This window comes from Zeus faber, assembly GCF_960531495.2.
Source record: "Zeus faber genome assembly, chromosome: 4".
Taxonomy (NCBI): Eukaryota; Metazoa; Chordata; class Actinopteri; order Zeiformes; family Zeidae; genus Zeus; species Zeus faber.
Window position 1 is genome coordinate 19797644 of NC_137191.1, and position 68253 is coordinate 19865896.

The 68253-nt window shown below is 44.2% G+C and overlaps 3 protein-coding genes across 3 annotated transcripts; all 3 read left to right on the forward strand.

Moving 5' to 3' along the window:
• The first annotated feature begins 21057 nt into the window (after positions 1-21057).
• Positions 21058-35367, forward strand: pdcd4a (programmed cell death 4a). Its single transcript, XM_079998493.1, has 11 exons — positions 21058-21498; positions 27278-27580; positions 27666-27763; positions 29932-30045; positions 30196-30417; positions 30839-30936; positions 31240-31354; positions 32442-32549; positions 32879-32989; positions 33632-33771; positions 34194-35367. The coding sequence occupies exons 1-11, from the start codon at positions 21453-21455 to the stop codon at positions 34243-34245; spliced, it is 1407 nt and encodes a 468-aa protein (XP_079854619.1). The 5' UTR covers positions 21058-21452; the 3' UTR covers positions 34246-35367.
• A 1855-nt stretch (positions 35368-37222) lies between these two features.
• mogs (mannosyl-oligosaccharide glucosidase) lies at positions 37223-41089 on the forward strand (the record flags this gene model as incomplete). Its single annotated transcript, XM_079999287.1, has 4 exons — positions 37223-37571; positions 37841-38064; positions 38288-38481; positions 39319-41089. 4 exons carry the CDS (start codon positions 37223-37225, stop codon positions 41087-41089), a joined length of 2538 nt encoding a protein of 845 aa, XP_079855413.1.
• A 10789-nt stretch (positions 41090-51878) lies between these two features.
• Positions 51879-53607, forward strand: LOC307229469 (early growth response protein 4; the record flags this gene model as incomplete). Its single annotated transcript, XM_079999468.1, has 2 exons — positions 51879-52035; positions 52292-53607. The coding sequence occupies 2 exons, from the start codon at positions 51879-51881 to the stop codon at positions 53605-53607; spliced, it is 1473 nt and encodes a 490-aa protein (XP_079855594.1).
• Between the last annotated feature and the right edge of the window lie 14646 nt (positions 53608-68253).

Genomic DNA, 68253 nt, shown 5'->3' on the forward strand with positions numbered 1-68253 from the left:
TTTCCATTAACTTTTCCGTAATTACATCATTTTCAAGACACAGTTTCAATATCCACCATGTGGCATCTCTCTCTCTCTCTCTCTCCCTCTCTCTCTCTCTCTCTCTCTCTCTCTCTCTCTCTCTCTCTCTCTCCACAGACGACACGTGCGGACTTAAGGAAACATTTATTTTCAAGAGAGCAAATGATGTCGGTTACAAGGTCAACTAAATCCGCGGTGATTTCGGCAGTGCGACTTCTTAAGAATTATTCACGCATCAAGCCTTTAGTTCTGTCTGGCTATGGGGTGGGATCCGTGCCAAGAGGACGCGTAATGATTAGAAGCGTTGGCCTATGAACCCTGTGTCCCGGCTGATCTAGAATGACGTTTCAGCAGGTTTTCAGGTCCAATCTGCCGATGACTCTTTTATTGGGTTTGGCCATCTGAGGGTAACCGTCCGCTCTTAGCCGGTCGCAGTAGTTTGGAGGCCTCTGGTATGCTTTGTACATGTTTTTGATTGAGTTTTTGGATGCCAGCTATGTCGGAGCCACTCCCTTGCTTGTGGAATGAGCAGGGGAATCGCTTTGGCGTGGTCGCGTGCTTGACATTTTTTTATGAACTCTGGGGCGGGAGCGCTAACTGGTATTTGGCAGAGTTACCAATCCTAATTTGTTCATCAATAATAATATTCTTATTTTTAACCAATTTAAAAATGAGGTACTTTATCCTCCCCCGGGTTTCTAAAATCGGGCGTGCTGCTGTAGAATGCAACAGTTAATAAACAAGAAATAGGAGACATGACCATGGAAAGGACCATCAGAGAACATCCCAATGGGCACTACAACCTGTTGAATGATCCATTGTTATCTATGGTTTTTCCGAAATGAATCACTTCTAAGTTAACCAAACCGGCACGCCCTTATTATTGTTGTCGTGAGCCTGGGTGATTAAATGCCGACTGACTTTCCCATTCCCTCCGATGATCAATGAACACGTTCTGCTTCTCTTCTGTCGCAACTCCCCGCGCAGGATTTTCACCTGCGGGCACGTGACATCAGAGAAAAGAAAATAGGTGCGGTGGTGAACTTACGCTTCATCAATGCATTATGTGGTTTCCCTTCTGCTCGCTCTCTGACACACACACACACACACACACACACACACACACACACACACAGGAGAAGGGTTGCTGAGCTGAGTGAAAACTGTAAAATAACTTTTCATCAGCATTTATTGGCTGACCTCTGATGAGTTGAACCAATTCATTACATTTTACGGTTCTGCGCTTGTGAGGCCCCCCCCCCCCCCCCCACCCGCCAGCCCCTCTGCCCCGGAAAAAAAGTTGTACACACTTTATCTGCCTGAATGAATAGAGTGCAAATCAATACGAATTGGCCTTCAAAAACCAATTAATCAATAAAGTGTGTGTGTGTGTGTGTGCGTGTGTGTGTGTGTGTGTGTGTGTTCCATAATTCTCCAATTGACTTCATTAAATTTAAGGCCTTCGCAACGTTTATTTATTTATTTATGTATTTATTTATTTTTTAATAAAACACCGGGGGCCACAAACTCCGGTTTTGGAACCCCTGAACTAAAGCATCCCGTGTTGTCTGCTGCCCCCTCCTGGCGAACAAACGCAATGGACATACGATAAAGTATGTTTGACGTTTTGTTCTCGGAAAAAAACAAACAAAGAAACAAACAAAAACAAAAAAAAACAAAAAACAAAAAAAAAACCCACGCATGTAAACGTAGTGGAGTCCGTGACGTGTCACCACCAGGGCTGCGCTCTCGCTTGGCTCCGAGCGGGACGAGCGCTTCTCTGTGCAGCGTCCGCCGCTGTTGCTACGAGCGCCGTCCAATCACACCGCAGCCTCCCGCTCCACGTCGCGGTGGGAGAGGCGCGACCGCTTTCCCTCGGCTTCGGTCGCGGTCGAGTCGCCCGGCGGAGAGACCCCGCGGCACGTCCCCTCCTCTTCGCGCGCAACGATGAACGGGGGGTCGGAGGACGATCGCGTTTCAGCCCGATTTGTTCCGGAGTCATTTGAATTTTTTTTTTTTTTTTTCTCCTGAGAAAATGCGAGTGGGGTTTACATAAATAAACGACACCTGTCGCAATTACTTGTGTTGGTGAAATGTGACGGTGCAAATCAGCCGTATTTCGATGCGAATAACGCCGAACGCCGGGGGCCTTCCTCGCCGTCGCACTCTGACTCAATCCTCAGTCACTCTTTTCAGTTTGTGGGTCGAACGCCCGCGTGGCTCCCGGCTGCCGACTCGTTTTTAACGAGAACCGTTCGCCGCGGGCGAGTCGTTGTGGGAGCCTTGCGTCGCCGCTTCCAGCTCGTGGTTTGGGGGCTGGATGGAGACGCGTGACATCACGCACACGCCGCACATAGACAACAGTGAAACGCGCAGCGCCACCCGCCCGCAGCGCGCCCGAGGCGTCAGGACTCGGACCAGTGCGTATCTACGTTAGGCTGTCTGGTTGTGGTGGTGGTTGTTGTTGTTGTTGTTGTTGTTGTTGTTGTCGTTGTCGTCGCTGTGCTCCAACGCCCGCCGGCTGCGTGTGGATCCTTGGAGAGCTCCGGGACCCGGGGGGGTGGGGGTGGGGGGGGGGGACGGGGCGGGTGGAATGGCGGAGGGGGAGGCCGTGTCTGCGGAGTGGGTGAGGGAAGATGGGGCTGTAGCAGAATAACATCCCGGCCCCCCGCCCCCCCCCCATCTCTTCTGGTTTTTCCTGCCGTGTCTTCTTTCCAAACCCTCGCCATGGATCCGGAGAAAACGCTGACGTTCTGCCAGGGGTTAAAGGCTGTTGAGGTACGTTTTAATAGCCGTGCATGCATTGTTTGAGATGGATGGATGCTGAAGATAGAGTAGCTAGATGCATAGATGGATGGCTGGATAGATAGAAGATGGATAGATGGATGACAGATGCTGTAGATGGAGAAGACGGATAGATGGATGGATGAGAGACAGACAGATGGCTCGATAGATAGATATATCCGACGGATGGATGGATGGATGAATGGACAGATGGATGGATAGACAGACAGAGGCATAGATAGATGGATAGATCGAGATGTTCACAACTGTTCACAGCAAAACAAAAGGCAACTATAATACATGAATAGGAATAATTAATTTTTTTTAAATGGCGATGCAGTAAACGTTAAAATTAAATAGAAATCGAAAAAACTTTGCCAATACACAGTAAACATTAAACCAAAAAATGAGCAGTAAACCAGTAAACAATTGGATATGTAAAGCAGTGCCTGGTGTCAGCAGCGTGGGCTGCTGCACATTCTACTATCAGGGGGAACACGCTTCTCTGGCCTGTTTTGTTGACAAACTGTTGTATGATTACTGAGACCTTTTTAGAATACAGCCTGGCTATGAAAATCAATTATTAGAGGTCCATCCCGCAGGGCTGGAACCCTGTTGTTATTGTTCCCATTTTTATTATTATTTTTCTCCTTGGCATTCTTTGGGCTAAAAGTGTCTGGAACACGACAACCGCAGGAGCTACAGACACGGTTGAGGTCTCGTTAGATCTGGGATGTGGCAGACATATCGTGGTTTAAGTTTCATCCATATCGATCCACATTTCATCAAAATGAATCCACATATGGAGCAGGAATTTGTGTAAAACCGATGACATTTGACTGGAATTAGCTGATCGTTCACAAATCCCCGACAAGCCAATGTTCTAAAACCTCTGGATAAGCGGTGGAGCGGGATGAGTTTGTGGAGTGAGACACTTTGTGACATCATCATCCAAATTGCTATAAATGTGGGGGTTGTTGATATGAACGTCCATTCCCACCATGCGAGCTGCATAATGTAAACTCCATCATTCTGTAGAAGTTGCATACTGCATGTGTGTGTGATGTCTGCGGAACATTTTGTTCGATATTTTATTCTTTTCCCCTTTTTGTTAATATAAAAAAATTCTGTTCTCATCTAACGAAGGAGTTGGTGGTAGACTTCAGCAGGAGGTAAACACTATCAGATTCTAGCCAGTGCTAACACGCCAACTGAAGGAGTCCAAAACAGTCCAAAACATATTCCATGTTGGTGTCCCCACACATGGAGTTTGCTTGCAGCTCCAGAGCAATGGGTCTGAATCGTGTTGTTTTATTTTAGTCCCAAAAGTTAAAGTTGATGAGATGTCGCTGAGGCACGTGCAGTGTTTCATCTGTTTGAATTGAACCGTCTTGTTGGGAACTTCCGCACGGAGAGATTTCATAAGTCATAACACGCAACAAGTCTATCGGCTTATATTAGAAAAAAATGTAATTAGTGTCGATACTAGACCCTGTGTATTGCTGGCTGCAGCTATATTCATTATTGTCATTATCATTATTATTATTATTATTATTATTATTTTCAAATTTCTGTTTAAAATGGGGAGACTGCAGCCTAAATAAAGCCCAAATAGACTCAATGTCTTCCACCCAGCATGGACAGTCAATCCTTTATGGTATTTGATCCACCATGGTTTTCTACAGTGTCTGCTGCTTGTTCCCAGTATTTTAAGAAGTGCACTTCTTGAAGAGTTGAATTCATCTTACAGTTTTATTCATTTTAATTAATTTAATCCCCTTAATTTGTTCAACTGTGAATTTATTTTATTTTAGCCGGTACTCTCTTCCAGACATTCGTATAAAAGCCAATTTACAGTTGCTGATTAAACCAAATTCATTGAGCTAAATGCAACAGAGAGTAATTCATTTACATTTCAAGACAGAACAAAACATTTCAAGTTACTCAGAAAAAGAAAAGTAGCACCTGAGTGGTTCTTGGTGTGGAAAAAAGCATGAAATATCCTGTGCTGCTTTTTGGGGAAAATGGGCTGAATGGTCTCAACGTTAAGTTGATTCAAGGCGGTGGCTTTGTTCAAACACGGGCATTAGTACGTTTAAAATACAAAAGCAAACTGCTGGGGACCAAAAGCACTTTGCTTTCATATTTTCATTTTAAAGGATATTATATTCATTATGAGGGCCTTGGACCAATGAAAGTATTTTTGTAACATTTTAAGTTATTTGAATCAGGCTAATAATAACCTTTTGATTGACATTTAGTTAAATTAAAGTCCAGTTTTTACTCTAGGCAGACGTCCCCTGGGGTAATGGGGTGTATTATGTATAATGTCATGTGGGGAGAGAAAGGAGTGTTAGCCACCCTGTTCCCCTTTCATCTACTGCAAAGGGTTCATAGTTATATCGGTTACAGCCTGGATTATATAAGATAAAGATCACTCTCCATGTACAACTCTACACACACACACACACACACACACACACACACACACACACACACACACACGTACATCACAGTTTCTGACACCACTCGTGATTTTCACTATTCACACAAGCAGTTACATTGCGGAACATTTCCGTCTTGCGCCTTTTCACACATGCCATGATAGTGGACAAGCGAATCCCTTGTGGCCAATGCCACGGCAACCCTAACTCTAAAAGACACATCACACACTTAGCCAAAGTGTGTGAGTGGTATTTTTAAAAAGAAAAATAATACATTTAAGAATAAAAAGACCAGTCTCTGTAGAGACTGGACATGTTTCACAGTTCGGATTGAACTTGGTGTTTTTCCAAATGTTTTTTTTTTTTTCTTCCCGAAAATAAATACCTTTTTCTCATATTTGTACAAAATAAATATTTGTAAAAACCCACTATTTATGCTTTGCAAATACCGTACTCCGATTTGGCTCCACCCCACCCCTACTTTCACATACTGCTTCCATTCACAACACAGCGGTACCGGCATTTTCCCGGAAAAGTTACTCGGTCTTGAGGTGGGAAATTGCCGTAACGGATTTCCTGGAATATCGATCCCTGCTCCCACTCACACGTGACCCCATGAAGGAACGGTTCCGGAACATTGCTGGGAAAGACTGCATGTGGGAAAGGGGCTTACGTTTCGTATTGGAGGTTCAAAATTCAATAACTTTTTATCCATGCAATAATTCAGTAGGTCTTCTAGTTACATGTAAATGCTCTATTAATAAATCCCCTTTCCCACTTGCACCGAAAGCCATTAATCTACTGGCAATGTTCTGAATTGGCGTAATGTGTGAAAACGATCCGGTCTCAATAAAAGTCTTTCTGTAAATTTCCCCACTCTCGACCAGTATCAATTCTGGGAAAAGGCCGGTACAACTGTGAATGGAAGTGTGTGTGAATGGAAGCAGTAGAATTTCCATAAAGTAGGGGTGGAGCCGAATCCAAGTAAAGCACAAGTAGTGGGTTTACAAATATTTATTTTGTACAAATATTTTAAAAAGTTATTTGTTTTTGGGAAGAAAATAAATCATTCGTAATAAGGTGAATCCGAACTGTGGCAAACACGAGAAACTGAAACCCGTTCAGTCTCTATGGAGACAGGTCTTTCTATTCTTAAATGTTATTCTTTTTCTTCTTAAATGCCACTCAGACCCTAGACGTGTCTTTTAGAGTTAGGGGTGCGGGGACATTGGGCACAAGCGCTTTGCTTGCGGAGCCGGGGAGGGAGCGAGTGGACAAGGAGAGGTAGAACGGGTGGAGAACGTTCCTTCTAGGGAGGCAGAGCGTGTAGGACAGGGGGTCTCTGTCCCCGCTCTGTCAACGGAGGGATCAAAATCCGAGGGGCGGGGAGACGGGAAGTGAAGCGCCGGTCTCTGAGAGCCAGGGAAAAAAAACGAACCGCTTCACATTGTCCAAACAATCGCATCTGCGCTGGACATAACGTACTAACACTAACCCATCACAGTATGTGCTGCATCCGAAACAGTCAGTCAGCAATGTTATGGATTCCATGTGGGAAAGGGGCTTAAGTGGAATACCCCTTTCATCAACACTGTTTATTTTTGAAGTTTCATGTCATAAAAATCCATTTTTATTTCGCAAAAGATTCTGATTTTAATAGCAGAGAAATCCATAAGAGATAAAGCTATGAAACCAAAATAGTTATGAAAGTTGAATTTTGGCTGGTATTTTTTTTTCTCTTTGGCCAACAATTATTTTGTACATTTTTTTTATGTCAATTACACATACATTTCAATAGCTTTGCCACAGTGTACTTCAGATGTCTCAAACCAATTTTGTTAGCTTAGAGCTGAAACAGAGAGCTTAGAGCTGTGCATTTTATAAAGCAAATGAATGTCTTAACGTTCTGAAATGTGTCGCCTGGAAATCCTTACATTCTCAATATACAGTAAGGTCCAGTTGCAGTACCAAGCACTGCAGTGAGGAGGTGTAGCTGTGCATGGGGCGTTGTGTTTCAATAGTTGTCACAGGCTCCCGTGCCACCACAAACTTTTTTGTTTTACACCCCAAAGCGCATTAGTAAATTTCCAGACCAAACATCTGTTAAAAGACAGATCGATGTACGGATGGATGGGTACTTTATTCACCCCTGAAGGGAAATTGTGGTGTTACAGCAGCATGCATGAGATCAAATAATGTTACACCTTCGGCCCCTGGCTAAACCATCACTAGACTCCCTTCAGTTTGCCTACCAGCCAACGGTGGGAGTGGATGACACCATCATCTTCCTGCTTCACCGTGTCTATGCTCACCTGCACAGGCCGGGTAGCACTGTGAGAGTCATGATCTCTGATTTCTCAAGTGCGATCAACACCACGCAGCCTGCCCTGCTGGAGAGCAAGCTGACAGCGATGCAGGTAGACGCTCCCCTGGTGTCCTGGATTGTAGACTACCTAACTGGTCGGCCACAGTACGTTAGATTACAGGGCTGTGCGTCTGACACTGTGGTAGGCAACACGGGGGCCCCACAGGGGACGGTCCTCTCACCCTTTCTGTTCACCCTCTACTCCTTGGACTTCACTTACAGCTCCAAGTCCTGCCACCTGCAGAAGTTCTCAGAAGACTCTGCAATTGTGGGCTGTATAAGCGAGGCGGAGGAGGCTAAGTACAGAGGTGTCGTGGACTCCTTCATTGAGTGGTGTGGGCTGAACTATCTGCAGCTCAACACTAGCAAGACGAAGGAGTTGGTGGTAGACTTCAGCAGGAGGTAAACACACCCGTCTTCATCCAGGGGTTGAATGTGGAGGCCGTGCAGGACTACAAGTACCTGGGCGCACACCTGGACAGCAAGCTGGACTGGGCGAAGAACACAGAGGCTGTATACAAAAAGGGCCAGAGCCGGCTCTACTTTCTGCTTTCATTCAAGGTCTGCAGTACCATGCTGAGGATGTTCTACCAGTCTGTGGTAGCCAGTGCGAGTGTCTTTGCCATCGTGTGCTGGGGCAGCAGGGTTAGGTCAGTCGACGCCAACAGAATCAACAAGCTCATCAGGAAGGCTGGCTCTGTCCCTGTTCTCTCTGTGGCAACTCATCTACATCAGGCAGAGAGATGGAGAGCAGAGTCATGAGGTGCTGAGGCGGTTCCAGCCTCCATTCCAGCTCTGATCTGCTCTGTTTGTTACATCTTCCCCTTTCTCTCAGTATTACTATCTCTCAGTTGACTACAGTTATTAACAACTCTCTGATTTATGTGACACCATGAGTCTAATGTGCAATAACTGGGACATGTAAAATATCATGGACATAATCATTGAACATTTGAATCTAACCAGATACATTTACCTGTACTTCAGATTGATATTTTACATACAAAGCTATTTCCCACTTCTCATGCATCTCTATGATACTTACCGTCAACCTGTGATATTTGGACATGTGTATTGGATTTGCATCTAACCATTCAATGGTTGATATCTGATATCACTGATCAGCCACAACATTAAAACCATTGAGAGGTGAAGTGAATACCATTGATCATCTCGTTCCAATGGAACCTGTCAAGGTGTGGTATATACTAGTTCGAAGCAGGAAAAATGGGCAAGCGTCAGGGTCATGGGCGCCCACGGGCTCATTGGTGCGTGTAGGGAGCGAAGTCTAGCCCGTCTTGTCTGAGCCCACAGAAGAGCTACTGTAGCACAAATTACTGAAAAAGTTAAAGCTGCTATGATAGAAAGGTGTCAGAACACACAGTGCATCACAGCTTGCTGTGTAGCTGCAGACCGGTCAGACTGCCCATGCTGACCCCCGTCCACCGCAAAAAGCACCTACTGTTCAATGGGCAATTGAACGTCAGAACTGGACCATGGAGCAATGGAAGGAGGTGACCTGGTCTGACCTGGAGCATCTGTGGGATGTGCTGGAACAACAAGCCTGATGCATGGGGGCCACACCTTGCAAATGAAAGGACTTAAAGGATCTGCTGCCAACATCTTAGTGCCAGATACCACAGGACACCTTCAGAGGTCTTGTGGAGTCCATGCCTCCACGGGTCAGAGATGTTTTGGCGGCACGGGGAGGGGCTACACAATATTAGTGGTGGTTTTAATGTTGTGGCTGATCGATGGATAATCATTATATTTTGGGCAATTTCAATATCTTGTGACTGCACCATACCGGTAACTTGTTTACATTTATGTTTATGATCCTTCAGCTAACTTGTCACATTTCTAGCATTTATACATTGGTTGCACCTTATAGATAATCTTTAATTTATGACCCGTTACTATAACTTCTACTTTTGGCATTGTGTATATTGTAATTGCACCCTACTGTTAATTACCTACCACTGACCTTTTTGACTGTATATACTATATGGTTATTGCACCTTACGGATACTTTTTAACTTATATTTTTTATTTTGTTTATTAGGCTAGTTATAGCTGCACCCGTTTCCTACTTTGTACTGCAACTTCTGCACAATAATTTCCCTTGGGATAAATCAAGTAATATCTTATTTTATCTTACAAGCAATAAAGTAATAAAAAAGCTGCAGGCAGCAATACATGGGGTCCAGTTTAGACGTATTGGGTGTGTTTCACAGTTTCCCGGGTTCTCTGAAACGCAACATGTCGTCTCCTGGTGGCTCGTCTCGCGGGGCAACCACTATGCGGTCGACACAGTGCAATGCCCCTGTCTTTAAAACAACCGACCATGTTTGCCTGTAAACCAGAATTTCTCATTGATATAACTCATGTGTTGTCTGTGGAAATAGAGCTTCACGCTCAGTGACGGGTGGTCATTTGGTGCCGTGTCGGGCACGTCATTTATTTGTTGTTTTTTTTCCTTGGATTACATTTTCAGTAAGTTACGTCTCCATGAAATAAGAAAAACAACGTGGTATTTCTGTGCCTAATTACCATTGCACGGCTTCTCTTTTTCCGACGCCTTGCTGGATCTTGAACTTTTGAGGGATGCACTGACGACATTTTAAGGCTTATTTTTTATTCTTATTTTCATTAATCCGGTCCAACTGGACATTCTCAATCGGAATCTGTACATTTACTGTAAATAAAATGATGACGTCATAAAGCCTCTTACTGTAAATCTCATCTTGTTCTTTTTAGAACGAGACGTGTCACACATTTCGGGTGAAAGCTGTTCGGTTTTCACTAATATCTAAAGGACATACCTAATACCTAAATATTTAAAGGACACCTCAACCGCGCTTATGACGATTAATTCCAGATAGTTTTAGCCGGGTTTGACATATTTCGGCGTCAGATGTACTGGCTCGTTTGTGTTAAAATCACTCAAAACATTAAGAAACATTGTGTGGGTTCATCTCGCATTGCCATTTAAAAATTATTTTGCAGGCCAGATTTAGAGAGAGAGAGAGAGAGAGAGAGAGAGAGAGAGACTTATTTTGGTAACACACACCAATGTGTAGTAGTTCCACCGTTGCTATGGAAATCATGCGAGTATATGATGTCACATTTCACACATTTTAAAGTCGCGGTTCGTGCAGCAGTCAGTCACAGTGGCTTCAGAGTGCCGTTGGTATTGGACGCATCTCTCGTCTCATCATCACTCGTCCTCTGAGCACCATCATGTTGTGGTGGCCTTGCATTCATCAACGGGTATTAGGCTTAGAATCTGGAGATAAACTGATCATGTTACAGATCGTCAGTCTGTGAATGTAGGGAATGTGGAGGTTATCAAAAAGCTAATAACAGGAAGTCATCTCAACATTAAGGATGGATGAAATCTCCCCATCCATTAAAGCAAAGGTCATAAATGTCGTAATCATTTTCATATTTTTTCATTTGACCACGGCTAGCCAAAGATGTAAACTCAAGCTTGAGGAGGTTAAACAGTATTTAAACACTGCTGGGAAGTGCCTAAATCATCTCTCGACAAAATCAAGGCCAACTGTTATACAACACTATCTCTGTACAGGGACAGATTGGTCCTTCCTAAATATAGTTCTAAGACTTGAAAAGTCTTGTCATCAATTTGAAAAGTCTGTTCCCGTTGCCCTTGTTATTCCTCCTGCCCTTAAAAGAAAAAGATATATATATATATATTTTTTTTTAGGAAAGTGCTCTAAATCGAGTTGTTCATTACCGTGTGGTCTTGATTCGCAACAACAGAATAAACAGCTGACAAAGCCTTTATATTTAAGCCCCAATCGGTATTAATCAGGTTCAGAAAGTCGATCATGCGAGATGGAAATCGTCTTAAGTGTGGTGGCAATCAGTCTTGACTGGAAGTGGGTCTGGCTCTGATGAAGTGAAGGTGCCTCCAGATCAGCGTCGGGCACCAAAACAACAGCTCTGCAAAGCTCTAATTTGAGATTGGAGATTTTGAGACCGCTTGAGGTATTTTGTATTGACCCATAGTCACCCCTGGTAGTGTAGATCCACTCCAAACTGCAGTGTTAAGTGTTTCCGTGCAGTTTTAGGTGATGGGGTTGAGCGTGGGTTCTACATGTCCGAAAAATAAAAAAAAGCTTTAATGCACGTCATCGCAGGTCTGTGGTGTCTGGATTCTGCCGCTGTGACTGTCTGTGCTATTTCTCTAATGACAAATAGACCATCGCATTAAATAGGCCCAAGTAGTTTAGTTCACGATGTACTGCACAATGAGCACAGAAAGATCCTTTCGATTTAAGGATGCATGGTTTGAAGTGCAGTTTAAGACAGCGTTGCAGATTTGAACAGGAGAGGCAAAAGCATTGATTTTGAAGTCTTTAGTCTTTAGCCAAAATCTTCAATTTATGTAGGCCTCTCGCTCTCTCTCTGCTGAATGTTCCCTGGAACCCTTGACCCTTGTCTCCATTTTGAAACATCGACTGTTCCTTGTGTCTCGTTTCCAGATGACCATGTCCCTGCAGGGGTTGGATGGGACCGAGGCTGCCACGGTAGGGAGCTGTGCATGTTTACAGCACCACACATTCCAACTCTACACAGAAGAATGCGGGTTAAATGAAAGTTTGCCAGTATGGAAATAAATCAAAATAACATGCGCACCCTGAACCTGTGGCAGGTTAAAGGTGCGCATTTGTTTGCAGCTGAGATATTATTGACAAAAAGATTGAGAGATATTAACATTTGTAGGTGACGGTTACGCAGAAGGATAAAACCATGGGATCAATGAATAAGGTAAAGGATTTTGTTTTCACTTGCAATTAAACCGCAAACAATTTTCAGGCTTCACTGTTTGTGGTGAAGACATATGCTGTAATGGGACATGTTGTCCACTAGGTGGTGAAGTTCCTGGGAAGTTCCGGCGGCCAGCCTGTGGTCAGTCCCAAATACTGTCCCGGGGTGAACAACACGCCTGGATACCTGTGTGAGAGCGGCCACTGCTGCGGAGACAGCGGCTGCTGCACCAACTACTCTGAACTGTGGTGTAAGTCTTTCTGAAGGGCCACACCGGGGAGCCCGTGAATTCTTCTTGATCCGATCACAACCTGCCTAGTCCCAATTTATAGACCTTCAGTCGGTGACCTGGCTTTTCGGCAATTGTAATTTGTTAGTCGCATGCGTTCAATGTCCTTGAGACTAAGTCCCAGATTATGCAGATAAAAAGTGACACAAGGAGTTTAAAATGCAGTCATTTTCAGGCAAACGTACAATGATGTCATACCTTAAAGTCCATAGAGAATCTCGTAAAAATCTATGTGAAATGACTAATACAACCAGATCAAAATGTTTTTTTTTTCTTGTTAAAATGACTCCTTAGGCCTACGCGTAGAGATCTGTTTTAGAAGGGTTTGTTGCTTTAATAGTATTACAGTTGATTCTGCTATACCGCGTTGATTTATCTGTCACTCACTCACTCAAAGCCCCCCAAAAAAACGTGAAGTTGTTTTGCATTTCTGTTCCCGTTTGGAACCATACAGAAAATAAGTGGAACAGCTAATCGTAAAGCCCAGAACCATGAGAAGAACTGTAAAATGGGTCAACTTTTTGTCACCGTGGCCCAGAACTATAAAATATGAACAAGCTGCCGGTTCGTAGGGGACCGGCTGACGACAGCACCTTTTGCGTGAGAAAACACCTTTTGGTGACGCTGAGCCGTTGTGCGCTCTTGCTGTTTGGACTCAGGGTTCTGGCTGATGCTGACCGTGGTGATCCTCTTCAGCTGTTTCTACGCGTACCGCCACCGCCGCACCAAGCTGCGGATCCAGCAGCAGCAGAGGCAGCGGGAGATCAACCTGATCGCCTACAGCGGGGCCTGCTCCTACCCTACCTCCATGCTGGACCTAAGTACGCTGCAGCCGCTTGCGATGGGTTTGGATATTGAAACCTGATTCATGATCTTTATTTGAATTTTATGATTTTTTTTTTTTAAGTTACTTCTGAACTGCCAAATTATCTGGTCAAAAAACACAGAATTTGCATTACAGCGCTACTATAATTCAGATGAAACTAGACTATTATAAGACTATTTGGAGCACATGCATGGTTCCAAAATCATTTTTTAATTGAAAATGAATTATTCAAAGGATACAAATAATATCTCAGAGTAGGCAAAAAATAAACAAAATTAATAATACATTAATTGAAAAAAAAATAATAATATATATATATATATATAGAATAGATGTTATAATATTGTAAATAGATATATAAATAATATAATGCTATAAACCGATTCCTCCTCATGTCGCAGGCTTCCTGTCATCGTTCAAGTTGCCATCCTATGAGGAGGTGGCGGCTCAGCCCTGCACGCCTCCTCCACCCTACAGCTCTGTCTTTGCCCTCCAGGGTGTCGCCCTTGGGGGTCCGAGCTCCTCCTACCACCCTCACCTTCATCCCCACTCTCACCCCCGCCCTCACACTCCCTACCCGGGTCCCGGCCCCGTCCGCAGCACCATGACCTCCTCCCAGAGCTCGGACAACTACACCAGCTGCTCCTGCGACTCATGCTCCCTCACCTCCCCCTCCAGCGCCTCCTTCTCTGTGCAGATGACGGATGAGACGTACGATAGCAGCCGCGTCTCCTCCCCCGGCGACGGGGGAGGCGGCGCCAGAGCTTTCCTGGCCCGGCCTCGGGCGTCCCTGCACGGCAGAATCTTCTCCCCCGCTACGTCCCCGCCTGCCCCCGCCCCCCCGCTCCACCCTCCGCCTGACCTGATCCCGGAAGCGGCCGCCCCCGACGTGATACCGAGATGCTCCCCAAACCCCAGCGAGGAAGGCTCCTCACCCCCGGCCGCGGGGCTTTCCTTTCCCCTGCCACGCCCTCCTCACCCGCCACGCCTCCCCCTCTCTCCGCTCATCCTCTCCCCATCCCTCACTTCCCCTCCGCTCCACCCCCTCCTCCTCTCCTCCGACCCCCTCGGCGTGGACCACCGTGTTTCATCATCGTCATTGTCGTCGTCTTCTCACCGCCTTCTCCCCGCTCACCCTCAACTCGTCCCCAAACACGCCCTCTTCTTCTCCGGCAACGTGGACTTTTTCCAGCGCCGCGAGAGGAAACAAGGAGGCAAGGAGACGGGGCAGGGAGAGGAGGCGGAGGAGGAGGAGGACGCGGAGGAGGAGGAGGAGGACGAGGAAGACGAGGAGGAGGACCACTTCCGCCACCGCCGCCTCACGGGCGACTCGGGCATCGAGGTGTGCCGCTGCCACGTAAAGCGGGGAGGGGAGGAGAGGGCGGAGGAAAGACTGGAGAAGGGAGGGAAAGGGGGAGGAGAGCGGGAGGGGAAGGACAGCGGGGACTGTTCCCAGCGGGCGCCGGCCGCAGGCAAAGCCGTCATCACTGTGGAAACCTCGTGAGCGGACATTCGGCCCTACATATCCGAAGGACACACGTCTTTATTTGAAGTGGATTTGGAGTGCCGCGCATGGGGAGAGACGGGTTTTGGTTGTTTACCTTCCATGGGGGGGGGGGGGGGGTGCAGACCGGGCGGAAGAGCCACATCACCTAGTGGGGCCTCCTCGGCTCTGATTGCGGTTTTAAGAGAAGGGAGATAGAACGAAAGGTGAGATAGAATGTGGTCTTTTGACGAACTTTGAATTGTGACTGAAATGATTTCACTGAAAAAAATCTCTCGTTCAATTTTTTCCATATTTTCCATTTATTTATTTTTAATCAAATGGCGTCTTTTTCTGCCCGAGCCCAGAATCTCACCGATGAATCATCAGTGAAGAGGCTCATTATGGGTCGCTCGTTTTTTTTTTTTTGTTTGTTTTTGTTTTTTTGTCCGTCGCTAAAACTAAACAGCGGCACATGAGTTCTGCTCCACACACGCACGCACACACACACACACACACCCTATCGCGTCTTATAATCTTTCCCTTTACAACATCGCTTCACTTCTCTGTTCCCTCTCTCTCTCTCTCTCGTGGTAGCGACCTGTTTTTGAGGTAGTTCATCGCTCGCTCGTGGACGTGACGATTCATTAGGAATTTGAAACGCGAGAGAAGACTTTTGATTATTCCTTGTTCCCCCACCTACCGGTTTGACTTCACGCGTGTTCACATTGAACTGTTTGCCTGTCGTCACGTGACCCAAATCAATTGTTTCTATACATATCAACATAGATCCAAAGCCAGAGGCGGGAGAACCCTGACGAAGTGCATTTTTTAACAAAAAGAAATTAACGCGAGGAGACTGTTAATCAAATGTACGGTGGGTGTATTCAGTGTTTTCCTGTCGGAATCAACTGTTCGAAACGTTTCAAGTGATCTGAAAATTGTACAAACTCCTCATAAGGATCCAGTTGTCGGCTGTGCAGTTTCACAAAGTGTTTCTTGATTGTTCCTCGCGAAGACGCAGAGAAAGTATGGGTTCCCTGAAAAAAAAAAAATAATAAAATGTGGCCTGCTCGAACGGTCAGTTCCCAAGACGCCTTGTAGGTTTCGATTTCCTTTACGTCTGCCCCTGTGCCCGGTCTTTTTAGAGGCAATAATGAAAAGCGTTTAGAAGGGAAAACAGCTATCTGTCTCGCTCGTCGAGAGTCTTTTGGGAGTCTTTTGACCGCGACCCACGAAGATTGAATGCAAACAACGGTTTTAATAGAAATGTAAATGGGTGACAAAGCTTTATGCTGGAACTACGACTATCTATTGTTGTTTCTGACTGTAATATGGATTTATTGTATCATTATTAGCCTCTGATTTTGTAATGGATGTTGTGTATTGACCGATTTGAACGATGGCGGTGCTCGTTCCGACCCTGACTCCCTCCATGAAGGACCAAGGAGTTTCTATGAGGCCGGAACTGCAACCTCAGTCCTCATCCTGAATGTAAAAGGTTATGCATTGCAACAAGATACAAAACAAAAAAAAAAACAAAAAAAAAAAAAGCTGTTTACAAAGAGTTTTTATGACGCGGGGCTTTTAGCGAGAAACCTCCGGAAACCTTTTGATCAAGTTTATAGGAAAGGCCAATTCCATTCCAGTGGAATCTTTTACGGAATATATATCACACGACGGCGACGTGTAAAGTTGTGTGTCTGATATGAACTGAGGGTTTAGAGTTGGAGCCATTAGATAGAAAAACATTTTTACTTTGATGTGATGATTGTTGTGGCTCCGCAGGCGTTTACTTACACGGTGAATTTTCACTTTTTGTTATGTAAAAAAAAAAAAAAAATTTTTTTTTTTTGCGTTGCCTACTTGTACAGTTTGACATAATATATTCTCATAATCCATCTGGTCTAACAACTTCCCCATAGAGCACATGGAACACCCTTTTATTTTCATGTAGCTAATCGATGTAAACTCTTTAATTAGAAGACAGTTTAAAGTAGAAATTCAGACTGTGATAGTTTTGAAAAGAGGAACACACTTCGTTCCAAATGTTTCCTACTTTATCCACTGTGGTTATTTTGAGACAAACGTATATTTCGTCTCTTTTAAGACACTTAAAAGGGTGACATTTTACTTGTGTATATCACAATATACCTAAAGCTGAAGCTTCTTGTAACCTGTCGAGGCTGTGAAGCCCACTTCACACCGGATGCGTATCCGCATCCGACGGTCGGATCCTGCCCCTAGTGGCCGTCGCGTGGACCGCGTCTGAGTTTCGCGTCACAACATAATGTCAGGGAAAATGGGAACGCTTGTTTTTTCCAGTGCAAAAGTGAGGAGTTTGCTCAGCTGGACATTTTGAACTCCCTTAATATTGTGTTTGCTAAGTGCCAAAAAAAAAAAATAATACACACAATTCACTTTATATAAAAATAGATTTATTGATAGTGAATTTGGTGACGTCCAACGTTAACGTTAACCTCCGGCCAGTTCCAATAAAGATTGTTACTGACGTCACTTCCAGTCTGTTGGACTGAACGTTGTTGCATGAGTTGAAAAATCTTAACGCATCTCGGAGCCTCGAGCCATGGGGAAATTAGGCCGCGCGGGGCGTCACAACTTTTCAGTGCGGAATGCGACTCTCCATAGGAATGAATAGACTTCCAGTTTGTTCTTGTCGTTTGTCTTATTCGGTGTGAAGCAGGCTCGAGTGTTATTTTTAAACCCGAGGTACACCATCTGATCACATAGAATTCTGACACCGATAGACAATAATTTATCATTATTTTCACATTTGTTTGGATTTTTTTCTTTTAAATATCGTCTCTTGCAATGTACTTGTGCCTCGAGGATTTAAACAAAAACATTTTTCTTCGGCACCACATCATTTAGCGCTGCCATGTATGCATTTTCTTTTTGGGTCAGTTGTGTATACTTGTACCAAATGAGTTGAACATTTTTTGATCAGTACTTTACGCAGTCTCTTTATAAAATATACTCGGAACGTAGTACAAGCGAGACTTGCAAAAATAGTATTTAGCAATAGTATAGTATAATCATGTTTTCCTAAATAGTGTCAAAGCCGGTTGAATAGGAAATGACATGTTGTGGAGAAGAAAAAGAAAAAACATTTACCTCTTTACACTGATCTATATTCTGTGGTGGGCAGAGGCCTTTGATTGTACACAGCATTATTTGGCACGCCTTTCTGGCACACGCTTGCTCCTCTAGGTTGAGTTTCTCTGGTCTTATCTTGTAAGAATGCTAGGCCAAACTCGAGCCCAGTGCTTAAGACTGATTTAAATGTCGCTCCCCTCGCCAGCAGCTCGTGTGAATACGTCCAGCCTCCCTTTTTTCTTTTTTTTTTTTGGGGGTTTCTACCGATACGCCAAGGCCTGATGTAAGACTGTTACCTCGCTAAGTTATGACTGCAAAAGACTGTTCACTTGTCTTTATCCAGATAGTATTTACTCTATATTTGTACTAGCTTTATTTTGAAATGATAAGACATGAGTAGCAGCTGGTTTGGTCAAAAAAAAAAAAAAAAAAAAAAGACAATTACTCTTAACTACCCTGTTGTTACAGGAACACGTGAAGACTGTTCTATTGTCATAGGAAATCAAAAACGTCTCCATTTACTTCCATTACTCGCAAAGTGGACGGCAGAGTCTTTAGCGGTAGACGTGATCGTGAGTGGAGTAGTTGAAATTAGTACAATTGAGAAAAAAACAAAAAACAAAACGTGGTGTTATTTGAGGGTATTCTAATGTGCAATTATAACTGCAGCTCTTATCTGTGTAGTGCGCATGTGTGAAAGAGTCATCACCAAGTCGACATTGTGATGTTACATCATTGCAGCTTAGTGTGAGGCCAAAGTTGATTATTGTTGGTGTTTGTTGAAATGATAATATTTATCAGTGTTGATATCTACGCCTTTTTGAATAGTATGTCACCAAGGATACCACAGACATCGATTTTTTTACCATTGTGTATTGGAAAGACATGTATGACTCATATTCCGATGTAAATGTTCACAATGACAAACGGTTTTAGTGCATAGTTGATTGCAACTATCATTACTTTTTCCAAAATGCTCTGTTGTACTATTTATTTTTGCATATTTTATTCCATTGGTTCTACTGCCATGTTAAAATTGAAGGTCACGTCACTTTATTAGATGGAGACTGTGGATCTTGTGTCAAAATAAATGTTGCCAAGAGTAACTTGTTGGTGTTATGAAGACATACAGTCATTATTTTCGATAATTATGAATGATTTGTGGGGAGTCTCCTTCGCAAAATAAAATGTTCAATCTTTCTCCCATGTTTTTCATGTCAACTTCTGGTAAATCTCAGCAAATATTTCAGTTCTATTTAGGCAAGAAATTGGATCATTGCAGCCAATCTGAATTAAATACTAAAAAACGATCACTCAAAAAATGAAAATTGACTGTGTTTTATTATATCGCAAACATCAACGAGACTGTATTTGCAATGCCAATCAAAACCATTAAAGAATTGTGCAATTCTATCGCAAGCCTGTGTTGTCGGTCTATGTTATGAGTACTCTGTAAAATTTAGCATCGCATGAATCAACCTGATATTCCCTAGTGTAGTGGTTCTTCAAGTGGGGTCCCTAAAGAGGTTCCAGAGGGTCCCCAGCACAATGATTAATAGTTAAACTTCACCTTATTTTATTTACAACATTTTAAATAAAATAACAACTGTTTTGATCCTAGTTTCACAATTGTTTTCCCCTGTGTGGAGGTTTGTACTAAATCCTTTCTAATAATAAAGATCTCCGAGACAGAATCTTATCAAATGGCATCCATTGCCTAATGTGTGTAAAATGTGGGTCCTTGATATGACAAAGGTTGGGAATCACTGTCCAACTGTCGGTGATCAATCTTCATTTTGGGAAATTGTCAGAACAGTTCACTGTGCTGCCAGTCGGTGGCGAAGCTTCACAGATTTTTGTGCTCGAAACCAAACTGCAACACATGCACTTTTAATTCCTAGAGAGATTTTGCACTGCGTGGGACAATATTTTTGATTTGATTTAGTATTAGTGTTTCAATATCGATTTGGTGTGAGGGATATTTATTTGATATTGGTAAATATCAAGGGGGCCATTAACCAGCGCACCCATTATCACACAAAATCACATGTAGTGAAACATTTTACAACTATTGAAAGTTTTACAACAATGAATTTCCAGTTAAATATTATTATACTGTCTTTCTTATGTGGGATAATGTTTTTATATGTTATAATTTAAGTATGGATAATAATAATGGATAATGGGTAATGTAATGTTATGACAGGCCAGGGAGAATATACCCCGCAGTGATAACATCCCTGAACAACCAATACAACAGGCTACATTAACTACGATACTAAATAAATAAAAGAAAAGCCAGCACCCGGCTTAAAAAAAACAATTCTTCCCATTATTTACATGTTTTTTCTTTTGCTGTACGCAGGGTCATGTACACACCAGGACACTTGAGCCGCGGTGATAACACTACTCCTATGATAGTAAAGGTCAGCGATGATTGACAAAGATCAGGCTTCAGGAATGCTTAATAAATGACTTAAAACGAATACTTCATTCTAAATAACACGTCATTTTTATTTTCTTTCATTTATTTGACTTTTAAAAAAAAAATATATATTTTACGTATAATTGGTTTTATTGCCTTGTACTTGTTTTTACTTATTATTTATGTATATATCTATGTCCATATGTATGCATCGCTTTTACTTGTTCAAAATGTCGCACTAATTTTTAATTACTTTCATAGACGTAATAATTCTGTAATAAACGTAGAACCAAAACGTCACTTTTACAAGTCGCCGTTACGCCGTTTGCGTAACACTTCTAGTACATTACCCCGTTTTACTCTGCTCCCTGATTGGTCGGCCGGGACGGATACCCGCCCCCCGTTTCAGCCAATCGCCTCCCGCGCCCGGCCCACGTGACCCTGACTGGCCGCTCCTTCCAAAGTTAAAAACAGACTTTGTTTATCTTGCAGGCTGCTCGCTGCAATGTGCGCTCACTGGCCATTTTCCCTCCAGCTTGTGGTGTTGAGCTGAACGCGCTTGCTCAACCGCGCGATACCTTTCTTTTCTGCATTTTTATTTTTTTTATTTGTATTTGCAGCTGTATTTTCTTAGCGCATTTGCGCCGAGCCGACGTCTGCACGAAATATTAAGGAAAACGCGCCAGTAGCGATTAGTCAACCGTGTATTTAAGGCACCGAGCGTCGTTGACGATTGTTTGTCATTTTCACTTGCTGGACACGCGAGGATTTGTCCATCGCGAGCGTGTGCAGCGTAAAAAAAAAAACCAACCCAAACAAACAAAAAAAAACAAAAACCACCCCCCCCCCCAAAAAAAACGAGCAACCAAACAGTTAAACAAGCAATTCCTATAACAAGAGCGCCATGGCGACCGAAGTGGAGACGTGGTCCGCCACTCAGAAACACGACGGTGAGTACATTTACACCAGGCATTGTCCGAGACGTGCATTTCGGAACACGCAGTTGATGTCGATGAGGGATCGTCGGTCGTGGGTCGTGTGGCACTCCTTGGCCCATTGTCCCCTGGCAGGGCTGGACCGCCACCGCGCTCCACCATGTGCTCCCCGCCCGCTGCACAGCACGGACCCGACGGCTGTTAACTCACCCCGTCCGATCTCGTTGTGTTTTAATGACGTGTTTATTTAACGCGTCTTTGTTGAATAAACTCTACTTGCCCCTACCGGATATCTGGGGAAACGGCACGGACTTCCGCCTGAGAGAGTACGATCTCTGCAAGTGCGTCTGCGTTTTTCATTCCGATTTGGGGTGTTGTTGCGAGAATTCAGGACAGTGAACGTGTCGCACAAATCACACCAGCGAGGGCAGGCTCCCACGGCGGTGCGGAGCAAGGTGGGGGGGGGGGGGTCAGATAAACAAGCGAAAAATATAAATATTAAAAAAATAAACGGGGTGTGCGTGTGTGTGTGTGTGTGTGTGTGTTCACTGTGCAACATGGAAATCCGAGGGCGGGTACACAATCACAGCATTTAGCGTTTAAATGCGTTGCAGAATTTCGTTTCACATTCACCCCCTATTATTGTCTGTGCATCGGTATTAACGTTCCGCGCAACGTGTGTGTGTGTGTGTGTGTGTGGGGCGCGCGTGCGCTTTGTTGTGACGCGCGGGACAGGCTTGCTGCAGACGATCACCAGTTGTTATTTCCTCGTGCGCGTGTTGAGCACGTGATCTACACCTATTGTGTTCGGGGCTTCCACGCGCACGCGAGTGGCGTGCGTGGCGCGCGTGACAATGGAACGCGCGTCTCGCGTCGGAGCGGTACAGTCCACCGTCACGGTGCTGCGCTATATGGCCATTCAAAACAAGAGTGACGTCACCCTATAGCTCACCCCCTGCACCAATAGCGGTGCCTCACTAGTTACGTAAGGCATGCACGGCGAGGATAATGTCAGTGTTTACCTAAACGTATGCGTCGACGTGTTCGTGGTTGTGATATGTGCTCGAGCAACAAAAAACAACAACAACAACCTGCAAAGCATATGCCAGTACGCAGAGGCCATTAGGGCTGATAATGCATGCAATGGGTCGAATTATGTGTTAGTAATCCAAAATTCGGTTAGGTTATGTTAACGTGCAATTTACAACTTGAGCGATATGCAAATTCCTGCAACATTTTAGTAAAAATAAAAATCAAAATCAAGCCATTTAAAGATGCCTTTTGTCTTCAGGTGACTTGTAATGAGCATTTAACCATCATTTTGGACCCGTTTGTGTCCTTTTCTGCTTTAATTTAGTTATGACTTTGGCTCTGACTGTGGCACACAGTTGGTTTGATACTGTGACAAATGTACTTATTGTAAGTCGCTTTGAAAAAGCGTCTGCTCAGCTGATTTGACAATGATGTTAGTTGTTAGTTAGTTATTGCCTTGCCCGAGAATGTACATTCACAAAATTGTGTCCGCTCCTCCCGGTACAGGTAAAAAGTCAATTCAGCGTATGTGAAATATTGCATCCCGTTACAATTATACCGAAACTCTGGTGTTTGTGGAAAAACAAAATGGTCATTCTGTGTGTGTGTGTGTGTGTGTGTGTGTGTGTGTGTGTGTGTGTTTTTTTTTTTTTTTTTTTTTCTGTGAACCTAATTGGCCTCTTCCAAAGGCTGGTCAATGACGGTTGATTATGCAGCTCTGAGGCTGTGTGGTCAAGCTGTCTCCTTTGTCTCGCTTAATAGCGGGACAAAACATTACCAAAGCTTATAGCCCTGGGGGGCTGGGGAGGTCACATATGGTGCCATGGGAAATTCACTTGTGGCATTTAAAAACAAAGAGATTTTACAACGCCACAACTGAATTGACCTATGGAACTACGAAAACAAGGCTTTGTCGAATCGTATCCCAATGGCTGATTATCCACCTGCGAGTGAAACCGCATTACCTGATTTGTCTGGTTTTACATGGATTTATCTGTGCCATGGTCATCGGTTTAGCAACATGACCATAGATCAATCCTCTGGCCTTTTTTATTTATTTATTTATTTTTAATACCCTGAGTTTTCTTTTTATACACATATGAAGCACCATCTGTACGAACAGTTACATAACTCTTGGATACATATAGGCATAAGTGCATAAGGGAGTGCACTCCATGTCATAAATGCCAAGCCTGATTCCTTCATGGGCGGCTGAGTCTACATTAGTACTGACTCTGATTCTGTGTCCGTGCACATTTTAGGAACCAAACAACTGTCCAAACAAGGGCGTAAGATGCATAGCTGGCCTGGGTGTTATGGGGTGATTATTTAATCTAATCATAACTTGTCTCAAATCAGAGATTGGCACAAACCCTGCTGAAGTGTTTGAATCTTATCTTGCACCACATAAAACAACCGACGGCATAAAGTTCATCCACGAAAATGTCTCCGAGCTCCAAAGCTTATGTTTCATGCAGTCAAAAACCTATACCTCAACGCGAGTCAAGACCGTCTTGAATGTCACATCTGAAGGGCTAAACGTTGACATTTATTTTATTTTTTTAAGCCTGTTAGCAGTGATATGAACCACTCTGCAGGCCGTAGGAAGTGACAGTTTAACTGCTGGCCGCACCCAATTCCTCCTCCATATTTATCGGCCCGTCCCGGTGCGGCTCGCTCACGATTATAGAACGGGATGAATTTCTTTGAGCCTCGGCCTCGGCTCTTATGTGCATTTGTCGGTGGCCGTCGTCCCTCGTGTTGTCACCCCACACCGGGCGGCCGTATACAGTGGCAACAAGTAGGTCAATCTCTTAAGAGTCCGCGTGCAAACAGCTCCGCTGACCTCCTCCTCCCCCTCCTGCTCAGATGTGGGCTATCCCACCACACCGCCACTCTGCTGCGTGTCAACACAACCTTAGAGGATGTTGTTAAAGGATCTGTTGTGCTTGAACTTTTGTACAGGCTGCTTATGGGAGTGGCACATAATTGGCTGTAAATCGTTTATTTTTTTGTTATAGCATTGTTTTTGTAACAATACTGAAATAAAAAAAGCAATAACATTGTAACTATTTATTCATCTATTGCTATCCATACCTTTTATTATTGTATATGTATTTATTCACCCTATACAGTATATCATTTATATTATTACCCATAGCCAGACTAGAAACCATACTGCCACTTACCCCCAGATTTTGCCCTTTAACTTTAATTATCCTGTTTATAAAATTTTCATTTTGTATATTATGTATGGTTTTACATATTGGGCTGTTTTTTTAATGTTGTTTTTGGCTACTTCCTTTCTGACTGTTAAGCTTTTTTTTATTGTAATTGTCTGTGTGGCTATGCAGCAGTCTTTACCACAACAAATTCATTGTATACGAAAATGTACTTCTCCGAATAAACACATTCTGACTTCTTTTCGGAATCGATGAGGCCCTGATATGTTATCGCTATATGTGTAATAGCTTCTGTTTTTCAGGGATAACTGTGTGCAAAATAAGTTTCCTTAGCTATAACTTACTATCACAGCTTAATTTACCAAATAACTAGGGCTGTCCCCTGAAAGTCGAGGAGTTGCATCATCAGTTGGGAACCCGTCTGTCGACTGACTTCAAGCCGGACAGTCGTTTTGTCTTTTTTTTTTTTCTTTTCTTTTTTTTGTCAGTGTGCGTTACAATAACAGGATAGAAGCGATAGAAGCTTACAAAAAGATAACATTTCAATGGGGAATTATAAATCAGTGGAATCGTAAATATATTTTTGTGTGTGTGAGTCAAACATGGCTCGCCGTGCACCCGATCTCCGTGCCCCGTTCCCCCAAATAAAACAACCAAAAACAGTGTGGGGCACAGAGTGAGAGAGGGCACGACTCATCGACTCCTGAAGGTTATCTTCTGCGCATAAGGCGTGGAGAAGGGGCGATCGGGGGGAGAGTCACCAGAAAGTGTCCCCGTTACGCACTTGTCTCGTTCCATAAGCAGACTTAAAAAAAAAATGCCGCCGTGGAGAGGGAGACATGAGCGCAAAATGCGCCCCGATCACTCCCTCTCCGCCCGCCCGCTGGTTGGCGCCCTAGGGAGCCTATAGGAAGAGCCGGCCCTGTCCCCCCGCCGGCTAGTCGACTATTAACTTTGAACAGCCGAGTCCGATGAGACTGACAACATTCTGAGTCGGGTACAGCCCTACAAAACACCTTCCACATGTGACATACCAAGGCGGGCTCCAACCTTGTTTTTCTGCTTTCGCAATTCCTGCCTCGGCTGCAGCTTTTTATTTTTATTTTTTTTTCTTCTCCCTCTGCCTTTTTGTTTGGCGTGCTGCCATTGGGTAGTTCCCAATTTACCTCTGTGCCCGCGAGGGGGAAGAGGGAGGAGCCTGAAAGAGGAGACGACACGTGGTCACTTGTTTACAGAATCGAGCCCCGGTGGGAGTCGTCGGACAGGTTAAATCGGTGCGGAGCGTTCTGGCTCCGAGCCACTTACTTCCGTTCTTATGTTCTTGTTTTACCCTGTGCCTAAAACGAGATCACAACCAAACGGGTTTCTCCTTTTATAAGTGCTTCCTTCATAGATGGTCGTGTTGGCTTTGTGGCCGGAGTGCATTCCTCTGCCCTTGGTATCAGAGTGTCCTGTAATCCATATGGACATAACTTTTTAGGACTGGCAGTTGGCGCATGCGAGAAGGTCTCTGGAGTATTCATTACACACCAAAGGGGAAAGCGGACTCTATCTTCTACAGTGCTGTCAGATGACAGGCACTGGGCCCGCCACGGCTATATGGAGTCAGGGCTGCCTTGCCAAACCCGCATGGAAAGCCAGAAGACGGCATTTCTCTTTTCTGCGCACCCGCCCTCGATGTTATTTGTAGCGCGCCACTTCTATGTGCTGCGCGCCACTTCTATGTGCTGTTGTGTGTACTTCCCTGCGGCAAATGCAGGAAGGCTGAAATGTAGGCCTAGACATCGTTCTATATCTGCAGTGGTGAAGAGTCTCTCTGTGTCCTTGTGTTGGGTTCGCTGATGGTCCTTGTGCAGGGGATCGGTCCCACTCTGATCTTGCGCCGCCTGTGGATCGGCGCGCCGCGGAGGCCGGAGTCATGTCTTCAAAATCAGCGCTAATAAAAAAACACTGTCCTGCCAACGGAATGCGACCTGAAAGTAAAAAAACAACCTGCGTTGTCCTGCTCCGACAGCCGGTCCCACTCCGACCGCGCGCACGAGATTTTAGCATCCCGTTCTCATCACCAATACTACGTGCTGGCTTGCAGCAGTCCGTTCCTATGCTGGCTGAGTCATAACTAACAAGTGGAAACAATCACTTGTGCATTTGGGAAGGCGCGGCAGCAACAATGAACTCCCTCCTCATTGGCTCTTCTAACTCTCTGTTGTTGCCAGCCGTGGCCACTTTTCGCAAAGGGAAACACTATTAATGACACATTCATCTTCTTCCCGGAAAAACAAAAAAAACTAAACGGTCAACTTCCCTTCCTGTCCTTCCTTGCCTTTGGTCATTGGTGCCAGTTAACCAGTGTCATCCAGAAGCCTCATGCACTCCCCTTCACCCACTATCAGCGCTACAGTGTATATAGGCAATGCAATGCAATGCAAAGTCAATTCCTTCCTCTTTCTCAGTAAAGTTATTTTCTGTTTTTCAAGTACAAAAACAGAGCGAACAACAGTGAAGAGAGTTGTGGGTTTTTTTTTTGTTTTTTTTTTTCCCCCCTCCTAATGCTCCTGCCCTCTGTCACAATTTCCCAGGCGTGTTTTCCTTCGACGGCGAGCCGCGTCAGGTCGACGCGCCCTACGGGGACGAGGACGACGCGCTGAACGACGTGGAGGTGAACGGGAACTGGACGCCCCAGGAGAAGGCGCTGCACGAGGCGCGACTCAAAGCCAAAGCCAAGCGCCGCCTGCGCAAGTCCTCGTCCCGCAACTCCACCAGCGAGTCCATTTCGGAGTCGGGAGAGCCGACGGGCGCCGACCCCAACAGTCCCAAGGGCAAGCCCAACACCAACGACCGCAAGTCGCGAACCGGCAAAGGCCGCGGCCTGCCCAAGAAGGGTGAGTTCTAAGGGCCGGCATTTCAACGGCGAAAATACGACTCGGGTACCTTTTTGTTTAAATATTCCGCGTCTCCGTTCGCCAGGTGGGGCTGGGGGGAAAGGAGTGTGGGGGGCGGCGGGGATGGTCTACGAGGTGGAGGAGCCCGATGTACGAGACCCAAACTACGACGAATCTGCTCAGGTGAGTCCATCCGCGAAGCCCCCCCCCCCCCCCCCCCCCCCCCGTCTCTGAGCCTTTTGAAGCCATTACACGCGTGACATTTCCCTCAGTAACGCTGAGCCCTACCAGCAAAGGTCACTTCATGCCAGTTTTATTTAGTTGTTTTTTTTCTCAGTCAGGGCCTCTTGCGTAACGCACTTTACCTTTGTTCCAAAAAGGCCCAGTCACCACCAAACCGTGGCCTCGCTGGATTACATCTTGTGTGACTTTTGCCGCGCTAACATGCTGCTGCCACAGCTGGGACCCTCCCGTGAATAGCGATGAGGCCTCGCACGCTGAACGGCCCGTTTGTCCACACGCGCACAACAAGCTCTCTCAAACACACACACACACACACACACACCAATGTTTGATGGAGTGCACAATGTGGTGCACTCTGTATTGTGACCGGGGGGGGGGGAACACAGCCTCTTCCAAAACACAACGGTCCACTATCCCACGATACGAGTTCCTAAATGGAGACTGTGTAGTGTTCTGATCAACTGGTGTCCCAGATCCTGGACAGTCCGGAGCGTTTGGTCATCCAGAAGGTTGCGTCCCATCAAAATCACCTGTTTTGTTTTCAATCTTTAACCACGGTATCAGGCTGAGGCGTTGGCGCATCACCTGTTGGTCACCGCGATTGGCAGCGCCTGTCGAGGCAAAACGTCCCCCTTTGATAACGGGACGGGCCGCTGCGGTTTGGCCTTGGAGGTTGTACGAGTGGAGGGGAGGGGGGCAATGTCGGTGTGGTAATTGGCAACCAGCTGAATGCTGTAAAAACATGTTGATCCCTTGGACAGTTGGGCAGGTTGTTCTGCTCCTTCTTACCAAGCTGTGCGACTTCAATCCCGGCAGCGAATGAGTCAAAGTGGAGAAAGGTGACGGCGACCGTTTTCTTTGAGTTTATTCCTTTTCCTTTTATTGCTCAATGTACTAGCAGGTATTTATTTTTACACGCGCCTCGTTTCCTCACGTCACAGAAAGGAGAATGAAAGAGTTGTTTCTTTATGTTCGGCTTTTGGCCCAAAACACTTCATTTTTTTCTTATTAACCGGCTTTCTTTTGGAGAAGTTTAAAACAATGAAGGTTTCTCTACAATCACGTTGACTCTGTTGGAAAACAGCAGCTTTTCTGTCCAAACGCAAAAGCACGTACGCTCCTTTGTGCGTCATTAATGCTGAGGTTTCTTTGGCTTGAGAAGTTTGTCAGGCCTGTTCGGGCTGGTGTCCTGAACAGTTAGAACTGTGCACAGGTTTGAGTTCAAATCAATCATGGTGTTTTGCTGAGAATATGTGAAGCATAGTGGATTAGGGGAGTGTTAAATTTTGTCTTTTTTTTTTTTTGTCACTCAATTAAATGAATCGGACAACATTTTTCTTTTCAAACTGAACGCAACTGAAGTTTTATTCTAGACATTCCGACTTAGGACACAAAGTCTTAGTTGGCGAGGTTGCTGTTTTGATAGTGAATTCACTCATTAGAGTTGGAACGACAACTGATCCAAGACACTTCGACCACTTTGTGATTTGGGATTTCTACACATTTACACAGAGAATTTACGCCATTTAAAAAGAGCAACAAAACCGTCCAGGTAGTAGATGTTCTGTGGGTGGAGAGAGGGAGGGAGGTCCGAGGGGGATGACCTGACTCATGCAAACTGACAAAACGGTCACAAAGTGCTCCATTACCAGCTGTTTCCTGCGGTGTTGTGGAGAGGGTCGTGCAATATCTGATGGCGAAATACAGATCAGGATGCGGATGGCTACAGGGGCCCAAGTCATCCAAGTGATACTGCAGCCTTTTGGAGAAAATTCCCTTTTATGTCCACCTTACTCTGATTGAGACGAGGGGTTCAATACCAATATCCTCCCCGTGTGTGCAGTGCAGAGACGGTGGCGGGCTGCATGCTGAGCAGCCGTTTGGCATGCAGCGCACTCGAGGCGCCACTTCACCGCTAATGTGAAGAAATTACAAGTTGCGATATGATTTTAAAAAATGATTAAAGGAAGCAAGGATGTATTTTTGGAAATGACACGGTGCTTGTAACATCATGTATCCATGTGATAAGGATCTTGCATGTCGCTAAGTGTGCTGTATGTACATTTCTGGCCATAATATAATATTTATATTTTCCATTAAATCTAAAGGGAGACACGGTTTACGCCACGGTCGTGCCAGAGCTCAACGAGAAGGAGCTGGAAAAAACCGTCAACCCAATCGTGCAGGAGTACTTTGAGCATGGAGACACAAAAGAGGTCCAGGTGAGATGAGCACCATACATAGTGTGCAAAATACTAGTCGACTAGCCGATGTCAAACGAACTCATCACATATCGTTTTTTGACAGTTAAAACAATCCACTAGTTCTTAACTCGTCCATCAACAACGGCTTTTCTCACCAATCTGTTTTAGATGTTGCTGGAAGGGCTCAACCTGGGCCCTCACAAATTTGAGTTCTCGTCCATGGCCCTGTCGCTGTCCCTGGAGGGCAAGGCGAGCCACCGCGAGCTGACGTCGCGCCTGCTGTCTGACCTGTCAGTCAAAGTGCTGTCGCAGGCCGACATGGCCCGGGCCTTCGACAAGATGCTGAAAGAGCTGCCCGACCTGATCCTGGACACCCCAGAGGCTCCACAGGTACACGGCTGGTTCGGGGTTGGCGTGAAATAACGTCAATTAATCTACATCCGCGTGAATTACAGGCTGAAATCCAAGGTTCACCGTGATTTTTATTTTTTATTTTTTCCCCCCATGAGCTCTGAGGGTTTCAAAACTTTTCCGTCGATAAAAACAAATAATTTGAGGAGGCCTAAACAAAGTCATGCCACTGGGTCACCAAGAAAAATAGAACCGCCGTGCCACAACTAATAATATATCTCAAGATTTATATTTCAAAACCCTGACATTATGATTGTATACAGTAATGTCCTGCTTTATAAAACATGGCACTTAAAGTGGCTGAATCCACATCATCTGCATGATTCCCAAATAAATGATGTTGGTTAGAAGGCGTGTTATGACTTTTTAATGACCGTGGATTTCCTCTTTCCTCCCACAGATGTTGGGCCAGTTTATAGCCAGAGCCATCGCAGACCACGTGCTTTCCATGGCGTTCCTGGACTGCTACAAGGGCCAAGTGGTCTGCGACCACGCCAGGTAAAAAATTACCATATGGTTTCTTATGCTTTGTTTGCCAATTGAAGCTGCTCCCAATGTAACTCATTTCAAAGCCAAAAATTCAAGCAGATCTAGCTCCGGCTTTCCAAGGGATCGGAAAGTCCTCCCAGACCCTCCAGATCGGGGAGGTGGGTTTGTGGTCCTGAAAGTTTACTATAAAACCAGCCCTCCCGTGACACTTGCGAGGGAGTCATTTTCCTGACTGTTTTATCTGGCTCGTGCTTTGGCTTTGCCTCTGTGCCGTCTGCCGTCTGCTAAACCGCGACGCCGATGTCTCCTCAGAGTGGCGTTGGACCGAGCGGCAGTGCTGCTCTCCATGAAGAGGGAGATGGTGCGACTGGACAACGTGTGGGGCGTGGGCGGAGGCCTCAGACCCGTCAAACATCTCATCAAAGAGGTGAGCTCCAGCCCGGTGACCCCGCCCACCCCCAAATTCAACTATCGCAAAACAACGATAATCAAGCGGGTTTCCGTCTGATGCCCGGGTTTCACTCACGGGTTTCGTCATAATCACTCAGGAAGACCTAAAATGGGACTTTGAGGACAGGGTTTTTCTTCAGTGCTGTCTTCTCACGCGGGGTAAACAGTCACTGAAAAGCATTTTGGGGGAAAACAACAACAACACTGTGCCCTCTGCTGTGTTGCTGTGTCAGCAGAACGCTTCCCTTGCCAGGAGTTGGCTCTTCAAACACAGGACGGGCAGGGGGCAGTGTTGATGAGTGTACATGCCTGTCTGTCTGTCTGTCTGTCTGACACGGTATATTTGCATTCACACAAACTCACAACCACACCTCTTTATCCTCCATATGTATTCCTCCTGGATCCAGTTTTGGTTTGTGCAGCCTCTGGCAGAAGGGAGTTGCGTTGAACTGGAAAACTGGAACTTTTTCCGTGATTTCTCTTGTGATTCTGAATGTTTTTGCCCTCTCGCCCTCTTCAGTTCCTCTATTTTTTTTTTTTTTTCTTCTCTCCCTCCGTACTCCTGCGAGCTCAGTCGACGCTCGCTGGGCTGCTGGCGTCTGGCGAAAAGGCTGGAGGTTTCAGCGAGCGCTGAGCCAGATTAATGTCATTAGGTGTCGGTCCCCAGTGGAACGGTATCAACTTGATCACCTCTGATCCAAAGCTCCGTGGGAAGTTTGGCGAGTGTATAATAATTCTAGGTTAGGAGAGTAAAAATCCTGCCGTGTTTTCGCTCCAGCTGGTCTCATGTTTAAACGGAGCAAATCCACACGGTTGACTCAAAATACCGGAGTGGATTTGTGCTTTGGACTTAACATAAGCAATCCTTAAATTTAGCATTGATATGATTTAATGTCCCATAGGTTTCAGTAAAGCTCTCCTTACAATGCAAGCTCCAGGTAGCCCTGGGTGAGGGTGGGAGGGGGCGTTCGTACAAGGGGGTAATGGCTCTTTCCAAATCTTTCCCAAATTTCCTGATATGTATGATTAAATAATGTTTTGGGTTTTTTTGTCCCTTGTTCCAGATGAACCTCCTGCTGAAGGAGTACCTGGTATCGGGGGAAGTGTCGGAGGCGGAGCATTGCCTCAGGGACCTGGAAGTTCCCCACTTCCACCACGAGTTGGTCTATGAGGTACACACGGAGGAACCGAAACCCGGAAGCTTCCAGCGTTTCAACGTTCTGATAAGTCTTTCGTCATGGAAACGCTGTGAACTGAGACCACAGACGGAGCGCAAACAAAAAATTAACGTTTGCTTGAAAAGCTCAATAGAGGAGATATACAAAGGCTATAATAAGCCATATAATGAGCACCTTGTGGTCATGGTGGGCTGTGTCAAGAACCACTTCTTGAAACACTTCTCACAAGAACATTCTTGTACAGTTGTTATTTTAAATTCTTACCTTAGCTCTTACTCTCCAAAGTAATGAATAGTGCATTGTTTGTACTATTCATCCGACAGGCTATAGTGATGGTGCTGGAGGCTAAAGGAGACAGAGCCGTCAATATGATGGTGAAGCTGCTCCAGGCCTTCTGGAAGATCGGCCTCATCACCGTGGACCAGATGAACCGGGTCAGTCGTCATGCCGCTGTTAATTAGCTGATCAGTCAAAAACCTTAAATTCCAAGTTGCTCAGAACGGGGAATCCAGAGTTTTCCTGGGCTGTTCCTCACGCGGTATCTGACGTGATTCTCACGTCAAAGAAAGATTATTTGTGAGTTTATTGGTATTTTGTTACGTAGTCATCAATACTCCAAATTACCAAATCTCTCTATAATAAAATGATCTATAGCTCAGAAATTCATTCTCATTTCACTAGAGTGGCCAGTAGGGGGCAGATGAATGTACCTCAACCAAAATGAAATCATGTTTTGGAATAGCTTACCGGTCAATATAAGGGAAAATATGTTTTAAAAGGAAACTGATATAATACTTTAGGAACAATACGTGTATCTTGATTTTTCTGGCAGCTTTAGTCTTTTGTTTGTCTTTGCTTGTTTAGCTCATTTAAATGTTTCACTGTCGTTCTTTCCTTCTTAATGTTATTAATGCTTTCTTGGACCCCAAGAAGACTAGCTGGTCGCCAAGATTATTATTATTATTATTATTATTATTATTATTATCATTATTATAAAGCTCTCTGCTCCGGTTGAGCTGTCATTTTATATTGTATTGATGGCATCTCTGATCATTGTGAACCGGCCGCACTCGCAGGGTTTCCAGCGTGTCTACGACGAACTCCCCGAGATCAACCTTGACGTTCCACACGCCCACACCATCATGGAGAGCTTTGTGGATCTGTGCTACCAAGAGTCTGTCATCACCAAACAGCTCCGAGACGCCTGCCCCTCCAGGTGACAGCCAAGCACACATGGATTTGATTTTTTTTTTTTTTTAATTGCTGTGAAATATTTTCAGATTTCATTATAACAAAGGCATATACTGTATCTATTGCATGCAATTAAATTCAGATTCTACTTTTGTTGTATGTAAATATTTTTCTAAAATTTAGCTATATATTTTACTTGTTTTTACATTTTACTGTGTTTTGTACAAACTGGGAATAAGTGACATCCAGATTCTGATGATATTCATTCAGCCATGTTTTGTGTACAGTGGTGTTTGTTTGTGGGAGCCCGGTTCTCGATGGTGTGCTGTGTGATTTATTTACTGATTTAATTGTTTAGGCATCAAACATTCTCAAGCGCTTGCATTTTGCTTTAGTCAACCCGTCAGCGCTGTTATCGGCTGCTGACCTTCCTGTTTTGTCCACCAGAGGACGTAAGCGCTTCGTGAGCGAGGGAGACGGAGGCCTGATCAAGATCTAAGCCGGAGGAGAAGAGAAGCGGAAGAAGGGAGGAGGGTTTCAGGTTCTCACTCTGCCTTCCCTCTGGCCCGTGTTCCTCCAGCCGCGGCAGTACTGGCAGTCCACTTGTTCTTGCTGTAAATTGGCGTCACCGGACACGGGCGCACATCCACACCAGCGTGACGGTCGACTGACAGTTCCCTTCATTAATTCTCCCTACTCCTTTTTATTTTGTCATTTTTGTAAAGGGGGTGGGGGTGGGGGTGGGGTGTTACTTATTGACTGCCAGGGTTCATAAAACACGGTTTGCCTCAGGCTTTGTACAAACCAGATTCAAATGATTGAAGCCAAAGCTTCAGAAGAAGCAAAGGCTGGGTTCTTCTGGGAGGAATTGGGGGTGTTTTTTCTTTTGGTGCTTCGTGTCTTTTGCTGTGCTATGCCCCTTCTGCTTTTACTTTTATTTCTGATTGTATTGCATTATAAAATACAAAAAAAAAGCACTTGAATGAAAGTAAATAGGAGACGGCATACTATAATGTAAGTGCTGAGTACGTTAGATAAGCGACAGAAGCTTACACTCTTATTTTCCACCACAGATTTGTCATTTCTTTCCAAAAGATGACACATGTTATCTTCTATATGCAACATATTTGTTGTGGGGTTTCTTTCTTTCTATTTTAAGTTCTGTCGGGATTTTTGCAGATTCTTCTGTTCCGTGTCCCTTCATTGTTCTGTAAAGACCCCAGGTTGACTTTGCAAAGCACAGCAGGCAAAACGAGAGCATCTCTGGTACCTTTTCATTGTTCATATGAAGCTTACTTTGGGGCATATATGTTAAGAAGCCCTTTCCTTCTCCATGTAGGAATGAATTGGGGTGAATTTTGGGCAAGTAACACTTTTCGCTTGAATTTGGTCAGAAATTGAAGTATTGCTGCTCTGTCATCAGTGAAATGTATGATGGACCTTAGGCTAATCTCAGAGTTTAAATAACTGGATATCAACCACAATTGCCAATGAATACCCCAGTTCCTGTCCTACTAAAGAAACTATGTTGATGTATGTTCAGACAATGTTTGTGATAAGTACATTGACCAAAGTAAGGAATATGGATCAAAATATATTGCATTGATTAAAAAAAGGCCAAAAAAAGAACTAAATCTGCTTCTCTTTGAGAGAGAGAGAGAGAGAGAGAGAGAGAGAGAGAGAGAGAGAGAGAGAGAGAGAGAGAGAGAGAGAGAGAGAGAGAGAGAGGAGAGAGAGAGAGAGAGAGAGAGAGAGAGAGAGAGAGAGAGAGAGAGAGAGAGAGAGAGAGAGAGAGAGAGAGAGAGAGAGAGAGAATTTTTATAATTCAAGCATGTCACATATGTGTGACCTAGGGGGGGGGGGGGGAAGCTGCCTTTATTTCTTTTACATTTGAACATACAAGGGTTTTGGTGTGTAATAAATATCAATGATAAAGGCGAGCACGAAACGCAGTATTCACAACGATAACGGACATGACATTTTAATCCGGCACAATAATTGTCATGTGTTGGCAGAATGTGTGGTACCTTGCGATGCACGTTAGTATGCAGGGATCCAAATGCTCCCCCTGCTCAGGGCCCCCAAAATACTCGACCAACATGCTGGGGCCACCAACTAATTATGCAACTTAATTCCTTAATTAGTAATTCTGTCAATTATTTACTTTGGTCGAATTCGAAGTGTAAAGGCATCACATTCCAAATTGCATTGACCCTTTTCGCCTTGGTCTTTAAATGGGTCTTCAGCCATTCTCTCTTTTCACACTTTTGCCAGAGTGACTCCAGACTCCAGGCGCCACTATCAGTAGGCCATAATAATAATAACAATAATAATAATAAGAGTTCTCTATTTGTGAGGTTGTAAGTGTTTAACAGGACAGTGATGTGTGGTTATTTATTGTTTAAAAAAAGAAAAGATGTGTTGCATGAAGCAAGGTGGGGTTAACTTCTCACATTGGGGGGCCAGAGACAACCCAGACTGAGGGGCCTGGATATGGAAAATAACCACTACCCCAGCTAAACAGTTGGGGGGAAATAGTGTGTGGGGGGGGGGTCACATCGCACATTATATTTGTACATATTAATACCGTTTTCTTTTTAATTTAATTTTAATTACAATGAAAGTTAGGGGGGGGGGGGGGCCCTCCTACTGAGCGCCACACGGAACGCGCGGTGTACGTACACGTCAGCGGGGACGTGGAAAAGGGGGCGGGACCCGGAAGTGCCTAGCCTAGCCTAGCCTAGCCATCAGCAGATAATGAGCCGCTGAAAACATAGTTCTTTGACGGGTGAGTATTCACTGCATTCCGCAACAACAACAACAACAAAAAAATACCCACCTGTCTTATCAGGGCTTTTAAGCTGAATAAACTCTGCGTCAGTTGGAGAAAAAGATTTCATTGAAGCAGTAAAGCTAGCATGCGTGTTCAGCTGTGGCAGCCTGCTGCTAACTGTGACAGGGTGGGTGGCTTTAGTTATTATACACATGTCGTTTAAAGTCCGTGAGGTTAATTTGTTCAAAAAAAAAAAAAAAGTAAATCCCACGCTTGACACTTCATGTAGCTTGCACTTTATAAGAAACAGACACTCAAGGCGTTTGTGCTACGCATGTGCTCCTCTGTGTGTTGTTCCCATTGCTGGTGGCGGGGTCCGCCTCTCCCCACAAGAATGAATGAATTTGACAACAGGTGTCACATGTCGCGGTCAGTAAAAACCGTGAGCGTGGGTGAACATTCACTCGAAGGACCAGCATTCTCAAAAACCGATGGGTTGCACAGAATTAGACATACTTTCCAGAAAAGGGGACGAGTGTTTCGAGAGGAAGTCGTTGCTTCGAAAGGAATTCTGGGACTTGTAGTGTCATCCACCTAAACCGGATGATCGCAGGGATTGTCACTTTAAACACTTAACCCCGAAAATGTGCACCCAGAAAATAAAAGACTGTGTTTCCGTGACCCTCAGCTGCAGCAGCGCAGGATGGGCAGACAGAGGAAGAGGGTGCCGACGGGCGACGCAGCTCCCTTGCTGAGAAAGGACGAGCGCCCCCCTGCGTTGCACTCGAAGGAGAAGAAAAAGAAAGTGGACATCGGCAAAGTCTTCATCAACATCTCGATTGGCCTTTGTGTTTTCAGCCTCATCTGGTTCTTTTACGCCCTGTACATGCGCTCCAACCTGGCGAAACGCGTGGTGACGCAGCACCCGTCGCCCCATGTCCTCGACGCCAACAGCACCAGTGCTGCGGTGTCCCCAGAGAGGTTCTGGGGGACCTACAGGCCCCAGGTCTACTTTGGCATGAAAACTAGAAGTCCTAGATCTATTGTAACAGGTGAATACTTTATTTAAGCCCATTTTATGGTCAGATTTGTGATTTTTGTAGATTGGATTCCATTTTAATGATTGCCTCTAAAATTATGTAATGCCGACAAATCGATTCCTAGTTGGGGAAAAGTCTATTCCGCTATCAATGTTTTGGAAAATGTAGTGCCGGATTTGGGAATACTGTGAACATTTGGGAATTAAATGTGCTCCATGTCTTTCTTTTTTGATCCTCAAACATCCAAATGGACCCGCTTGTGCGGAATTGCATCACACCAGGGCTGATGTGGATGCGACAGTTCTCTGACGTGGATGTGAATCTGAGGCACACTTGCGAGCAGGGCGATCATTTGCAAAGCTACGGCTGGCTGATGCACGACGGACTCAGCTTTGGCGTCCAGGAGATCAGAGACAACGACTTCACCTTGACCACCGAGTTCGTCAAGAGGATGGGAGGAGACCACGGAGGAGACTGGACCTGGAGGGTCACTGCCAAACAGCATGTGAGGATTTCAAACAGCCAATCAGGGTTTAAATGTTGGTTCTCAGTTAACCGATTTCTAATCAACTCATAGGATGTTGGTGTTTGTTATAGGATCGATTATCTCCCTGTGTAGTATTTTGTGTCCCAAAATGTATCATTTTTGCCAAAATCAAGTCCTTTCATTCTGGTATTTGTCTTCTTTCAATATAATACGCATTGCTTTTCTTTTGTTTCTTTCCCAGAGTTCTGCTCCTCATGCACCGGTCATCTCGCTGATGTTTTATGCAGCAGCGGATACACAAGGTTCCCTGGAGGCTCATGTGGAGGAAAGGAACCGCCTGGGTTCCGTCACAGGATTTTCAGAAGAACTCGGACACTTCAAGATCACCTTTCGCAAACCGGTTACTGGGGAGGCATCCAATGTCAAATACGCCAGGTAAACGCATGGATGCCTGTCTGGTGACTGCGGTAATCAATAATGAGTAGACAGAAATTCTGAAAGGCACATGGTGGTCAGCAGTAGTAAGAACAGGGGCGTGAGATTGTGGGTGTTAAATATAATAGATAAGAAAAATTACTTTTTGGATTCTGCCAAGCCTTTTGGTAAATTCGAGAAACAGCTTAAAGTAAGAAATGGTATTTTTAATGAAATATAAAAGGCAAAACAATGAAATAGCTTCCCATGAAATAGGTTCACCCACTACCCCAGTGCAATGTCTTTCAGTATTTTTACACCAGACTTTCAATTGATGGTTAAACATGTCACCCTTACAGTCTGTGGCTAGCCTTATTCCAAGACATACCTACAGGTTGCATAACGCTGGCATATTCACTGTAAACAGCATGGGTTGCTGGCACTGTTTGGTTGCGTCGGGGCATAAGATGAAAGTGGGTGAATGAAAAAATATTCCGCATTTTTACTCATTCCAACTTTGAAAATGCATTATCCTTCTATTTTGAGGGCTAAACATTCACTACAAGTGTGTATTTGTCACACACACAAACATAAAAATCATGTTTATCACATAGTAATCATGTAGTTTGCTATCTTTTCTGCTGCGAGATGAGTAACGATGAGTAGACACGTATGTTAATTCATTGAATGGTTTTTCATTTGATCGACAAAAAACGTTCTCTGTGCCCCGCTTTATTGTGATCAAGCTCAGGTGCTGTTACACTTTGTGCGAAAGCTGTGGCTGCGGTGTCAACCTGCAGAGAACTGGAAATAAATGTGACGGATGGTTCAGAATGTTCTCTCGTTTTTTTTTTTCAGCTACAACAGCCTTCAAACTGTCACCCCGGGCTTGGAGAGGCTGTCTGACATTGTGAAGAACAGTCTCAGCCGCAGATTTGTCTACAGCGCCCCGTCTGGTGAGAAGAGGCATTACATTGCTGTGGACACCTACAAGCCTCCTCACCACCAACACCAGCAGAAACCCACTGACACCAGGAAGGAGAGTGACTTTGTAATTCACCAGGTGACCGTCCAGACTCCGTTCCAGGTTGAGGTTCTTTTTGAGTCCGGAAGCTTCCGTGACAGAGCCAACCAACTCGTCGGGACGACCATGACCGAGGAGCTGGAGAAAAGGAAGGCCGAGTTTAATGCCAGGTTCGAGAGGACCTTTGCCCTCGAGAGAAAAAGCTTTAGCCAGGCTCAGATCAAGTTTAGCAAGGCAGCACTGAGCAACATGTTGGGCGGGATGGGCTATTTCTACGGTCAGTCGGTGGTCCAGTCGGCCTATAATGAATACCCACTCCTGTACCCGGAAGGTGCGTTATTTACGGCAGTTCCGTCGCGCTCTTTCTTCCCGAGAGGATTTCTGTGGGATGAGGGCTTTCATCAGCTGTTGCTTAGTAAGTGGGACCCCCAGGTGACGCGGGAGGCCACCGCCCATTGGCTCGACCTTATCAACATGGAGGGCTGGATCCCCCGAGAGCAGATTCTCGGAGACGAGGCTCGCAGTAAGGTTCCGGCCGAGTTTGTCGTCCAGTGGAACGAGAACGCCAACCCGCCCACTCTCTTCCTGGCGCTCCAGGAGCTCGTTGAGCAGCTTTCTTCGAACCCGGATGCCCCAACATCGCAAGCGACTTTGCCGTTCCTTCGACGGCTCTTCCCAAGACTCAAGACTTGGTTCGACTGGTACAACACCACACAGCTGGGACCTTTGCCCAACTCCTACCGCTGGCGTGGACGTGACAAGGACACCAACCTGTTCCTTAACCCCAAAACGCTGACATCTGGGCTCGACGACTACCCAAGGGCCTCGCACCCGTCAGCGGATGAGCGGCACGTGGACTTGCACTGCTGGATGGCGCTGGCCTCGGGCATCATGGCGAGCATAGCGAAGCTTCTCGGCGAACCCCCGCGGGAGTACGAACACACCCACCAAGTGCTCAGTAACAACACCTTGCTGAACGATCTCCACTGGTCCGAGCAGCTTCGTGCTTACAGCGACTTTGGCAACCACACTCAGGCTGTGTCCCTGCAGCAGGAGAAGGTGTACGTTCCCCCTGGGCAGCCGCGTCATCATTTCCCAGTAGCGCGCCTCGTGCGCTCCGTGCGGCGCGCCCCCAAGCTGCAGTTTGTGAACGCCCTCGGTTACGTGAGCCTGTTCCCCTTCCTGCTCCACATCCTCAAGCCCGACTCTCCCAAACTCGAGCACATCCTGAGAGACATAAGAGACACGGATAGGTTATGGACGCCCTATGGCCTGCGCTCGCTCTCCAGGACGGATCCTCTGTACATGAAACGAAACACGGAACATGACGCCCCCTACTGGCGGGGACCAATTTGGATTAACGTCAACTATTTGGCAGTGAGAGCCCTCAACCACTACAGTAACTTAGACGGGCCATTTCAGGAGAAGGCCACTGCCCTTTATCATGAACTCAGGAATAATATTATCAACAATGTTTACAGACAATATGCAGAGACCGGGTATGTCTGGGAACAATACAATGACAGCACTGGCAGGGGCCAAGGAAGCCATCCCTTCACTGGCTGGTCGGCCCTGACAGTATTAATGATGGCCGAACAGTACTGATGCATACGTCTTATCTCAAGGTTTTCAAGACATTGGCCCTCATTTATCATACATCATTAAATCGATTTGTAAGCGACAGGTGTTTTCTATTGGTTGGAACTATTGTACCCAGTGTTTAATTACACAAATAAGTGTGAATAGGGTGGTGCTGATAACAGTTTTGCTGTACCGCGTGTGGTTTATAACTTTTTTCAGTAAGTGCAGCCATTCAGCAGTAAACACTTTGTCTTTCTTATTTAGATTACTTTAGGGGGATGTTTACCCTATGTATTAAAAAAATAAATTGCACAACAATCCCACAACCTCATTCAGTAAAATCGATAGTGGATTTGCAGCAGCAACATACTTTTAAATTATTATTATTATACTTTTTTTTTTTTTTTTTCCTTTTGATCAAAACAGGAGGCTGGTGACATGCCTGAAGTATTTGGAATTGAGAAACAAATTGAATGTGAGTGTGACTGAATTTGAATGTATAAGACTTTTTAATTATACATTTAATTTGTGATTAAATTAATCTGCTTTAATATTGACGATACAAATTTCACCTAAAGCTAGAACTACCTTGCCAGGTCTTGTGCCAACATGCAATTAGGGGATTTTAATTATGTTCTATTAGTAGGCTGTCCCTCTATAATCATAGTCAACATGATAGTTCTGCAGGAAAAAGACTGTTTATTTAAAAATACAGTAGTTTCTACATGACCATGACAAATGAGGGCCAGTATCTTCAACAGTGCCATTTTTGCCCTAAAACTATTATGTCTTATGTCCATTGCTGTTTTTACCAATCTGTCAGTGAGTTTAAAAAGTTGAGTTCTCATCTGATCCACACCTTGTTGCTGAGATGTTGTTTTCCACCTCTGATAGCATCAGGATTTAGTACCGATAAGCAGGGAACTGTCAAAAAACTGTGGAATTATGTTTTGTTGAGAAACAATAAATCATTTGAATACCTTGTTCTTCTGGCGTACTGTAAGATGTCCATATTCAAAAATGAGATTTTGACATTCATGTGGAAATAGATGATAAATGATTACATTATTTAGAGAATTGTATTGCTTCAGTTGTGTAAGGAAAACAGGACAAAATAGGTAGGTGAATTGGTTCATCACTCATTTTTTTCAGATAGTTTTTTTAACTTGTTCTAATATTGGACTAATTTTGAGACACTCACGATATGAGCCATAGCTAAATGGTTAAAATGTTTAACAACATGACTCTTAAAACTTCACAAACACAGTCATTGAGCTCAAAAGTGGGATTATGGGAATGTGATTTATCAACTGTACAAATACATATTGTGTGTAATTACATTGCAGTGGACTGTGAGAGTGTTAACACTGACATCCATAAAGTGTTAAACTGTATCTAGGATCTTATTTTCCTTTTTAAAATCAACATCGTCCCTTCAGTAAAAAGGCAGACGGTAGTCTTAGCAAACTGGGAACTAAAATCTCAGAGGCTCATTCCTCTACAGTTTGTCAGGCAGTGTAATATTATCCAGTTATTTCTTCCTTTTTTTTTTTTTGCACACGGCTGACGCTTATTTGGAAGAAAATTGTTGTGGGGGGCTCGATGTGTAATTAGATTACATCCAAAGGTAAGGTACAGTTCTGATAAATTGTATTCACCCCTTGATACATGCCACACAACAGGCCGAGCACACAGTGGTCATGTTGTTATTAATACTTTGACACGGAATAAACACCAGGGTGAAAAAGCACTAATGTTTTTTCCCCCCCTGAATTTGTGTGCATGACCCTGGGCTTTCAACCTCTTTCTTGCTTCCATTCTTTGAATAGACGAGATGTGCGGCTGTGCGGTCCAAAGCCTAGCGAGAGTGCAGCGAGGTTTCAGAGCCAAAAATAGTGTTTTATTCTTTCTGTAAGTACGGCTGGAATTCATCTGCAAAGGCACAAGCTCGACTATTTCCTTTAGAATCATCTCAATCTATGGACAGCAACTGTGTTGGGCAGGCCTTTCGGCTCAGGTGCAAACTGGGCTCCGGTTGAGTTTAATTGGTGAGCGTTACGCACTCAAAATGTGGTTCTGACGTCGATAGGACAGTGAATTGTCTTCATTTCAGGGATGGAAATGTGTTTATCGGCCGATGATGTGTCAAACCTTTTGCGCAATTATTTCCTTTGGGCCCAGTCGTGGGAGACGCCGGCACATCCTTTGACCTATTGACATGTTAACGCAAAGCATCGAAACACCCGGGCATTTGGGAAACAGATGAGCCATATCCTCCGCCTTTTGCATTTTGCACGTCCCCCAAAAGCAACTATAGTCAAAAAAAGAAGCATTTATCTCTTTGAGGCGTGTGAGCAAACTGTGTGACTAAAGCACTCACTGTGTAATCCCCCCCAACAGGGTGGGATGATACCATCGCTGCAAACAGCAATCACAGATAAAGAGATAACTCATTTGACTGCATAATAAACAGATGAGTCAGGGACTATTAATTTGCATCTTATCTCGGCCTTGTCGGAGTTTCGCAAAATAAACTAATTCGACGCAGTTTCCAGCGCCGACTAATAAGACAACAGGTCTGTAGAATAACCGGTTGCGACACAGGAAAAAATGATCCGTTTTTTAAATGGTGACGGTGATGTATAAAGTATTAAAGTTCCTGAGCTGACAGTTTGGTTTGCCCTGGCATGTAATTACTGTAAATGCATGCTAGAGGGAGCTAATTAATAAGGCATTTGTGAGTTGAAAGGGCCCTTTTTGAATACAGCTCAGCTATCATTTTACTCCTAATACAGAACTGCTTAGAATTAAAGTCGTATGAGTGGATAATTATGCTAATGAATCCATTTAGATGAAAGATATGATGACAGGTTATATTTGGAGGAAATGACAGCGGGTGCTTTATGCATGCTTTCTGCACCCAGGACCTCGCGTCCACCGGTTCTTCACGTTGGGTCGTCGATCCAAAAGAAACTTGTGTGAAGTTGCGACGGTATGTACAGAGAAATAGAATGAACGCCCTCCCGCAGGACCCCGGGATATTAAAAACGACGTCTCTCGCCATTGTAATTACCTTCAATCGGGCAGGCATCAATTATTTATACTTGATTTTATTTTATTATTATTATTTTTTGCATAAAATATATTCTCTTTTCTCTGCTTAAAATCTCTCTCTCTCTCGCTCTCTCTCTCTCTCTCTCTAATTCTCATTTGCATAGCTCAGCAGCCCTTGTTTCCATGTGCACACGGCCTCTGCCCCCCGAAAACACTTGCCGTTGAGCGCCCCGCTCGCCCAAACCAACACAGGCCTGTGTGTGTGTGTGTGTGTGTGTGTGTGTGTGTGTATGTGTATGTGTATGTGTGTGTGTGTGTGTGAGTGTGTGTGTGTTATGTAAGACACACTATAAATAGGTTCACCCGGGATCTTTTGTCTTTACCTGATTCGCTCTTAGCCCAACAGTTTTTTATTTCTGGATAGCGCTGTGGAAGCTAGTGCGATGTGGAGCCGGCCGTTTCCATAGTTACTTTTGTTAGCTGCGAGCTCTGATAATTCTTCATCTGTTTCCCTACACGTCTGTTGCGAGCCGCTTGTTTCAACCTATTTGCACCGCAGCTCCTGCGTCGAGGCTCCGATGAATGCAACCACCGCTAATTACTTGCACTCATTGCGTCAATCGGCCAAAAATGCACGTTGTTATGAACAACTTGTGGGGTATTTGTCATCTGTAGCCAGAGAAACGCTCTTGTTTTTTTGGTATCTTGGGAACCAACATTAGTAGATAATGACGTTGTTGTGTGTGTGTGTGGTTTTTTTTCCTCCTTCGACCCCCAATATAAATGTCGTTGCCTCCTGTCCATGAGGCTCACTGTGCAGAGGGAATTCATCTGCTGACAAAATCCCACCGCGCGAAGTCACATCATGGCATTTTTAAATATGTATACTATCACCGTGGCATTTTTACGGATTTATCATCAATCCTTCAAGCGGTTAGATAACAGCAGGTATCGCTGGATCGGGCCCAAGAGTTTTCTCCGTCTCTCGGAGAGCTTTTCAGCGCGGATGCTGCAGGGAAGAGGGCAAGTTGGGAGCAACGCTGCCGCGGTGCGTGGGCGAGTCTGGGGGCATGCTTGAAGAATCACCGGGGCCTACCGCCGCCATGACGCTCACCCACCTTACTGGAGATAGCACGGAGCGAAGGCAGCTGGGGACCAAGGTGGGCGAACGGGGAAGTATTTTTGGAACACATGGGAAACCTGCCACACCGGCAGCAGCATAGGGGCCTAGTACCGGGCTTCCCTAGCCCACTCCCACACTCCAAGGGAAAGAGAGAGAGAGAGAGAGAGAGAGTAAGAGAGAGGGAGGGAGAGGGACAGGGAGAGAGACGTTTCTTCAAAAGAAGAACCACGCTTCCGCTTCCTCTCTCTTCACTTGCTCTCTATTGCTTTTTCAAAAAACCTAATGTTCGGATGATGATACGCTATATGTAACCGTGCAAAGGCCAAACATGATAACAGGAGAGACGGAGAGACAGAGGCACCGGGGGAGAGAAAGGGAAAGAGAGATAGTTAGAAAAAAAAAAAAAAAAAAGGACTTGGCAGCTGAGGCGAATGCCTTTTATTTATAGCAAGTCGTGTTTCCGGGAGAGGTTTCTGTGGTGTGAGTACTCCCAATCCATTTTTGCGGTATCTTACAAGCCCTTTTGTGTCCAGGTTTAGATGGAAGACTTTCTCTTATCCAGCGCCTCTGGGGGAGATTTGGATGTGGGACATGTTGTCAAAATGTGATTTGGGGGAGGGAGATGCATTGCTCCAGCGCTTGCCACCTTGGAATTTGCTGGATTGCTCCAGAAATCGACTTTGCATTTGAAAAATTTAATACCATTTATGGAAGGTACACCGCAGCTTTAATGCTTTAATGGTTCAATATGAATGTAGAAAATGAAATATAGTATATAAATATAAATCCCGCACTTAACACCACAGTCCCAATGCCTGCTGACTTCTGACTGTGTGAAAGTTGTAGTTATTAAATCTACCCTTTTGAGATAATAATAGGTTTTAAATGCCTTTTTCAAAAATCAGTGACAGTCTTTATTTTGATGTATTGGCAGAAGGTAGGCTTGTACACCATGTTTAGTAGTCGTGGAGGATGAAACCCCCTTTGATATATCTCCATCTTAACTATTAGAAATCATAAACGCATCCCCCACACCCAGCAATTATAACTGCATACACAAACAGCACACATTGAGCGCTGGGGTTTCTGGGGTGACGGGGCGCTGGCGGGTTAGTGTGGGAGTGATTGTCCGGGAGGTGACCGGGTAGGCACCCTGCCGGCTGTGTTCCGGTCCTGGTGTCGGGTGGTTTCTGGCCCGCTGCGACTCGGAGCGCCGTGGTGGCTGCTTGTCATCGTGGATGTAGGTTGCGGTGCGGGAGGTGGCAATCGGCGGGTGGCCCGGGCGCCTGCGGTCGTGGAGGGGCCACATATCTGGCTGTCTGCAGGCGATGGCGGGGCTCAGTTTGCCACGGGTGGGTTTGAAGTTGGCCCGCACCATGCACACTCGGCTACGTAAGTGAGCGCTCGGGGCTTTTGGCCAGGTGGGGCATCTCGCCAGGCACGGTACGGCGGGCCTCGGGGCCTCGTCTTTGCGCGGGCCATGATGGGCGGTTGGTCCTGGCGGGGTGTCGGTCTGTCGGCGTGCGACCTGGCTCCGGGCCTGTGGTCCGTGCCTGGCGCCCACGGCCCGGGTTCTGCACTTGCAGGTGCGTCTCACGCCTGCACATGGGGGTGGGTTGTATGTGTGCGCCTCAGGGGTGCAGGGTCACTCCGTGCTCTCTGGGACTGGTTTGTGCACCTCGGGGTCATGCGTGGGTGTTGCTCCGCAGGTTCCCGGCTTCTCTGTGGGATGGGGGGGTCTTCTCTGGCACAGGATGGTGCAGGATGCTCGGAGCGTTCCTGCAGTCATGGGGTGTCTGTACGGCTGCGGGAGTCAGGAGTGGCTGCGAGGCCTTTTCGGCTGCTTGGAAGGGCTACGATATAGTGCCTCATACACCATCTGCCTCGAACACACCCCCAACACCCTCCTGAACACATCCTTCTCGCTTTCGTTCCTTTACTGCCATACCCATCACAGGAAGAGGCCACGTGCCGAATTGCTGTTCCAATTTTCCTTCACTTACATGTTGCCGTCTGATTCATCGATATTTATGTTTTGTCAAGTACATATTGTTGGTTGTCTTTAGGTTTATCTGTCTCACCTGTGGTGATCCCCCGTCTAGGGGAAGTAATGATGATTAGTTGTTTATAGATCAAAACATGGCAAGATCGTTAGATCGAAGAGGGGGATAGGTGGTTGTTCTCTGTAAAAAAAAAAAAAAAAAAAAAAAAAAGCTGTGCTCCTGCCATCCCAAAGGTCGTCCACAGGACAGAGTTGTTGCAACAGTTCTTGATGTAGAGTGAAGAGTGTCATTGTAGGTTGAGAATTGGAACTCAACTTGCAGATTGGATGTCTTGGATGTAATGGCATACCCTGTGTTGTATGCCAAGCCTGCTAACAGCACAGGCAAAAAAAAATTTGAAAAAATAAATCAGAAACTCAAAAAGCAGCACCTCTGACACTTTGACCATGAAAGAAATACAGTAACATTTCAGCTACAAATTCAAGGTTCACTTATTGGAAATAATTGTCCCTCCATTATTTATGGCAAAGACTAAAGTCCACTCTTTATGTGCTTGGACAAAGTGAGAACCATTCTGTGTTATGGAATTGGCAGAAAGCCGCCTTCTTTGGTCTTCAGCTCCCACTGACGAGTGGCCTGGGCCAAGGCAAGGCCAAAAAGAGTCAGAATCCAGTGTAGAAGCTCGAAAACAGAGGGAACGTGGTCCACTGGTCAGGATACTGTATCCTGACCAGTATGTAACTGGTATGGTACATGTGACCAGTATGTAGCGGACGCATGTGCACACACACGTCTTTGTTGTGTGTGTGTGTGTGTGTGTGTGTGTGTGTGTGTGTGTGTGTGTGTGTGTGTGCGTGTGTGTGCACGCGCGCACGCGTGCGTTACATTTCTCAAGCACCCGCCTACATACTGTAGAATAGTGGAAAATCCAATTGCAAACCTCTTCTTATATGTTCTGTACAAGCCTTAAACTCAGATGTGTATTTTATTCTTCATGTTCTTTTTTTCTGGGATGAAATGAATACATTGGTAATAATTGGTAGGAGGATTTGGTACTGAAGTCCATAACCATATTAATGCATGTTCCCCTTGCGCTTTCCTGAAAGGATCCATTAAGTAATAGCGCTTGGATTAATTTCATCGTAGCCACATTCAGTCTTTTCACTATAGCCACCACACCGAATGTTTTTTCTCATGGGTAACCTTTGTTAAACCTTGAGACAACATGGTGTGGAAAAACATTCTCTCCTGAGCTATCTCATGAAAAACGAAAGCCATTCTTTTCTCTCCTCACAGCAGCACTTAAAGAAATACACCAAAGGTTATCATTTAACTTTTACAGGTATAGCGTTACCCGTGCACTTTAATGCCAGTAAGTGCTAACATTACATAAATCCATTACTCAGTCCTGTGCCGTGGCATTTCATGGAAGAGAGGTCACAGCCAGACGGCGGCTAATATAACTTAGTCTCGTGATCTGACCTCTGTGTGATCAGATTGGTTTTAATAGTGTCTGGATTATGTGGAGGCAATTCAGAAAGACTAAACATCTCTGGGCATAGAATTAGGGTGCACGTCTGAGGTGAGAACAATTTGTTCCTCAAAATGTCAAAGCCTTAATGAAAAGGCTTATATGCTTTTATCATACACGCACTTGAAAAAATATGGCAGGACTGCATCACACAGATAATTTGATGTACTGTATTTTCCAGTGCTTTGCCTTTGTAGAAAATCACATCATTTGAATAGCTTCAAAATTCTAAACGTGCCGTCTGTAGTTGGAGACTACACAATGTACTACTTTCCTTGTAGTCTGAACTTAATGAAACGTGTCTATATATCAATATATCACATGTTCTAAATAGAAGAGAACATGTATTTTACTAATGCCGTGTGTCTGCAGGGTTTATTAGGTTTGCATGGTTTTGGTACATTTATCATTTTTACTGTACTGTACATTAATACTTCAAATGCAGAGGATCATGGAGGTCCTCCACTTTATAGTGACCAATAAAACATAATCTTAAATAGCAAGTAGATTCAGAAAATCCCCCAAGTGCTAAATAATGATGCTGTATAAATCCTTACCGGTTGCATAATTGATTTTTAGAACATTTGGCCACTGCGATTAAAAGCTGCACCCCTCTTCCACCACATTTTCCCTTAAAAAAAAAAAAAATACATACAAATACAATACACACATATATATATATATATATATATATATATATATATATATATGACAATGAGATTAAAATGCATGCAAAATTGATGTTGGGAAAGATGAGAATGCCCAATTGGGATGGATTTTATTCCAGGTTTATTTAGCATTGTAGATAAATGAAGGTTTTTTTTCTTACAAATTTGTTTATTTATGCCTTCTTACTTAGTTAGATAAATACTTATTTATCTTGCTTACTATTAGATTCAACAGTCACTTTGCCTGTGATCCAGTTTTTAGGATAGGATCATGGTTGCACCACTGTCCATGGTGCTGAAATGGTTGACGCTACACTGGAAATAAATGATTGGATTGGAGTTATTGGATCAAAAAAAGCTTTAATTTGTTAAACCTATATTTTTTACGGTTTCACAACTTGAAATGCAAGCTTTTTTTTTACAGCGTACATTGTTTATTTGTTTGACAGTCTAGTCCTATGAATGAATATCGACTTTTTGTCATATAATATATATGCAATATACCCACAGATCGTACAGTGACCAGTGGAAAACTGAAACTGCGTTGGGGGGTTGAAATGTCATGTGAGCTGCTGGGTTCAACCACTGAACACACTGGGGGTATTATTGACTGTCTTCACTCTTTAAAGGCCAGGGCTGCGTTCAAATTGTGTTTTTGCCGCTTTGGTCTTCGAATAAACGACCACATATCTCAGTGACCACACGAGAGAGAGAATGAAGGAAAACAAAGATAAGTAGTCGCCAATCAACAAGTTGTTTGTTATGTCAGAAATGCAGAGAAAATGTCCCTTATTGCAAGACAGTTGATTCTTCAAAAAAAATGGCAAAAACAGGAAAAAAAAAAAATCTGAGAGACAAGACAAGTTAGTTGAATTCCCTAGTTTACCCACAAGAAGCTGAGCACATACTACATAAACCTCATCAAGCCTAGATAAATTATTGTTCCATTATATAGTAACTGTGCATGTTCAGAAATGTTATAAGATAAGATAAGATAGATGAGATACGATAGATAAGAGAAGATAGGATAAGATACAGTAAGATAAGATCAAATAAGATAAGATAAGATGAGATGAGATAACACAACACAACACAACAAAGTATAACATAACATAAGAACAGATAAGATAAGATAAGAAAAGATGACATAACACAACATAAGATACGATAAGATAACATAACATAAGATAACATAACAAGACAAGATAACATAAGATAACACAACAAAACATAGGATAAGATAAGATAGCGTAAGATAACATAACATAACACAGCGTAACATAAGAACAGATAAGATAAGAAAAGATTACACAACAACATAAGATAGGATAAGATAACATAGCAAGATAACATAAGATAACATAACATGAGAACAGGTCAGATAAAATAACATAACATAACACAACATAACATAAGAAAAGACAAGATAACGTAACACAACATAACATAAGATGAGAAAAGATAACATAACATTACATAATATAATATGGGGGGGGGGGCGTTCTTCTCCTTCTTCTTCAACTTATGTTAAATAAGTAGAAGACAGAATACAAAAAATATAATAGCAACATAACAACATTACAATGTGTAACAGCTCGTAGACAAACCCACAAGTACACCGGGAAGAACTTACAATCAAATAAAAGTAGAATCAAAGTATGAAACAAAAGGCACTATTTGATGTTTTAATTACATACAGGACTGAAGCCCCTCACATCTCCCGCTGTCTGTCGCCGATGTTTCTACGTCTGTCCCTTCCACCTGTCTCCCTTTCTTCACCAAGACTCTTTCCACGCACGGGAGGCCGTTTCTCACACACACACACACACACACACACACATGCACACACACACACACACACACACACACACACACACACACACACACACACACACACACACAACCTGTCTCACGCTACACGCAGAGTGTTAATCCACAGTAGTAATGGGATCTATCAAATAGTTGCTCTTCCTTTCCTTGCTGCCACTTGTTGCGACGTCACACCTCTCGCTCCTTTCTGGGGGGGGGGGGGGGGGGGGGAGGGAAAGCCCGTCACATCCGCTGTCCATGTATGGGCATGAAGTTTGCACGCGGCGGGGAATCCTCTCAGTGGAGGTGATGAATGGGAGGAGGGCCGCGCGCGCAGCGCAGGGTATAAAAGGAGCGAGGAGGGAACCACAGCAGCACACACAGAGGAGCTGCACAGCGCAAGGATAATTGTTTTTTTTTTTTTAAGCTGACACCTTTTCGTGACACATACCACTCTGGATATCGGTGAAATCATCTGGGGTTAAAGGAGAAGAATTTGCATTTTTTTTTTTTTTTTTTTTTTTCTTTTTTGCCGTTGTTGCTTTTTATTTTATTATTTTTTTTTTTTCCGTTTCTACATCACTCAGAAGAGACTGATTCATCAAGAAAAATAGCATCCACCATTATGTTGAACAATATGGATTTGAATTCTAAAGATTCATTCTACCCCCAGTTTGAGAAATGCAACAGTTCTTCCATTGGAATGGAAAAAGGCGCGCGACAAGACACCCAGAATGTATATGGGGATGCGGATCGGGGGGCACCTGCTCAGTTTGGACACGGTGAGTTCGCATCACTGCAAAAAACAAACAAACAAACAAACAAACAAAAAAAAAAAACAACAAAAAAAAAACATGCAGGGCTTGCATGCATGCAATCATAAAAAAAAAAAAAATCGATATTTCAGAAATGTTGGATTCCGAAATTGAAAAACGCTTCATGACATTCGGCAGCGAGTGCATTTATGTAACAATGCTTCTTTCATTTTTTGGAAAGTGCAACATTGGTAACAAAGTTTTGTCTGTTTTAATTCAACAGAGGGAGTCCCTGTTACCCTCAAAACCGAAGCCTCCAACTCGGAATTTGCTTTCAACCCCTGCGAGCGTCCAAAAGACACCTACCACCCCTCCACCCTCTCATACTCCGGGAGTTTCTATGTCGAGGCGTCTCAGGCGGCTCCGTGCTGCACGGAAACGCTCCTCAACATGATCACGGAGATCGTCGGTATATCGACGTTGCCGATCTCGGAGATGCAACAGGGTGACACCGGCCGGGGCTCCTACCCGTCCCCCGCGCCGATGGACAGCGGCCACGGCGCATTTGGGGAGGCTGGCATGAAAAGGCCACCCTACAGCTGCTCCAGTGCAACCCCTCCTCTCTACCCCGCGGACCAAAGCTGCGCTCCTTACGCTGGGGACCAGCCCCAGGATTCGACCTCCTCGCAAATCAACTTTGAATCCTCCGACGCGCCGAGTCAGAAGGGCGTTGAACCAAAGTCAGAAGCCGCATCCTTCCCCGTGGTGGTTAAGAACGAGTTCGAAAGCAGCTGCTACGAGTGGGGCTCTTTTAAGTCTGACTATTTGGAGACGGGCTTCCAGACCGAAACCTTCCCGATGTCCAGCGATTTCCCCCCCGAGCAGCAAATGGATGTAAAGGAACTCTTGGACACCTTCCCCCCGATGTGTCCTCACCCGGAGATGGAGTTTAAAGTGGAAGGGGGCATCAAACAGGAGCCCTGCTTCTCCGAAACCTGCTCCCAGAGCTTCCCAAACCCCCTGTACACCTACACAGCACCGATGGGTCTGTCGTCCAACCTGAAACCAGTGCCGTTCCCGGGTGAACTGCAGGCGTCGTCCAATCAGAACCAGTGCGACCCTTTATACACGTCTCCGGCCTTACCCACCACCATAGACTCCATTCTCTATTCTTCCCTGCTGCCGGACTCCTTTGCACAAAATTACACCCGTGTGCCCAAGGCCCCCCGGGCCAGAAAGAGCCCCGCCGCCTCCACCGGCCCCGCCAAGGAGAAGCCCTTCACCTGCCCCATGGAGAGCTGCGACCGTCGCTTTTCCCGCTCGGACGAGCTCAACCGGCACATCCGCATCCACACCGGGCACAAACCCTTCCAGTGCCGCATCTGTCTGCGCAGTTTCAGCCGGAGCGACCACCTGACCACCCACACCAGGACTCACACCGGCGAGAAGCCGTTCTCCTGCGACGTCTGCGGGAAGCGCTTCGCCCGGAGCGACGAGAGGAAGCGACACGGGCGCGTCCACCAGAAACAGAAGGAGAAATTGGAGCTAAAGCCACCGGTCAGCAGCGCGTGGCCCTTCACCCTCCCAGAGGCGATGTGAGGAGCCGGCCGCACCTCCAGTCGGTCAGGGTTGGGATCATTCCGTCTTGGAAGATGAGCCAGCTTGTTGTGATGTGACACGTCCGCCCATGAAGTTGGTGTGACCTGCCATGGTCGCAGCTCTCTTCAAATGAGGTTTTGCCAATATGGCAAAATGCAGAGAGAAATAAGACGCTGTTTTTGGAAATATAGCCTGCTGTGCTGTCGGTGGCTCTATGCAATGATGCATTATTTGTAAAACTGAGTCCTCGGCGCAGCAGTGACTTGTTGCGGAGTCAAAGCTCAGTGCGGCTCATTGCATGGCTGCTGTTCAGCACCTCTTCAGTGGACAGCTCCAACTCCAACACGGTGTCAAACGGGGACGTATTGCACTTACATTGAGAGATTATAAACTTCTGACAAAAAAAGCAACAACCTTATTTTGCGCTTTTAGGGTTTTTAGAGCAATGGTTTGGACAATGTTTCTAAAATGCATGTTTGTGTCAATGTTTTCTTTCCCTTTTACTTTAAATGGAATATGTCAAAGTCCAGCTATAGTCCTTTTCTCTTCTAAGAGGTAAATGTAGACTAACATAATATATTGGCTTTGACCATAAAGCTGTCCATTTTTTGCCAAGATTTGGTGTTTTGTTTGTTTATTATTTTTTATTTATTATTTGGATGTCACTATCCTTTGTGTTGTATTATGATTGTTTCAATTATTACAGTTGTGAAAGATATATCATAAATGGATAATAAATATATTTGTATTACTGTACTTCTTTGTATTTTTATAGCTAACTGTACATTTTATATGTACTAAATTTGAGCTTCATTTTTTTAGAGCAAAATGAATTTGGAGTCATTCAAAAATGTTTTGCTTTAGGAGGGCTTTGGTTTAGCCATACAATATTTTACAAGTGTTACAAGCATTATGTCTTTGACCTGCTGATCTTAAACTGAAAGCGACCAGGAAATACACAGATGTGGTATGAATTTTCAAGTATGTGATTTTATGGTTTGTATAGAATTATGTTTAATCGAGCTAGACATAACTTGCAGAGCATAAAACATTGCTTTTGAGTAATCAGGTAGCACACATTGCTGCGGGTTTCTGTGTATTTTACCCCGGAGATAAATACGTTTGGCTCCGGGTATTATTTGCTGGAGATGCTGAAATGTTCACTTAAGCAAAAACAGTGGTGAGATTTTGGTGAAATTATCACTAACAGTCAGGGTATTGCAAAAAAGTGATTTAACTCACCTTAAGTTATATTAACTGTTTAAATAAACATTTTGTACATACACAGTTTCTACAATACTTAAAAGTAATATTGATGTTGTTATTTTTTATGAAATAAAAACTTTATGAATAAAATAAACATTTTCTGAAAGTCACAAGAGTTGTGTGGATCTTGACGACTGACTGTGATAATCCAAATGACCATTTCTTCCTTCCCAGTCAGTTGGTGTTATATAAGCGTGAAGCATCATATGGGCGATGAGTGAGTCTCCCTAAAATACACAATAGCAGACCACCTGTGGCACCACATAGAGCAGCCCCAACATCGACATCACCTCTTCACGCTGTGACTCACGAGGACTTTCACTGGAGCATAGAGTAAACAGCCTGTCTCTTAGACTGCAATTCTGAAGCTTCTTCACTTGGCTTCTTTGATTTGTTATTCAAATGCACAACATTTATTATATTTCATCCAAATGCATATTTATCCCTGCCCTACCAAAGAGAATATCTGATCAAATAATTAATTCCTTTTTTATTTCAGCCAGTCATTTTCACAAGATAGGTACAGGAGAAATGTTCCAAATGCTGTAAATGCAGTGTTCGCTCGACCCGACCTCCTCTTCTCAAAGATCTGGTTAATGGCTTCCCTGCTTTAGTTTCACACTCTGTTTTCATATTGCACAGTTACATACTTTATTATTTTTAAAGTGAGGCCATGTATCTAATTGGCAATATTTTCCTGCTTGCTGTTGTTTCCAAGTTACAGCGATGGGTCTCTAAAGTTCAGTGTTTATTCAATTTAAGAAGTAATAAAGCATTAAAATATACACAGCATTTCATCACATGGAACACCTTCAGTCTAACAATACTTAAAAAAAATGGAGGCTTTACATTTTAGAGCATAAGGCACACAAGAGAGGGTTACATTCTTTAAAAGAGGGGCGCTGCACTCCAAGTGGGATTAAAAAAAAAGGGCTCCAGCCTTGTATCTCGCTTGAATGCCAAACTCTTGCAATCTGTGATTGTTAGGCAGACAGCACACAGGCAGGAGCAGTAGCAGGGACTCCGTGGTGTTGAAAAGGACACCCAGGGGCCTGTGACGCAGCCGACTGGCAGAACAGCACTTCGCTAGCCCACGGCAGTGCGTAAGCGCCTGCGTTGCTTGTGGCTGACAAACATACAGTAGCAGCGTGAAACACATGGAGCTCCGTGAATAGTATGTGGCCATCTTGTCCTGTCCATCACTCATCATCACTTATAAATGCACGGGGCCCAATAAGGGAACATTCTGTTTGGCGTGCGTGTTATTTTAGTGGCCCCCGGCGTTCTTCTGTGATGGGTGATTGAGGTTTTAAATTGTAGCACTGTGCAGTCACACTGACCATTATCCACACACTCCAAGACTCAAGAGTTATTGAACTGTGGCCACCGCTGGAATTTCTGCATTGGGCAGCTCACATTCACATTTGCATACTGTAAATTGCTCTTGAAAGATGGGCGCTGTATGAGTTTCAACTTAAGCAAGCTGCATTGTCGTTTATTGAATGCCTCTACTATATCACACAGAATGCTTTGTATATGACGCTTGGTTAGAATAACACGAAGTTCTTTCCTTTGCATTGACTGGCATCTGTTGTTTCAGCCTATGTATACTCCAAGGGTGTAATTGCAGAGGCGATTAAGTAATTGTGTTGAAAGGGCTCGTGACCGCTACTCAGCATCATGCTTTCTCAAAATGTTGATCCCATCTGCTCTGAATAGTAGCCTATTAAGTCCATTAGTCCATTTCTATTACTTTGCCGTGCTAACACGTTAACATTAAGTCTGTTACGCTGGTATTTCATGTAAAAAAACATGATGTCACTTCTTCATTGTCTCATCCAATTAATCGCTTCAAGGTTTGCTTTTGGATCAGTAAATTGGACTATTTATGTGCCGTGCTAAATTTGTATTTTGGCTCATAGTTGAATAAAATCAAAATGGTCATGAATTAAAGGATTAAATGGACTCAGATTCTGAGGATCACTGTCAGTGAGGGGCGCTGTGTTTGGTTCTTGCCGGACAAACCTTTTTCTTGTTTTTCTATAACCAAAAGGGTTTAGTTATTTTGCATACACCTTTTCATCTTTTTTCCTTCACAGTACATAATCAAATGCTGATTTTTGGTCGGTCCACTTAATCTAGGCTGATAATTGTGGCACGCTACCCCCACTGTAGCGTCAAGCTGCAAAAGGCAACGACATTATGGCTGTTAAACATCTGAAGCGCGTCTTAAGTGTGGTAAGCACATCCCCAGTGGTCTCTGAAGAGCCGAACATCCCTTTTATCCATGCTTGAACTCCAAACAATCCCATCTCTACAACAATAATCCAATAATGACTTTGAAATGTGTCCAAATGGATTTCGTTGGTTGTATCCGAGGCTGTTCAAGGAATGGGTATCGGGTCAACTCAAGAGCCTATTAATAATCACAGTCCTACTTGAGACGGTCCATATGGCCAAACAGGCTCATTTGCCTCTTCGATTGATATATTGCGGGGTAATCACTGTGTAATTTTATGCGCACCTTTAAAATGGGCACTAGGGCACGCCATGGTCCTTGGGGAGGGCTTCGTAATCAAGGTGCATAATCACATGGCAGTAATGGCAATCAAGCTTAGCAGATTAATTCCGCAGATCACACGGCAACCCATTGGTCCGGTGTCTGATCATGAACAAGGTGTAGGTGTTCTGGAGAGTTCAGGTGATTAAGAAGAGAACTGCCGCGATGAGAAGGAGCTTTTTATGCAAATATTATACAGTAAAGTGACTAATTCTCTCTATTGCTCCGGTGCCCGAATTATTCAACTGTATTGCTGATGAGGCGAAGGACGGCTAGGTGGACTAACTTTTCTCAGCTCCTCCATAAATTACATGTCAGCCCCGAGTCAAGGAGTCTTGATAATCTTTTTTTATGCTGCACCTCATCTCTATGGTAACTATGTCAAAGGACTTATATGTTGCAGCCTGAGTGAATGGAGAGATGTGCACATTCCCAAGCTCGCTGAATGACTTCATGACAATTCAATTACTCCGCAAGTAAATTCACAGCTGCCCTTGAAACAGTTCACGTCTGGGCTCTAAAAATGTGCCATCTGTATTGTGTTGCTCCATGTTGCGCTGTGCCGTTTTGTGGTGGGCTTTGTAAGCTTATTTTGCTGAATATTTGAACAACCGCTGATGTTAAAAGTTCATATCCGAGCGCCTTGTTTTAATCCATTCTCTGAAGAGTCAGGAGTCGGGGCGTTTAAAGCAGAACAACAAAATCGCAATGAGGGAACATCTTATTCACAGATGACCTCACAGCTCTGTAGATCGTTGATCTGTAGATAAAGATCATTTGTTCCGACTGATTCGAGGGGGAAGATGGAATAAATGGCAACAACTCTAAAAATCATCTCCATAAAAATAAACATTTATGGTCTGACAATAACAGCCATTGTCAGCTCCTTCTTCAGGACAATACCAAGAGCCTTCCTGGAGCCACAGGTATTGATGGCAGGACAAAATGCTGAGAGGAGGCTTCCTTTCAATACGAACACATTCTTCCTTTAACCGTCCCTCAACTTGAAATGGATGGTCATTGATGTCACTCCGCTTGGCACAGTAAACATTCCCCCAAAACTGTTCCAACACGTCATGAACAACGAGGCTTGTTAAAAGCGATTGTCTCCGAGCATGCCGAGTTGATTGCCGATATTTTGTCGCTCTTCGATTGGCATTCAGGGATAATAATCTTAAAGCTGATTGGGGTAAAAAGGAACTATTCGATATAACTAAATGTTATCTGAGTTATCATTTCCAAAAGGCACACAACTCCGGACCCTGCTGTTAATTCCGGTAACGGCATTTGTCCACCAGAGCTGTAAGTTATTACTTTTAGTGCTTTGACATTTCCACCGGCAGCAATACGACATGTCGGTGACGGCCGTGTCAGCGCCGGCACCGAGCGGACGTCTCAGCGGTTCCCTTCCACAGTGAGGAGCAGACGCAGACTCGGGCCGAGGCGGCGCGGCTCACAATGGCTCGAACGCGGCGAGGCGGGAAGAAACGCGTTACCGAGTCCGAAAATATCCCTGTATATATACTCCCCTCAGCGAGAGAGAGCCCGGGAGAGAGAGAGAGAGAGAGAGAGACATAGAAAGACTGAGAGAATGTGTGAGGGTTGGAATTAATGCTTTTAATGTATTTTTGTTCCTTTGTGAGTGAGTGCGTGCGTGCGTGTGTGTGTGTGTGTGTGTGTGTGTGTGTGTGTGTGCCAGTCTATGGTGATGGCCAAGCTGTAATCACGAGGAATCAAAGCCCAGGCTGGGACGGTGGAGACGAGCAGAGGAAAAAGTGAGTGGGCTGAGCGTTCTGGGCTCATGCAAGGTACCCTCGCTGTAAAACAGCGCCAGGATTTGCATGCGCTTACCAGCCTCGACAACAGCAATGTATTCTGCATCTAAATTAACCATCAAACTCAAGCATATTACTTAGCGGCGGCATGAAATGTATGCAAAACGTCGCTACTTCACCATCAACAGCGCAATTTGTCTGGCGGAGCGATTGTTTCAATGCCGTTCCAATGTGGATGGATTTGAATCATAGGTGACGGGAAAAACCAACGCAGCCCAGCGCCTATAGTTCTTTCCTCAAAGGTGAAACGCGACGTGGATTTCGGGGGCCTGTTTTTGTCATGTTTAATTCTCGCTCTGCATGTTTTCAACCGCGTCGGACGTCTCCGCATGAGCTGCACCCGAATACATTTTCGAGTTCAAGCCAAGGGAATGGTCATCGACTTCAACAAACTCCGACTTTTGCCCTCCCGTCCCTCGCAACTCCCAGCAAGGCATTCTTTTAGGCCTGTTCTACCTGCTTTGGCCTGAGCTCAGGGTGGCTGAGAAGGAAAGGATTGGGAAACGCTTGCCGGAGTGAAAGCAACGCACAACCCGCCACAACGCACAACACAAAGCTATTCAGAAACGTTTGTTTTTTTCTGTGTTGGCCTTGTTTACAACAGGATTTTATTTATTTATTTTTATTTTTTGGCAAATTCTATTCTAGATTTTCTTCACCCGCCACTTAGATTTGGCTCGCACATAGATTCCCAACCGTTTTCAGAGAATAGCCAGGAGTCAGTGTTCAGCGATCCTTAAAAGGTAGAGATTTTAAGATAAGAGAGGGAGTTCAATTTCACTCGCAGGAAAATCGTTTAACGCAGTTTTAAGACTTGAATTATTTCTTTATTCTATTCATTTAGATTGTCTCCAAACTTTTACTTCTTGCCACAGCCATCTAATCCCACTGGTCCCAACCGTGACCCACACTTTTAAGTGTAGTTAATAAAGTTATAAAATAGTACAACAGGGTCCATGTGTTTTTATATATTGATTTATATAAACAGTTTTATATTGAAGGACCACGTGGTCACATGACTAGAGCTGATCACTTCCTGTTTGCACCTCAGACTGAAGATATCGAGGCAACAATGCCCAAATGACAAAAAATAAGTAAGACATGTGATCATTCAATTCAGCATATAAAAATCGTAATACAAGCATACGATTTATCTGTTAAGATTATAAGATTATCCTGACACATGTCATTGGCATTTAAATGTAATTGACTTCCAGCTCTGAAGTTTCCTGTGTTTTTATAGTTAAAAACAACTGAAAACAAAATACAGTTTATACCATGTTAAAAGAAAAGAAAAAAGGAAGAGTTTCATTTGTCCTTAATTCTTTACCTTCATTTAAGAACCCGCCTCATTGATCCATAATGGCGGGTTCCAACCCCCCAAGTGGCTTTCGGCTGCCTATTAAATGTTTATTTCATCGAGGCAGGAAAATATACTGTACATGGCCTTTTGGTCAGTACAAGGTCATATTGGGCTCATACGTGTGCTGTTGAAGTACCTTCCTCTCAGTTCCACCTCCCGTCCCTTATAGTATTGTACTGCAAAGTTGTTTTTTAAAGATTTAATTAAGTTTTCAAAAATGACACCAAACCAGGAATCACATGTGCAAACAAAAACCCAAAGCACGATAAGAACCAAAAATAGACAAAAGACAACAAAATAATAACTACAGGACTCCCTGCAAAACACCCTACAAGACGCCAACATTAGTAATCCTACTAAGTTAAGAACTTAACCCACTTAAGTTAACGCACGCATATACTGTAAATATTCTTTGTTTCCATAGTTTAATATGCAGCAAACTATAACACAGACACATCGCTACAGATTATGGCTCTTACGCCCAACTGGCTTTGGCATAGGGTTGCCAACTGCCCCCTATTAGCCCTGATTAACTTATCAGGACGTCCTCTTAATTGGGATAAATTGGTTTGTCCCATACTGCTACTCAATTCTGATCACCGAGACGACACTTTTCTAGATCCTACATCTGATACAACAGCAGCAGCATATCATGTGCTGATCACGCCATGGGTGACATCACTTGTCATCCAATCACAGGCCTCCTAATGCAGATCAGTTTGTACGTATAGTGTAAATGCGCAAATTCCTGCAAAAAAAAATAAAATTTAATAAATAAAAAAGGGAATGTCTGGTGTTGTACCAGTTTGGCCTGTGCAAATATGGAAAAAGTAGACTTGGTGAGTCATGCACCTATTTTTCTATTGGGATTTTTTTGATCATTTCATTTTGAGATTTATTCACATAAGCTTACATGATGATACCGTTTTAGTAAATGTATGCACTTTTTTTTTGCCTTTCCAATTGAATAAGAATATGAATATACATTGTATATTCACACAACACTGTACCCACACCCCCATGGCACCGTTTGTCCGGTATTTTGTCCTGTAAAGTTGGCAACCGTACATTGACGGTGTTATTTTGCTTTTCTTCCGCTTGCTGAAATGTTTTCCTTATTTATCTATTACTACATTTGCGTTTTAAGATATCACTCGATAGATTGTCAGTCCATGTTTTCCATGTCAATATAGAGGTACTTTGTCATAAAGACCGTTAAAGTCTGGATGGAAGATGCAGATACCACTCTTCAAGACTAGCTCCAACACACTGACTGGAAAGGGTTTTTTGCTGATGCCACCAAGGACTCTCATACCAACATTCACACAGTAGCCAAATCTGTCATGGATTACCTTAACGAGTGTGCAGACGAAGTGACGACACATAAATCAGTGAGACCTGGGAGACCAGGAGGCCTACAGCTCTGCCTGATCCAATCTGAGGAAAGGAATATCCAGGGCCAAACACAACTACAAGCAAAGGATTGGAGAGCACTTCAACTCCTCCGACCCCCGGCGTATGTGGCAAGGCCTACATACACTCACCAACAAATCCCCATGCAACTCTCAGCCACCCTCCTCCACTTCCCTCCCAGACGAGCTGAACGACTTCTACGCTCGATTTGATCGGGAAAACAAGGAGGCAGCCTTCAAGTCAGCTGTTCCACATGACGAGGACACGTTCCAATTCTCCAACTCAGAGGTCTGCGACATCCTGAGCAGGGTGAACGCTCGGAAAGCTGCTGGCCCTAATGGAGTCCCCGGACGTGTGCTGCGAGCCTGCGCAGAGCAGTGGACTGGTGTCTTCACTGACATCTTCAACATGTCACTAGCCCAATCAACAGTCCCCCACAGTTAAAAATCTGCCACCATTGTTCCGGTGCCTAAACACTCTCCAGCCAAGGAACTGAACGATTTCCGCCCTGTTGCACTGACACCCATCATTGCAAAATGTTTTGGGAGGCTGGTCCTCTCACATCTGAAAGCCTGCCTGCCCCCTTCACTGGACCCGTACCAATTTGCCTACCGACGCAACCGATCAACTGAGGATGCTATCTCCACAGTGCTCCATCTGGCACTCACCCACCTGGATAGCCCCAAAACATGTTATAATGCTGTTTATTGACTTTGGTTCTGCATTCAACACTGTGATCCCCTCCAAGCTGATCTCCAAGCTCAGCCAGCTTGGCATCAGCAACTCACTCTGCAACTGGATTATGGACTTCCTTGTTCCTTGTTGTTCACCTGTTTCAGTAATTGCCCTTGCACTGATATCGCCTAAAAAACTGCACAACACTTTTTTTAACTGAACTTTTTTTTTTTTTTTTTAATTTTTTTTTATATTCCATAACCTGACCAAAACCTGCACAATATACATATATATACTACATGTATATATATAGTATTTATATAAAATGTCTAGTTATACTCTCTGTACATAATCCCCCTATACTCCTGACAAACCTGTATTTATAACCTTACACTATTGTACGTCATACATCTCTTTTGCCTACATAATTGCACTGAAACACTGTACTCAAATAGCACTTTGGTATTTAAATGCTTCTTTTGCACTTCTGGTTAGACATCAACTGCATTTCATTGGTTCTGTACCTGTACTCTGCTAGTGACAATAAAGTTGAATCTAATCTAATCTCTAATCTAATTGAAATGTATAATGTGCCCAAAAAATCAAAACACAAGATTTCAATGAGTAGCAGAAAGGTATCATGGGTGTCATAGGTTTATTTCCTATTATTAAGATATATCTCCTTATTAGATATATATATCTATACATTGTGCTTTTAGACCGTTTGACCTTCTGTTCCCTTGTTTATTTATTGACGTTTTTAGCCCTTGTTTAGCCAGGAACGACCCAGTGATGGACGGTGATGGTTCGCTTCCAGGGAGTCTGGGTCAAAATGGCAATGAAATAGTTTAAGGTTTTCACATAAAAAAGCAACAACCTCACCTGGTTATATAACAATCATAGAGACAAGAACACCAAGGAATGCCAGACAAGGAGCAAAAGGCATTTGAAAAGATAAAGATACCATATCATACACAGCAGCCATTCGCAAACTTCAGAATGCCGCGCAATTTGAAATCTGAAAATCTTCTGCGTCCCACCCAAACCTTTAATCATGACTCGGATCAACACACGAGTCTAAGATGAAGTAGTTCCATGTATATTTATTATTTTATAAACAGAACAATGCTTTATGAACATCAGGCAATGCAGTGCAAATTAATTATCCATCCATATTCAACAATTTGTAAAGCAACACATGTAAATATAGGGTTAACAAATCAAATTAAATTAATTGGGTTCAATAGAATAATGATGACGAATAACACAGAATTTAAATCCTATGGCTTTGTTTTATTCGTAATTTTTATTTGTAAATATTTGATGACAAATATGTCATGGTAATTTGAAACTTAATTACAAAATTGAAAATTAATAACTTTTTATTAATTTTTTTTATTGTAAATGACCTCTCGCAGCCGACCTGCAGTACCTTCACGGCCAACAAGGGGGCCCACACTTTGCAAAACGCCTACTGTGTATTTCCCAGTATGTCCAAAGCCTATCCACGGTGGAGCAGTCTTTGTTACAGAGCGAAGATTGCTGCTCGGTGGAAGCTGAACGAGTGGGTTGAAAAGAGCACCATATTTTCTTGCAAAGGCCAAGGCAACAAGCCCCTGCACCACCAGGGCTCCTCTACGGAGCCACTCGTTGCCAAAGGGAGAACAACACATGGTCATGGCCACTTGGTATTGCATATTGCGCTCCAAATTCTGTTGAGTGAGCACCAGACACAAGTCACTCACAAGTGCCCTCGTCTTGTTTATTCATGAAAATTATATACAGTGTATTTGGTGTTCCCTTTGAGTGTATCTTGTGTGCCTCTCGAATGAATTAATATCACCGTCCCAGTTATAGAGCGGTCACACATTTGGATCACTCAGGAAAAACAGCAATTAACTAGATTCAGCTCTCAAGGCATGCTTGGTCTTATTTTGCTGCGTGAGACTGTTAACTATGGATATTTATTAAGAATGTTTTCCCTTATTTGAGGCATAGGTCACCATATTGGGATACACTGACATTTCTTTTTTTCAAACTAGGCAATTTGAATCTGAATAACTATACTACAGGCGTGGTATAGTTGCCTTCCTTCACATGTCTTGCACACGCATCAATATTTTTGTTCGTGGTGGCGTTTTCCCCCCTTCACCTTGACCATGGCCACTGCAATGCCGCCGGTGTCTCCTCTTGAAATTGCAAAGACGGACGGAGGGAGAGGCCGGTCCTCCATTACTATTCCTCCTCCGGTTCAGCCCTCTCCGTTTATACATCTCTCCATTTCATCTGGCGCTGCCAACCTGTGCCGTCTCGTGCGAGTCAAGGGCACGGGGCTTTGAGAGAGAGAGAGACAGGGCTCGACTGTTTGCATCGTTATTGTAGGGGTGGACGAGGAATCATTTCAAATAAAGTACGGCCACCTAACACCATTAACGCCATTCCTCCTCGCTCTTCATATCGCGGTCGTCGACTCTTGAATCTCAGCCGATAATGAAGACCGGAGAGTTTCTGGAGCCGGGATAATGAGACGATTCTACAGGCAAATCTGTGATGTGATCTTGCTTAAACGGGGACAATCAACCATTTGAGACCTTAAGTTGCCACTTTCGCCCATTCAACCGTGCACTTCAATTCCACGCCCCCCCCCCCCCCCCGCCCCCACCCCCCCACCCCCACCTCTCGCATTGAGATGTTAAAAGGGTGAAAGCTACATCTGTTGCCCGTGTCATTAAATTCCATACCTGTGCACGCAGCGCACCGGACCTCCATGACGGCTCTGTCCTGCACCGCCATGGCCGCTCGTGCACCAAATGGACTGAAGAGCTTTCATGTCTCCTGAACAGCGCACTCCTCTCATTACCGCTCCGAGTCGCCCCGCATCAAACAGCCTCATTATATTCAACAAGGGAGGAAGCGCAAGTGAGAGAGGAGCGGGGGCTACAAAGTGACTACCAAGTTCAAATAAAAATGTGAACTTTGTGGTTATGCTATGCAAGCAAAACGCCGCGCACCTAGTGCGCCGAGGCCCGGCGGCGCGGGTCGTCTGCCGCGATGAAACAGACAGACACGGAAAATACTACATAGTGTCACAGTCTCTTACCGTCACACTGTAATTCTCACAGTATTAATTGGAGATGATGTTGAAACCTGGACCTCTTACCGTTTTACATGCAAATGCTTTTTTTCCCCATCTGTCTTTTTTTCCCCAATGCATTTACTTATTTAACATTGTGTACGGAATCAAATCCTATATGTAAAATCCCATGTACATCCTATTTACTGTATATAATCTGATATATTGTTTTTATTTGAGGTGAGTGTCATTGTAGTCCCATTTCATAAGGTTGCAAAATGAATGGTGAGTTGCAAATATTACACACATATGGACACATGGACATTGAAAACAAAGCACATTACAAATGACCTCCGGGGAGCACATTTCTCCCTCAGATGAGCTGATGTCTAAACCTCGACAATGTTTTTTTTTGCTTTTCAGGTATTTACACTATTTACATAAAAGCTTCTACTCATAGCCGGTTTCAATATTGAGTGCCAACCGTATGACAAGGCCAGGTTCACAACACAATAAAGCGTTAACTCTATTAACATGGAAATGAATGCAACAACTCGGTAGCCTGTTGTCATACCTACAGCAAAAAGCCCAAATAAGTTGCAGTGAAAAATCACAAGGGCCGTACTTGATAAGACATACTCTTGTTACTATGGCAACATCCATGGCTCAGGCTAAGAATGCAGATATCTGGATAGTCATTGTCATAGTGATACATGGTTCTGCCATACAACCCATACGATGCACCGTGGGAAGAATAATTAGGCTACCAGTTGGATTCTGTTTCATTCACACAGCATTTAAATAATTGAATAATTGGCAATAAATACATACTGAATTTTCTCTACAAAAAAAACACTCCAGCCATGATTCCATCTAAAGGATTATGGATATTGATATACTGTGACTGGTGCAGGAATTATAATTGGATTAAAGTAAATAATTCCCTAATTCCCGAATTTAAATACATTCTTTAAAAGTGATTTACTTTGTCTGGCAATAAACAGGAATTATGAACCAAATTGAATTTTGTTGTCTGTTAATGCAGAAACAGGTTTTGAAAAACAAAATGTTTCAAAATATACATTGGTTGTAGTTTCTCTGCGCTGTTTCAGGTGGATTTGAATGTTTCCCCTGGAAATAAATCAAGCAATTGGATATTCTTTGGGGTTGTGTAAACTGGACCTTTAGGTATTTTGCATAGAAATGTTCAGTGTATTTTATTCATTCAAGTGCTCCCTGAGCCAATTAAAGCTCATCTGGTACAATTTACAAACACTGCACCTTTAGATATCACATCAAAACTAATATGACTGATCATGCGACACAACTAGTTGTAAAGAGGAATACAAACACACAGCATACATAAAACTAGTAATTAGCTATTCATTGAATTGAGAACCTTACTACTATATACCGGTTTCATCCTCTCTTATGTCATCTCATGGAACCAGCATTAACACTAGCTTTGAGGATGATTACCATTGTTATGCTGCAAATGTTTTGTAGGATTTGCGAGCGCTTCCCCGGCAGTTAATCACATTTCATCCATTTAATGAGTGTAATTGGCACTTGAGGTAACAGATATGGACTGTGCTCCTATTGACTTCTATGTTGCCGTGTTGTTTTGCCCTCGGTGGCAAATCTGCGGCAACAGCAAATAAACAAAAAACAGTAAAAAAAAAAAAAAATACAAAAAATACAAAAAACACAAGAAAAAAATCTGCCTCTTTTTTTTTTAATGTAGAAAAACGATCCCATTGTTATTAGAAAGATAACACCCATGCTTACGTAGTGCCCTCTTATCTCTAAGGTCTCTTTCTTTTAATCGGTTAGGAGTCCTTTAAAACCAGTTTGCATGGATCATAAACAGCGCGTCCGAGCTAAAACACATTCTTTTTTTTAAATTCTCTCCCCTTGCTTTGGAAGACAAAGATGCAGGACCGGGCTCTGTTTTTGGGGGATCGTGGTGATAAGGAAATCATCCGATAATAGCGCGCCCATAAAGAGACAATTGCAGACGTTTTACATATTTGCTTGAAAACAGTTTGGCACAGCTAGGCCGCCACCGGTTTAATTGCGTGCATCGCTCCTTGCATATTGCTGGTGCCCCCTGCTGTCAAAACCCCACCAGCAGCTTCTCCCTTCCTCCCGCTTGTTCGTCGCTGGCGATGTGTTTGCAGTCGCGTCGTGCGGCTGCGGCCTAATGATGTGTTTAACGACGGAAGCGCTTTTTGTGCGACGTGAACTATTGAATATACATACTGGCCGGAGACGAACTCCACCAAGCTCATTTGTTTGAGATAATAGGTACCTTGGGGAGCCGTTCCGAACCAGCCCAAGACGGCCCACCCCTCCGCTCCTTCCCTTCATCGTCAGTTATTTCTTGCTTGATTAACGTGGCGACGCCCCTCCGCTAATTGCCTCTTGCGTCCGCGCCGCTGGCCTCGGTGTTCACCGTCCT

Bases quoted from the DNA above. Each gene is read 5' to 3' on its own strand.
- pdcd4a (XM_079998493.1), top strand. From the start codon at position 21,453: ATGGCGACCGAAGTGGAGACGTGGTCCGCCACTCAGAAACACGACG. The intron at 21,499-27,277 runs GTGAGTACATTT...ACAATTTCCCAG, and splicing joins CGCCACTCAGAAACACGACG to GCGTGTTTTCCTTCGACGGC. The intron at 30,418-30,838 runs GTACACGGCTGG...TTCCTCCCACAG, and splicing joins ACACCCCAGAGGCTCCACAG to ATGTTGGGCCAGTTTATAGC.